This window comes from Nicotiana sylvestris, chromosome 1, assembly GCF_000393655.2.
Source record: "Nicotiana sylvestris chromosome 1, ASM39365v2, whole genome shotgun sequence".
NCBI lineage: Eukaryota > Viridiplantae > Streptophyta > Magnoliopsida > Solanales > Solanaceae > Nicotiana > Nicotiana sylvestris.
Genome location: NC_091057.1, coordinates 140,191,374 through 140,263,155, shown reverse-complemented (window position 1 = coordinate 140,263,155; position 71,782 = coordinate 140,191,374). Strand labels below are relative to the sequence as shown.

At 39.4% G+C, this 71,782-nt stretch overlaps 4 protein-coding genes across 4 annotated transcripts; 2 read left to right on the top strand and 2 right to left on the bottom strand.

Annotated features, from left to right (window-relative positions):
- Nucleotides 1-15,009: 15,009 nt before the first annotated feature.
- LOC104221419 (kinesin-like protein KIN-14S) lies at nt 15,010-20,043 on the top strand. The gene is made up of 12 exons (XM_009772491.2): nt 15,010-15,168; nt 15,270-15,359; nt 16,006-16,136; nt 16,227-16,326; nt 16,412-16,705; nt 16,814-17,093; nt 17,791-17,952; nt 18,121-18,336; nt 18,421-18,458; nt 18,718-18,881; nt 18,966-19,079; nt 19,213-20,043. The coding sequence occupies exons 1-12, from the start codon at nt 15,162-15,164 to the stop codon at nt 19,915-19,917; spliced, it is 2,301 nt and encodes a 766-aa protein (XP_009770793.1). The 5' UTR covers nt 15,010-15,161; the 3' UTR covers nt 19,918-20,043.
- An 858-nt stretch (nt 20,044-20,901) lies between these two features.
- On the top strand, nt 20,902-29,033 carry LOC104221420 (mitogen-activated protein kinase kinase kinase NPK1-like). Its single transcript, XM_009772492.2, has 17 exons — nt 20,902-21,393; nt 21,528-21,569; nt 22,113-22,178; nt 22,253-22,363; nt 22,454-22,534; nt 22,608-22,685; nt 22,770-22,852; nt 23,977-24,058; nt 24,174-24,274; nt 24,615-24,654; nt 24,743-24,802; nt 24,880-24,929; nt 25,860-26,058; nt 26,147-26,371; nt 26,471-26,784; nt 26,866-26,933; nt 28,455-29,033. The coding sequence occupies exons 1-17, from the start codon at nt 21,094-21,096 to the stop codon at nt 28,556-28,558; spliced, it is 2,004 nt and encodes a 667-aa protein (XP_009770794.1). The 5' UTR covers nt 20,902-21,093; the 3' UTR covers nt 28,559-29,033.
- A 438-nt stretch (nt 29,034-29,471) lies between these two features.
- On the bottom strand, nt 29,472-32,554 carry LOC104221421 (putative UDP-glucuronate:xylan alpha-glucuronosyltransferase 4). The gene is made up of 2 exons (XM_009772493.2): nt 31,822-32,554; nt 29,472-30,533 (listed from the first exon to the last, which is right to left on the bottom strand). The coding sequence occupies exons 1-2, from the start codon at nt 32,552-32,554 to the stop codon at nt 29,617-29,619; spliced, it is 1,650 nt and encodes a 549-aa protein (XP_009770795.1). The 3' UTR covers nt 29,472-29,616.
- A 2,648-nt stretch (nt 32,555-35,202) lies between these two features.
- LOC104221422 (putative UDP-glucuronate:xylan alpha-glucuronosyltransferase 4) lies at nt 35,203-37,787 on the bottom strand. Its single transcript, XM_009772494.2, has 2 exons — nt 37,030-37,787; nt 35,203-36,206 (listed from the first exon to the last, which is right to left on the bottom strand). The coding sequence occupies exons 1-2, from the start codon at nt 37,628-37,630 to the stop codon at nt 35,305-35,307; spliced, it is 1,503 nt and encodes a 500-aa protein (XP_009770796.1). The 5' UTR covers nt 37,631-37,787; the 3' UTR covers nt 35,203-35,304.
- Between the last annotated feature and the right edge of the window lie 33,995 nt (nt 37,788-71,782).

Below are 71,782 nucleotides of genomic sequence, written 5' to 3'. Positions count from 1 at the left end.
GATGCGGAATTGGCTGAGATAAAACCCAACCATTGCTCTTCCGTTGGTTTGCCCACATTACGTCAGCTTCTTCGGCGTAAAAACCAACACCAAAGAACTTTTCGGCGGCAGGTAAGGTGATAGGTTTGGTGATACCTTGCAATGATGTCCCGAGTCCCTTCTCCGGTTTATAACCATGCCTGATCATTTCCTTGGCAACCATAACTGACGCTTTTGAGAGAAAAGGTTGAGGGTAGGGGCTTCCTTCTTCGCATTGGTCTGCGACCACAACCTCGAAAACTTGATAGACTATGTGTTCACTACCCTCCTTAGCTTCGAGGCATGGAACCGACGGGTCTCGATAAATTGAATGCTCATCCTCTCCGTGGACTATAATCTCTTGATTTTCATATACAAATTTTACCATCTGGTGGAGAGTAGAAGGTATGGCTTCCGCCGCATGAATCCAAGGCCTTCCTAGAAGGAAATTGTAAGAAGTATCCATATCTAGGACCTGAAAGGTCACCTCAAAATCCACAGGTCCAATAGTCAAAATCAAATCGATCTCGCCTAGGGTGTCCCTTTTGATGCCGTCAAAGGCACGAACACATACGCTGTTGGGCCTGATTCTCCCTGTTTCGATCTCCATTCTTTGTAGAGTCGAAAGGGACAGATATCTACTCCGGACCCGCCATCCAGCATGATCCTCTTCACATAGTACTCTTCACATTTAACTGTTAGGTGGAGGGCCTTGTTGTGAGCGGCCCCTTCCGGGGGCAGATCATTTTTGCTGAAGGAAATCTGATTGATCATGAAGAATCTTTCTGCCATCCTCTCTAGTTGTTCCACGATAGTTTCAATTGGGACGTAAGCTTCGTTGAGGATCTTGATCAACACTTTCTGATGCTCAGTTGAATTCATTAATAGAGACATCAACGAGACCTGAGCGGGAGACTTTCGGAGTTGGTCAATTATCTCGTAGTCCGCAGTTTTCATTTTCCTGAAAAACTCTTCCGCTTCCTCGACACTAACTGGTTTCTTGAGTGGGAAACGCCTCTTTGTAGAATCATTCAACTCCTCCAGGTTGAGGTATTTCTCAGTTGGGTTAGTTTCATTTACTTCTCCCAGGATTTCTTTTCCTTTGTAGGTTACTACCGCCTTGTTATAATTCCACAGGACGGTAGTAGGATCTGTCATGGGCCTCTGCGGTGCGCGTCCAATAATCACGGGCTCATTCAGCCTGGTGAAATTATTGGCCCCCGTTCCACATAGGTCCCTTTGGGCACATACATTTTAGATCCTTTGTTCAGCTCAAACCTTCTTGGAGGGCTCAATGTCACTTGTCCTTTCTTCGAACCTCGGGGGACATAAAGGATGGCATCTTTCGAGGGTACTACCTCAGTTTTGGTTTCCACTGCTTTTTCTGTGTTTTGAGGGGGGGGGGGTTTACTCTTCTTGTCCCCATTTTCTTGCTTTGCATACGTCTTGGGCTTTTTCTCAATGTCGGCGATTGCAATGATGGCTTTCAAGACAGGATCAAACTCTTTATCTTCGCAGATCATCCCAATAATCGATCCATTATTGTGAGCCGGTAACGGGTTGTTGGTCACATTAGGAATGTCTTCGTCCTTTAACACTATCCGCTTTTGTTCTATGAGGTTTTCAACAACCCTTTTCAAAGTCCAACAGCTCTCAGTGTCATGCCCTTCCACTCCAGAATGATAGGCACATCGGGCACCAGGTTGGTAAGAGGGTGACTCTGGGTTTTGCCTATTTGGGGGTACGGGTTGTAACAAACCCATTTGGACCAATTTAGGGAAAAGGTTGGAATATGACTCACCAATAGGTGTGAAGTCCGTTTTCCTGGGCGGCTCTCGAGTGCGGGCGTTGTAGGGGAGATTATTTTGTAGAGGCCGGGGATTATAATGAGCTTGGTGAGGAGGTTGATTTTTTGGAAATTGAACTCGCTTTTGGTGAAATTGTTGTTGTGGCCTAATATATGGTTGTTCATTCATTACTGTGTAGGGCTGAAGGTTCATAGCATAGGCCGCATCTTGATGGGGGTAGTAGTGTTGCGGGGCTCTTTCAGAGAAATGAAATCTGGATGGATGGGGTTTTCTTACACTCGAAGTTGCCATTGTTGCTTCTTCCTTCTTCTTTTGGTTTGCTCCTCCTCCAGACCCGCCTTGGATTGCTTGGGAGGTGGCCCTTATAGCAGACTGACTCAAGATTCGCCCTGTTTTTAACCCATTCTCCACCATTTCACCGATTTTGATGGCTTCAGCAAACGGCTTTCCCAATGCAGACATCATGTTTTGATAATAATCAGCCTCTTGGGCTTGAAGGAAAACATTGACCATTTCTGTTTCATCCATCGGAGGTTTGACTCTGGCCGCTTGTTCGCGCCATTTGACAGCATATTCTCGAAAGCTCTCCGAAGGCTTCTTCTTTAGATTCGACAATGAATTCCTGTCGGGGGAAATGTCGATGTTATATTGAAACTGCCTGACAAAATCCCGAGCCAAGTTGTCCCAAATGTGCCAACGAGATACTTCCTGATCCGTATACCATTCAGAAGCAATGCCGATCAAAGTTTCTCCAAAGTAAGCCATAAGAAGCTCTTCTTTTTCGCCCGCTCCCCGCAACTGGTTGCAGTACCTTTTGAGGTGGGCTATGGGGTCCCCATGCCCGTCATATTTCTCAAACTTTGGGGTTTTGAAACCCAATGGTAGATGTACGTGCGGGAACATGCACAGGTCAGCGTAAGATACACTCTTTTGCCCGCTCAGACCTTGTATATTTTTGAGAGTTTGCTCCATGCTTCTCATTTTTCTGGTCATTTCCTCTTGTTCAGGTGTTTTCTCGGTTTTCTCCTGCCCTGCGATAAACTCGTACCGAGACGGCTGAGGGTAAGCATTGGTAGTAAACTGGCTAGGTTCCAATGGAAGAGGTGGTGCTTGAAATGTAAAGGATGATGAATCGAAGTTAGGCCTGGGTAAAACAGGTTGTGCTGTGGCTAAACAAAGTGGAGCAGTGAATATGTTTGAAGCCGCACCGGAAGCTAACACCTGGGGGCGAGACTCAGAAGGTGTTCCAGTAAAGTAGGCTGAGATGGTAGGAAATCCTAGTGGGGTATTTGGATAACTTATGGGGATGTTGGAGGTCCCACTTGCCCTAGGAAAAAGCTCAGGGAATCCAGGGATCGCACTTGGTGGCTCTTTTCCATTGGCCCAGGCATCCCACATTTCCATCATACGGAGACGTAGAATTCTATTTTCCTCGACCGTTGCTGACTCAGAAGTTGGGATGGCTGAGATTGAACTTTCTTCCGAAATAGGAATCGTTGGCAGAGGAACTTCTGAAGACATTTCGACACTTCCTTTCGACCTTGTGAAGTATGTATGAACACTTCCTTTTGATTTAGCGACGGGTGGCTGAACGTTTCCTTTTGATCTCGTGAAGTGCGAATGTGAGGCCAGATTACCACAAAACCAAACCACTTTTCTAGGAACCTGAACTTATCAGCAAACAAATGGTTAGTTTGAAACAAACAACAGACAGGTAATCCCACATTGGGGTGTGATGCACCTATACAGTTAGGTGGGTTTCTACATGCTTGCAACAAAGACATGCGTCATTCCGGCTTCTCTTTAGGCTTTTCTTTTATTTATCACCATTTTTCTTTCTTTGTTTTTTTTCTTTCTATTATTATTGTTTTCATTATTTGCAGTTAAAAATGTGACCGGATCCGATGAGGATTGCCTACGTATCACGATGCCGCGTGAATCAGATCTTGCGTAGTTCGGGATAGAGGAGTGTAAAAGAAGCACACATTTTATTACTGAAGCAATCCATTATAACCAACATTTGAAAAAGGGAAAATAAACAAACATTGAAAATAAGTACAGACTCAAACAGACTAATGCACCCTAGTGCGAAAAGACGGACAGAAGATGCTAAGATACAGACTCGACCTATGAATACATTAAGGTTTTGAGAATTGGCGCCCGCGGGGAATCGTTCGGCCTCGCCGCGGTCTTAGGTGTGAGATCCCTTTCAAGTTGTTCCAGCTCATGCATGGTCTGCTTGACATAAACCATTACTGCCGAGAGAACGGTAATGCTGGTCATGTTTTCACACCGTCGACACCTTCTGATGATGGCATGGGCAATGGTCCTAATCTTATCTCTGGTTCGCCTCTTTTCTATAAGCAAGCATTTTATATGATCACTGCATGTTTTTAACGCTTGAGAATCCTGCATATGTTGATTCTTCAGTTGCCGCACTTCTACCTCCATTTGGGCCAACACGTTGTAACAGTGTCCGCTTTCAATTTGGAAATCCTCGGCCTGCTTAACTGCTTTAACCTCAAGTGTAGCCATATTTCTCTTCATGTTGGCAACAGTTTTCTCGTGGTTGCGTTTCAATTGATTCAAGTATCAGCGATGTTTATCTGCTCTTGTACCCCACTGTACCTTGAGCTCTGCCATGACGTTTTCAGACTCTTCTAAACCATCTCGCCATTCCCTGACTTCATTTTTCAGCCCTTTTATCAACTGCTCGTCTGATCGACTCCTTGGTTGTTTATCAGGAGCCATTCTCAATTTCTAGATTTGGGCCCTAAGTTCTTCATTTTCTTGGGCCAATCTATTATTTTCGCCTCGATTCGCGGCGATTTGCATACTGTTATTGAATTTCAGACTTTCAACCTGTTGCTTCAAATCACCGATCTCCGCCCGATACCCCTTTTCCTTTGCTAACCAGTTCCATTGCTCTTGGGATGACTCAACGAAATCTTTGAGATGAGGTCTTTTAGCTGGTCTCTCGCAGGACATGTCACCTCTAAACCAAGCGTGATACCCCGGGGAAACTTCTTCTTTAGCCGTATCCAACACACAAGTGTTTGCCGTCAAATATTGACACTCACTCCAGATCTGGCGAACTTCTTCTTCGGGGAACCGACCGTCCGGACTGATTTCAACCACTTGGGTACTCAAGTCTTCATCTTTCGGCACTACTTGATACCTCCCAAGTTGCCTCAAAACCCGATACGGTGCATAGGGTTGGATGCTTTTAAGTCCCATCAACAGAAAGTGGGGCCTGGTTGCCGGCATGTATATGATTTCCTCAACAGGCAACCATCCGAGCGTCCACTGGATTTGGTTGGCAGTGAGAGTTCGGAAAAATGACGTCCATGCTGTGACTCCCTCGGGTAGACTAAACCCTTTGATTCTTGTGTAGAATTCTCCAATACAAGTCTTCTCGGGCGAACCGTAACTCAAGAGCAGGGAGCGGTGGCATAAATGATCGGTCATACACATTTGCAACAATAGGTTATATCCTTCGAAAAAGTCGCCCCCGGCTCGGCAAGCAGTGAGAGCCCGGAAGATGTCAGCCATAATCATAGGCTCCAGAGTACTTTTATCTTGGGTAAGCAAGGTACTGACGACCCCAACTACTTTTAGATCGATGTTTCCGTCTTTCCTTGGGAACACTATAAGACCCAAAAAAGCTATCATAAAAGCTACCAGCCTGTGTTCGTCCCACTTTTGTCGGTTACCTCTACTGCATAGTTTGAAGTCTGGCTTATTGAACCCGCCCACGTGGCCGTATCTAGCATATATGAGGCGGAGACTGCAGAAACCTTTTGCAAGATCTGGATGGTGAAATGTTCGGGGTATTTTTAGGAAATCCAGAAACCGGTGTACCGTGACGGCCCTAGGTGCAATCAAGTACTTGAACCTTAACGGAGCTTCATCACTTTCGATGTATCCCGCTATTTCTTCCATTGTCGGGGTGAGCTCAAAGTCCGAGAAATGAAATACATTGTGTGCTGAATCCCAACAAGTGACCAATGATATGATAATATCACCCCGAGGTTGGATGTCTAGTAAATCCGGGAGATCTTTCAGATACTTCTTTACTTTGTCTTGCCCTTCCTTGCCTAGGTCATTCCACCATAATCGCAACTCAAAAAGGATCTTCATTATTGAAAAGGGTTTGTTTTGTATTGTGCTCATCCTGCACATTTATTAAGGTGATTATGCCAACGAAAAACTTTTATTAGACTCAAAAATAAAACTATCTATGTTTTTTTTTCAAGATTTTGTTTTCAAAATGATGGACTCGGTTTTCAAATGCGGCTTTTTAGCACTTCGGGAACGAAGATTTTAAGGCTGCGAGGATCAACCGGTCAAAAATCAAAAACGATGACCAAAGATGACCGTTTATGCAATGTCAGCCTTCCGCCGTCCCTTTCGGGAACATACGGCTATTTTTGACAACAAAAACATCACTTGATTTATTTTTATTTTTTTAGAATGGTGACCCGATATTGAGAACATGGCCTCGCAGATCCTCGGGGACGAGGATCCTAAGGCCATTGGGCAACTTGGTCAAAATTTTAAAAAATGATCAAAAATGGTTGTTTATGCAAAGTCAGCCTTCCGGCGTCCCTTTTGGGAACATTTGGCTATTCTTGACAGAACGGCATCACCCGACTCATAAATTAAAATTCTGATATTTTGGTTATTTCTGAAAAAGGGGAGGTTGGACCCGATGAGGGTTGCCTACGTATCTCGCACCCTGTGAGAATCAAACCGGCGTAGTTCGGGCTTGATCAAGCATAGAGTAAATAAACTAAACCCCTTCTGAATACAATCTTTTAAAGAAAAGAAAATTAAATATTTTTCTGGATTTTTATATTTTTTTTTTTTTGAAAAGAGATAAAGACCAAAGAAAATCTTTTTAAGGAAGTATTTGGACTATTAGTTTGAATTTATAAAAGAGACACTACAAAAAAAAAAATATTTTTTTGAATTTTGAATTTTTCCCCCTTTTTTACTTTTAAATAAATATTTTTTTCTGATTTTTCACCAATATATATTTTTCTAATAATAAATCAAACTAAAAGACAAATTTTGTTTTCAATTTTTTTCTTTTTTTTTTAGAAAATTCCGGCGAGGTTTCGACACTACTTGGACATTGGTTTTATTTTTCCAAAAATAGGTAATTATCTCCCTACACTGCTATTTTTTTTCTTTCTATTTTTTGATTTTTTTTTTAAATCGGTCAACATGCAGATCTGAAGCAAATAAATGCGCCAAACAAACGAGATGCAGCAGGATGGTCTTTTCATTTCAGGTTGCCTGTCCTAGACGGACCCAACCCCTGTGTTGAGTCCCCTATGTCAAATGCAACATGATGCAAATAAGCATTCCTACTAGGGATCCGACATGAGGTTTCGTTATACTAGGTTTATAACCTGGGTATATGTTCTAGACTGTGTACCCGAGCGGACAACTCGAGTCGAGGAGGGGGCAACTTACCGGGAACCAAAAGGCCATCCGACTTCGTAACTTGTCCGAGCCTCTTTTTTTTTATTTCAGGGTATTGACACTAACAGAATAGGGAGTCTCAACCAGTAAGCACATCCCCGGAGGTGAAGAGAGAGGGGTTTCGGCACAGTTTATATACAGTTCAGATAATATTAAGGCGGTAAAAGACAACATTTAGCACGTTATGCCAACATGTAATAAAGATCAGATAATAAAGCCAAATAGAACAATTATTCTAAGCTCGAATTCTTGAACCTTGAACCAGTGGTTCTGGGTTAAATTGTCCCCAGCAGAGTCGTCAGAGCTGTCACACCAAGGAAAATTGTTTTATTTTGAATTGTTTGGGAGTAATTCTTTCATAGGGCAAGAATCACGTGCTTACACCTCTTTTAGTCAATTTGGTCAAGGGTGATGCAATAGATGAAAATACCTGAACGAACCGACGGTAATAACCCGCTAATCCAAGAAAGTTGTGAATCTTTGTGGCTGAGGACGGTTTGGGACAGCTCTAAACTGCCTCTATCTTCTTCGGATCAACCTGAATACCCTCATTGGACACCACGTGCCCCAAGAAAGTCACTGAGCTAAGCCAAAACTCACACTTGGGGAACTTTGCATAAAGCTTCTTCTCCATCAATCTCTATAACACAACTCTTAGATGTTTCAAGTGCTCCTCCTGACTACGCGAGTACACCAAAATATCATCAATGAATACAATAACGAACGAGTCGAGATAAGGTTGAAACATGATATTCATCAAATGCATGAACGCTGCTGGAGTGTTGGTCAGCCCAAAAGACATCACAAGGAACTCATAATGACCATATCGGGTCCTGAAATCTATCTTAAGAATATCCGAGTCCCTGATCTTCAACTGGTGATAACCTTAACGGAGATCAATCTTGGAGAACACTCTCGCTCCTTGAAGCTGGTCAAATAAATCATCAATACGAGGAAAATGATATTTGTTCTTGATTATAACTTTGTTCAACTACTTATAATCAATGCATATCCTCATCGTGCCATCCTTCTTCTTCACAAATAGGACAGGCACACCCCAAGGCGACATACTAGGCCGAATAAACCTCTTATTAAGGAGTTCCTGAAGCTGCTCCTTCAATTCTTTCAACTCCATCGCTGCCATATGATACAGTGGAATAGAAATGGGCTGAATGCCCGGCACTAAATCAATACTAAAGTCAATATCCCTATCCGATGGCATCTGCAGGAAACACATCGGGAAAGTCCCTCACTATAGGAACAAAATCAATACTAGGAGTTTCTGTACTGACATCCCTCACAAAGGCTAAGTATGAAAGACAACCTTTCCCAACCATCTAGTGGACCTTCAGAAATGAAATCACCCTACTAGGGACAAAATTAGTCAAACCTCGCCACTCAATCCGTGGCACACATGGCATAGCCAACGTCACTGTCTTAGCATGACAGTCCAATATAGCACGACAAGGACATAGCCAATCCATGCCTAATATCACATCAAAGTCCACCATACAAAGCAACAAAAGGCCCACTTGAGTCTCCAAACCCCTAATAGTCACCACATACAATTGGTATACACGGTACACAAATATAGTATCGCCCACCGGAGTAGATACACGAACAAATGAAATAAGAGACTCACGGGGCGTATCCAACTAACGAGCAAAATATGATGACACATATGAAAAAGTGGAACTAGGATCAAATAACACAGATGCATCTCTGTGGCAAACTGAGACAATACCTGTAATCACAGCATCTGAAGCAATAGCATCTGGTCTGGCTGGGAGTGCATAGAAACGGGCCTGACCACCACTTGATCGACCTCCCCCTCTAAGGTGACCCCCACCCCTCGCTGCCTGAGCGAGTGGTGAAGTAACTGGAGCTGAAGTTGAGGGCTGACCCCTCTGCTGAGATGGACCCTCAAGAAAAGGAGGACACTGCCTTCTTATATGCCCAAACTCTCCACACTCGTAACAACTCCCTCATGTGGGGAACATGGATTGAAGGGAACCCCTAGTACCAGAATGACCAGTAGAAGGACCTGGCATGGAAGAACCCTGAACCGATGGAGCACAGGACGAACTCTAGGCTGGTAGGGCATTGAGTGATGAATGGCCCTGATGTGAGCTATATGAACCATGGCCCGATGACGCCCCACGATGAACTGGGCGAGCTAACTGAGCATGTCTGAATGGACAACCTCTGTTGTGTTGAAACTGACCTCTCGAAGGAGCACCACCAAAACTATCAGATCCTCGAGGCCTCTTGGCCTCCCTCTCATCTCGCTCCTAGCGACAAACTGAAACATGCAATGTCAACAACCTCCTCAAAAGTAGCACCTACCACCCTATACCTGGTCATGAGAATCCGATGATGATATGTGAGGCCATCAACGAACCTATTGATCCTCTCTCTATCCGTAAGAACCAACCAAACAAAATGACAAGCTAACTCCGAGAACCTCATCTCATACTGCGTCACAGTCATATCTCCCTAACACAACTGCTCGAACTGCCTGCGCAGCTCCTCCCTGCGAGACTGTGGCACATACTTCTCTAAAAAGAGAACGGAGAACTGCTGCCAGGTAAGGGGCGCTGCATAAGTAGGCCTACACCTCTCATAAGCCTCCCACCAAGTAAAGGCAACTCTAGAGAACTGAAAAGTAGTAAATACGACCCTACTGGTCTCCAGAATACCCGTTGTACGAAGAATTCTCTGACACTTGTCTATGAAACCTTGGGCATCCTTGCCCTCTGTACCATTGAAAGTCGGAGGCTGAAGTCTACCAAACCTCTCCAATCGATGTTGCTCGTCGTCAGGCATAACTGGTACCACATAATCCTGAGCTGGTGCAACCAGCTGGGTTGGATGTGCCCCCAGTGTCTGAAGTTCCTGCACAACCTGCTTAGGTGTGCGAGAAACGGGAGTTTGAGTGCCTTCCTTGACCTGAGAAGTAGCTGCGGCCGTAGTAACTGAGATCACCTGAGCTAGGCTAGTGCATACTGATAGAATATGAGCTAGGGCCTCCAGAAGGCTTGGATAACAATCGACACAACCGGCGCCAGAGCTGGTCCTGCTGGAGCGTCCGCAACTGGGACCTGATCATGAACTGGGACGGCTGGTGGATCTGCAGGTGCTGCCCTAGCTGCTTTGCGGGCTACACTCCTGCCCCCTACCACGACCTCAACTACGACCTCGGCCTTTAGTGGCCCCAACTGATCGTACTGGTGGTCGTCTGTCCTGACCGTTAGAACATGTCCTCACCATTTGTGAGAGAATAGAATAACAGAAGTTTAGTTCCAGAATCAACAGATTCGCATGACATGAATTTCAAGAATGTGAAGTTTTTTCTAAATGTTCTACAACCTCCCGAGGATAAGTATAGATGTCTTCATACCGATCCGTGAGACTCTACTAAATCGGCTCATAACTCGTGAGACCTATATAACCTAGGCTCTGATACCAACTTGTCATGACCCCAAATACCTCGGTCGTGATAGTGCCTATCACAGTAATAGGCCAGCTAGAAACAACACGAACAATACGGCGATCATTTATAAATTTACTTTTCGAAACAGATTAAGTCTCAAAGCTTTCGTTTTTAAAATATTAAAGAAATATGCGGAATAAGTACAAAAATACATCAACCCAGGTCGAATCTGGTGTCACTAGTCATGAGCCACTACATACAACTCAACATTGTCTGCTCAATACAAAACAAGTCTGAAATATATAAAATACTAGGATAAGAAGGAGGAAGGCAGGGCTGCGAATGCCATGCAGCTACCTTGCGATCTCCGGATAAGACTCTAGGAATGCTGGAAGCTCTCACTCTGATACTCGGGCACCTGGATCTGCACACAAGGTGCATGGAGTAATGTGAGTACGCCAACTCAGTAAGTAACTAAAGTAAATAAAGTTTGAGTGCAGTGACGAGCATTTAAAATCATATGCATATTTATCAAGAAAATCTCAACAGAAATATCAAGACAAAATCTGCAGTTCAATAGCCAATTATCTCATAAAAATTCGATTTCAATTAAAAATCCTTTAAAGGCATTTACTCAACATTTCTCAATAGAGACTCAGTATAAAATAAGAATGAAAGCAGAACAATATCATAAACAAGCCCCTCAGGAAATGGTATCACTCATAAGTATAGCCTCTCGGGAAATCCTCTCAGTTACTCGTGACTCAGCTCTCGTCAATTAGTACTTACACTCAGCACTCCGGCTCAATAGATGTCTCATAATAATAATAGTAACCATTGTGGCGTGCAGCCCGATCCGTAATCTATAGTTGACTACGCTCACTGGGGGTGTACAGACTCCGGAAGGGCTCCTACAGCCCAAGCGTCATATCGATGTGGCACGCAGCCCGATCCAATACCGTTGTGGCGTGCAGCCCGATCCATATAAATATCGCTGCGACGTGCAACTTGATCCGTAATTTATATATAATATCGATGCGGCGTGTATCCTGATCCATAATATATATGTAATCCTCACCATTAGTTTCTCAACCTCTTTCAATCATTAACCTCACGGCCACTCAGGCATATCAGTGAAAATCAGGGAAACTCAGTCCAAACAGTTTTCATATATTAAGAAGTAGAGTGATGATACCGGACTAAACAATAAACATGTAAAACATGACTGAGGATATGCTTTCAATTCAAAACAGGATGAGGAAAGTAGTAAAATACCCCTAAGGGTTTAAACAGTTCGGCACAAGGCCCCAAACGTGGCATTCAGTCTAAGTTAACAATTTTATTTCTCAAATATATGGATATCATATACAGTATATCAAAATTTGTGATTATACAGTCGCCACGAGATGGACCAAGTCTCAATCCCTATGGGTGCACACTCACACGATCGTCATCTAACATATGCGTCACCTCATTTATCAAAACAGTACGAAATTCAGGGGTTTCATACCCTCAGGTCTAGATTTACAATCGTTACTTACCTCAAACCGGATGAAATACTACTTCACGACGCCCTTGCCTTTCGACTTGGCCTCAACTTGTGTCGAATCTATCCAAAATCAGAATTATAATATCAATATATGCTAAGGGAACAAAACCTATACGAAAATAATCAAATTACATCAAAATCCCGAAATTGGTCAAACCTGACCCCCTAGCCCACCTCTTGGAATCAAATAGAAATCACATTAATAGAATCTTTATCCTCCTACGAGTTCATACATACCAAGAACATCAAAATCGGACCTCAATTGGTCCCTCAAATCCCCAATTTTACCTCTCAATTTCAAGCCCTAATTTCCCCAATTTTTTTCACCCTTAATTTCATAAATTTCATACTTAAACAACTGAAAATCAACATAGAATCGAGTTTTAGATTCAAGAAACTCACCTTAATGGAAAACCCCTTGATTCCCTCTTCAAAACCCTCCAAAAAGCTTCAACTCCGGATAAAAATGGTAGAAAACAACCTAAAATTCGCGAATAGTTATATACTTTCTGATCCAGTGATTCCGCACCTGCGGTCCTTTTTATGCTTCTGCGGTCTAACCAACTGCATCTGCGGTTTTCACTTAATGTCCTGGAACCGCACCTGCGCGCATATATCCGCACCTGCGACTTCTGGCCTTCTCTCATATGGCCGCATCTGCGGCTGATCTACCATTTCTGCGATCTCGCACCTTTGGTCCCCAATCCGCAGGTGCAATTATGACAAGAACTCAGCAGCTTCAGCTGCAAACTCTAATTTCCAACTTCCCGATAACCATCCGAAATCACTCCGAGGCCCCCGGACCTTAACCAAAAGTACAAACAAGTCATATACCACTATTCAAACTTATATCAACTTTCAGAACACTTAAAATAACATCGAATCATCAAAACGCCCTCAGATTTAAGCCTAAAGTTTCCAAAACTTCCGTATCCCGCAAATGATCAAAAAGTCTATCAAACCTCATCTGAATGACCAAAAATTTTGTACCCACGTCACAAATGACACAACAGACCTACTCAAATTTCCAGAATTTCATTCCAACCCCGATATCAAGATTTTCACTACCAACCGGAAAAACGCCAAAAATTTCAATTTCGCCAATTCAAGCCTATACCTACCACGGACCCCCAAAATACATTCTGATAACGCTATTAAATCTCAAATCACCTAATGAAGTTACCCGAACTATCAGAATTCACATCTGAGACCTTTTTCACATAAGTCAACATCTGATTGACTTTTCCAACTTAAGCTTACTCAAAAAAGACTAAGTGTTTCATTCCTCTACAAAACCACTTCGAACCCGAACCAACCTACCCGATACCACATAATATAGCTGAACAAGACATAAAAAAGCAAAAATGGAGGAAACAGAGCGGTAACTCATGAAACAATTGGCCGGATTGTTACAGCAAACATGATTTTTGTCCATCAATCTTCCTACATATAAAAGGTATTGAAACAGTTTTACATGGATGAAGCACATCCATTAAGTACTCCAATGGTTGTTCGATCACTTGATGTGAATAAGGATCTATTCCGGCCTCAAGAAAAGAATGAAGAGCTACTTGGTCATGAAGTACCATATCTTAGTGCAATTGGTGCACTAATGTATCTTGCTAACACTACAAGGTCTGGCATAATTTTTTTCAGTTAATGTCTTAGCAAGATATAGCTCTGCTCCTACAAGGAGACATTGGAATGAAATCAAACACATATTGAGGTATCTAAAAGGGACTACCGATATAGGCTTATTTTATGACAATAATTGCAGTCCCAATCTTATTGGTTATGCCGATGCTGGGTATTTATCCGATCCACACAATGCTCGATCTCAAACAGGTTATGTGTTTACCTGTGGAGGTACTGCCATATCTTGGCGATCGACTAAGCAATCAATCGTAGCTACTTCATCTAATCATGCTGAGATAATTGTTATTCATGAAGCAAGTCGAGAATGTGTGTAGTTGAGGTCTATAATACATCTTATTCGAGACAAATGTGATTTGAAATATGACAAACTACCCACGATTTTGTATGAAGATAATGCAGCATGCATAGCCCAATTGAAGGGAGGATTCATAAAAGGAGATAAGACAAAATACATTTCACCAAAGTTATTTTTCACACATGATCTTCAAAAGAATGGTGATATCAGTGTGCAACAGATTCGTTCAAGTGATAATATGGCTGATTTGTTCACAAAATCTCTACCGACGTCAACCTTCAAGAAGCTAGTACACAAGACTGGGATGCGAAGGCTCAATGATGTGAATTGATGCTCTCATCAGGGGAAGCTTAAAACGTGTTGTACTCTTTTTTCCTTACAAGGTTTTGTCCCACTAAGTTTTTCTTGCAAGGTTTTTAACGAGGCAACCAAAAGGCGTATTATTAAATAGAGGGGTCTTACCCCATTATAAATTATTCCAAAATTCAATAAGAATTACTCTCTCTTTCTCTCCAATATTCTTCTTCTTCTATTGTTTTCATCACATATATCATTTTTTCCCCTACATATAGAGTAGTGTAATTTTAGTAGTAAATTCGAAATAACGGATAGATCCGGATTGAGTCCGGTTTGACCCGTCATCTGGACGCTCCTTGAGGAGATGAAGCCATTAAAGGAAGCTCCCCATAAATCCGACGGCCCAGATTGATCCAATAATTCAAAAAACTTGAGAATCCTACCATAAAAAATTCAAACCCTATTGTAGACCGTTGAAGAATCAAAATCCGAAATCTCTCTCTCCACATTCTCCCATTTCTCTCTCCCCAATTCATCACTCCATTTCTGCAAATCTTCTCCTCCTCATACTACTTCTTCATCTTTACTGATTTCACAGTTGCTGATATCCTCACAATGGACGGTGCTTTTTCTCTCTCTTTCTTTCTTTCGTACAAATTCCTTAGTGTGAGATCTATATGTTTATAAAATTTCAAAATTCTGTGTTTCTTTTTTTCTTTTCAGTTCGAACCCTAGAAAAGCTATGCGACAATTTTGATCAAGCAGTCACCATTTCTGGGGACAATTTGAAGGCTTCACCCATTCCAAATGGGGGTTCGTTTTCTCTTTTTACCTCCTTTTGATTCTTTTGTGGAATTTTTCTAATTTATTTTTTATGTAATAGTTTCTCTTGTGAATTTTATTCAAGAATGGGACGCTTTGTATATTATGTTTAAACCTATTTTTATGAATTTGCTAAACTTGTATTTTAAAAAAAATGTAGCTTCAGATTTATGTCCATGTTCTGCAATTGTTTTATACATGACTATGTCAATAGTTTGATTCTCTACTTTTCTCTGTGTGATCAGTGATGGGAATAACAAAAAATAAAAATAAAAATTAGCTGTTGTGTAGAGTGCAGCATTGTTCTTTGTTTTTGCTACTCAAGAAACAGTTAGGAACTGTGAAGAAATAGCTAATTAGTTGCCTCCTTGTTATTTAATGAATGTGGAAAAGTTAGGATGGCTGAATTCGGGCAGAATTTTGTTATGCCTGATTTACCGTCCTGGATTGTGAGTTACAAATGTAGTAGACTTTGCTTCTGAATTTAACTATCTTTTCACAATGACGATTTCAAGAGATGAGTCCCTGATTCCACTTAAAGCTATAAAGTGAGCTGCTGGTCTGTAGTGTAGACATTCTCAGTTGATAGGCTTTGCCTCTTACATTTGTTGAATTTTTGTCTCTTGAATTGGTTCAGTTAAAGTCGACAGAATTTCTGAGTCAGCAGATGAGAGTAATGGTTCACATTCTACTGCAGAAGTATGTTCATCTCAAGAGCATACTCTTCCAATTCTTACAAAGATTGAAGATCTTAGAAACAAAGTGCTCGTAAGATGTTAACTATTTCCTTCTAAAGTGTATGTTTTAATGGAGATATAACGAGTATTAATATTATTCATATCTATTACTTGTTTTTAGGACTTGAGGAAAGAACAGGCAGCATTACGTAATGAAGTCAAGGGCATGAGTGTGGACTCTTTTCCTGGTTCTGAAGCCTCTAACACTCTTCAGCACATGAGTATGAAGAACATCTCATAACTGGTCTTTTATGCAGTTGTGCTCTATCAATTCTGATCTATTTGTGGTCTCTTTGGCAATATCAGGTGTCCAACATGAACTTCTAAAAAAGAAGTATGATGACGAGTGTGAACTACTGAAGAAGAAGTATCTGGAGGAGTGTACTGAAAGAAAACGTCTATACAATGAAGTGATCGAGCTCAAAGGAAATATCAGGGTCTTCTGTAGATGTAGACCTTTAAATTCAGATGAAATTGCAAATGGATCAACATCGGTGGTCGAATTTGATCCATCTCATGAAAATGAACTGCAGATCTGTGCAGGTTCCTCTAAAAAGCAGTTTAAGTTTGATTATGTGTTCAAACCTGAGGACAACCAAGGTAAGTCGGTATCTGTGGTTTGATGTGCATATCCAAGATTCTTTTGTAAGGGATTTTTCTATAGCTTGTTGCAATTTGACTTCTAAACTCTGTAATTTTCTAATGCAGATGCCGTCTTTGCTCAAACTATGCCCATTGTGACCTCTGTTTTGGATGGATATAATGTCTGCATATTTGCCTATGGACAAACTGGGACGGGGAAGACGTTCACCATGGAGGGGACACCAGAAAATAGAGGAGTCAACTACCGGACTTTAGAGATGCTATTTAGCTTATCTAGTGAGAGAAGCAGTATCATGAAATATGAGTTGTCCGTCAGCATGTTAGAGGTTTATAATGAGAAGATAAGAGACCTCCTGGTAGAGAACTCAAATCATCCAGCTAAGAAGTAAGTTCTTAAGCTCTTTATTTTACTGGCTTGGTTTTGCTTTCAAGCTTTGACAGTTAAGACCATAATGCTGGTTATGGCTAGATAAGAACATCATTCTGGGTTGGCATATATTCTCTCACCACAATGTAAAAAGATACCAAAGTAAATGTATGTGCTAGATTTGGAGATCTCAATGGGGATATTTTGAACTGTAAAAACTGTTTCTGGAAAGTGTTCAAAATAATTGACTATTAGTAACAAGTTTCATTAATATAAGAACTTCAAAAATGATCTCATTAGTATATATTCTTTCACAGTAGCTAAAGTCAGGCGAATAGTATCTTTTAAAGAAAAGCCTTTCTCCTAAAAACACGATATAGACTCGGTTAGTTATGTTTTATGCACTTTTATATAATCAAAAACAGTCTTCATAATTCATTAAAGTTACTCTGTAAGATGGAATTAGGAATAGTGCTTCTTTTTTATATAATCAAAAACAGTCTTCATAATAAAGTTACTTTGCAAGATGGAATTAGGAACAGTGCTTTAGATAAATGATCATAAGGGCTCAGCTCGGAGAAAATACTAGTAAATTGGCTCGCAGTACCAGTGATTATAGTTTAGTGAGCCAGAATCGATTAAAGAAAGAGAATATCTACGTGTGTCTCTGTGTATGTATTTTGAAGAAATGACTTTATATTTAAACATTAAACAGGTTGGAGATTAAACAATCGGCAGAGGGAACTCAGGAAGTTCCAGGACTTGTGGAAGCTCGTGTATATGGTACAGATGAAGTATGGGAACTTCTCAAGTCTGGAAGCCGGGCTAGATCTGTTGGATCGACTAGTGCTAACGAGCTTAGCAGCCGTTCTCACTGGTATGATTAACAGCTTTTACTCTGGATTCACATTCTTCTTTCCTCTCTTCCTTTACATTTCTCCTGCCGATGCCTTAGTTTAGGCAAATTTCAAAGAATTTAGGTTTACTATCCGCTATTTGGTTTCACCAATGAAGAATCACACTTTCTTTGTCACTTTTAACTTAGCTTACTGCGGGTGACTGTTGTGGGGGACAACTTGATTAACGGCCAGAGGACTAGGAGCCACCTTTGGCTTGTTGACCTAGCTGGCAGTGAGCGCGTGGGACGGATAGCAGTTGAAGGTGAGAGGTTGAAAGAGTCACAGTTCATAAACAAGTCATTGTCTGCACTTGGGGATGTCATTTCTGCACTAGCCTCTAAGACAGCTCACATTCCATATAGGTATTTCTCCTTTCATTTGTGCATGTGACAACCACTTATTACTATTTTTCCTTTAAGATAACATTGGTCCCCTCTGCACAACAGGAATTCAAAGCTCACTCATATGCTGCAGAGTTCTCTGGGTAAGACTCTTTAAAGCATCTGTAACATCACTTATTAGATAATTCTGAATTTTGTGAACCTTAAAAATATTAAGCCATCAGTTTAAATTCCAAATCAACCTGATGAAACAGCAAATTAATCCCCTCAACATGATTGTTAATCATTTTCTTAAATTAACCAAAATATCTCATGCTATATCTTCCCAACGGGGGAAGATATATATTTTCTCCCACTTCTCTAAAACATACAACTTTTCCATTGCTGTAACCTGAAATGCAGGAGGAGATTGCAAGGCGGTCATGTTTGTCCAAATCAGCCCTAGTACGACAGATTTGGGAGAAACTCTATGCTCTTTGAATTTTGCAAGTCGAGTCCGAGGAGTTGAACATGGCCCTGCTCGCAAACAGACAGACCTTGTAGAGCTGATGAAGCATAAACTACTGGTAGTTATAAACAAACACCTCTTTCAATGAACATACGTTTCCACTAAAATGTTGTTCAGCTAATACTGTGATGCTCATCAACAGGCAGAAAAAGCCAAGCAAGATGAGAAGGAAACCAAAAAATTGCAGGACAATTTGCAGTTTCTGCAGCTGAAACTTGCTAACAGAGAACAGACATGTAGAAATCTTCAGGACAAGGTAGGAAAGAAATTAGCTTCTTTCTTCCAATGGAGTTTCTTAAATCTATCTGGGAGTGTCACATTTAAGAGTGTAAATGTCTAATCTTTTCCGAAAAACTCTAAAAGAGCTGAGCTTTTCAATTTCACAACAGGTTCGTGATCTTGAAAACCAATTGGCAGACGGGAGGAGAACACGTCTAAAGCAAGAAAGCAACGCTTTCCCTGGAGTTTCTTTAAGCCAATCACAGAAGATCATAACAGAGAAGAAACCACCACTGGCTCCTTCAAAAGCACTGAGATTGCCACTAAGAACAAGAACCAGCAATTTTTTGCCCCCGCCATCCCCTCTTCCTCGTCCAACAAAAGCTAGGAAGTCATTTGTGCCATCATGTGGCAAGGAAAATTTAGCAAGCTCATCAACGACAACTGCAATTTTGAAACCAAGGCGAGGATCTATTGCTGTAGTTAGACCATCGCCTCAAGGAACAAAGCAGGTTTTGCAGCCCAAAAGGCGGGCTTCTATTGCAACCCTTCGCCCCGAGTCTAACTTATCAACTTTCAATGGCTCTGCTGCTCGGCCAAGGAATAACCGTCTCGGTCGGAAATCATTTGTCTGGGATACACAAAGAATGTGGCAGACATCAAGAGTGCTTTCTCCAATAGCACAAGAAAAGGAAACATCGGTTTCTACACCCAGAGAGGCAACCCCGATTGTTTCCAAACAAAGCAGTAAATTCATGGGAAGTCCTCCTTCACAAGCAGGTTCATGGAGGCCCAAGCATCCAACAGTTGTTGCAATAAAGAAGCAAATTGTGTGGAGTCCTCTGAAGATGAAGGCCATGAGAAGTAGGCAATAGGAAGTCCCTCTCTTCTTAATGATGGTAGAAAGTTCATACAATCCCCTCCTTGATTTTATTTGCACCGTGTATGCGTCTTGCTTACTTTTAGAAGGGAAAACTTTAGCCATATGATTTGCTGATTGACCTGACCATTGTACTTTACTCGATTTGTAGCTCCTGTCTTAGCACTCCTATTCCTTGAAAAAATGCCTTCCTGCATTAATTAAGATCTAAGCACATACAAAAGGAGCTTTTAGTGCACTTTGGTAAAAGAGAATTATTTATATAATTTGGAAAATGCAAGTAAAGGAAAAGTGGGTACTATTTATTAAACACACTTACACAAGTGAGTATTTTTTATAGTTCGAATTTACCGAGCTTATTGTGGCCTTAAATACGCCTAGTACAAGATCAAAAGAAGGGGATCAGATTGTTGAATTTAAAGGTAAATTGTCGTCTTAAATGGATCGGGGGTAGCACAATTATTGGAATTAATTGCTGTTGGGTTTTCCTCAAGTACTAATGGTGCCTACATTTCGACAAGGGACAACATTTTACTTAGCAGGATACTGAAAAACACAAACATAAACTGCTTGGATTTTCAAATCCAGCGGTAAAATTCAATTGGTACCATAAAAAAAAACCCCTAGAGGCATTAATCAATTCAACAATGAAATAAAAATTTGACAATAAAACTAGTAGATTTATGTTGTCGCGTTTTTCATATTATTGTGCAACATCTTTTACTCACCTGCAAAATCGAGGCTAATATCTATTGCCTAGTGTCGGCTCCCTCCAGTACTTCATTAATGTAATATTAGATAATTTTTTCAAAGAATTTAACTATCGAAGGAAAATCAATGATTTTATTTATTGATAAAATAGAGGTAATAATAAAAATAGAGATCATAAAGAATTAGAGGGGCGTATTTGTAATTAACTCTTATTCCATTATTTTCAAAAGGAATTGCCAATAACCTTTTTCCCTCTTCTCTCTCTCTACAGTAACGATCGTATATGAAAAGAAGAAACCACAAATTCATTCTGTTTCCACTCCAAAATACTCTCTCTAACTCGTCTCCATCATTGCACTGTGAAAAAAAAAGCAGAGTAAATTCAAAGAGATGAACTGACTCTTCCTTTTCTCTTCCATAAAACCCTAGAACTTTCAAATTCCTTCACTCAAAAAATCAGATGCAAGATATTTTTGGATCAGTTCGGCGATCACTGGTGTTCCGAACACCGACTGCCGACGGTGGAGATGACGGTAATCTAGTTGAGAAGATCAATTCCTGCATCCGGAACTCCAGAGTTTTCTCTAAGCTGTCGCCTCCTCCGCCGGCGTTGCCCTCACCAAAAGCCGTTAAAGATGAAGGTGATGCGGCTCCCCGGCCTATCCGGTGGAGAAAAGGTGAGATGATTGGATGTGGCGCTTTTGGACAGGTTTATATGGGAATGAATCTCGATTCTGGTGAACTTCTCGCCGTCAAGCAGGTCTTTACCTGTGTACTACTTTTTTTTAGGTTTTGGAGTTCCAATTTTGTTTATCTTAGTGAATTATTAGGTATTTTGCCTTTTTTTAAGAGTGATTCTGAAAGTGTTTCCGATTTATGATATTTTCTCTTCAGGTTTTGATAGCTGCGAACGGTGCTTCAAAGGAGAAAGCTCAGGTTGGAAATGGCGATTGAGATACTTTTTGTTTTGTTCACGACTTACAATGATATAATCACTCATTCCATGAATATTTGGTTGCATTGACTGCCTGAATTGAAGTTTTCGAAGAAACAAAACTTTAATCAGTTAGATTGTTGCTATTGTTTGATTATACAAACTTTAATCTGCTTCTCTTATGATGTTAAAAGCCTGCTAGAATAGTCGCATTTTAATAGAATGAAGCTTCCCTCTTATCGTAGTTCCCTGCTGCTGTACTTATGTTTAGTTGGAGCATGTGCCCTTTAACTTTTCTTGTGTACGCCGTCCATTGATGAATGGGACTTCAGTTCTTTAGCTATTAATTTGTTTGCTTGTAACAACTGACATTGTGTAAAGGGAAATGTTTCTGCGACAGCTATGTTAAATGGAAGGTTGTTATATTGAATCTGAGGCGCTTAAAGACTTCTGAAGACTGCTGTATATCTAAATTTTTGAGATTATTAGTTTATAGTTAGCTACTGTTTGATCCATTCTTCTGGATTCTTGATTGTCCTGAATAGTCCCACGTTAAAGAGCTTGAGGAGGAAGTCAAGCTTCTCAAGAATCTCTCGCATCCACATATTGTTGTAAGTAAATCCTTGATCTTCTTTCTGGGGAATTGTTGTCCCTGAAATACTCAGTTGCTATATTGCGTTGTTAGAGATATCTTGGAACTGTGAGAGAAGAAGACACATTGAATATTCTGCTGGAATTCGTACCTGGTGGATCGATATCATCCCTTTTAGGCAAATTTGGATCTTTCCCTGAGCCAGTAAGTCATTTACGGTCTTATTTTCCATCCTCTTTTGATGTATGATCCTTCTTACTGGATGTCTCTATCTAAGACTATCTTCCCTAGTAGGTTATAAGAACGTACACTAAGCAATTGCTCCTAGGGCTGGATTATCTTCACAAGAATGGAATCATGCATAGAGATATTAAGGTATCATTTTTCCTTTCTTTTCTTGCTATCGAAGTATGACCAACAATAATCTCGTTTACTAATTTGGATTCAGGGGGCCAATATCCTTGTTGATAACAAAGGTTGCATAAAGCTGGCTGACTTTGGGGCATCAAAGAAGGTTGTCGAACTGGTATGTCTACCATCCATTATCGATCTGTATTTGATTTAGTTTGGATGTAATGAAGAGGATATTGATGAAGCATGTTCACAATAGGCTACTATATCAGGCGCCAAGTCCATGAAGGGCACACCATACTGGATGGCTCCTGAGGTCATTCGCCAAACCGGTCATAGCTTGTAAGAAAAATTACAGCATTGTATTGATAAATCTGTAGCTTATTTTCTTGTTTGATCTAGATTGCAGTATGTTACCTATCTGTTGTATCACTTTAATGGTTCTTATTTCTAGTTTGAGCCCACATTTTGTTTGTTTTGCTGATTACTTGGAAGTGCACTTTTGGTTTCACAATGAGTCTTAGTTCTTGATTTTAATTAGACACTATAAGCATAAGATCAACTCATTAATTCTGGTCATAATTGACCATGCTTAATTGCTGCAAATTTAATTGTGATTCGTGAAATTGAGTTAGTGCTCTCTTGTGCCCAGACAAATGTTCTCAGTTGTTTCTTTATGATGAGCCTAACAGTTTCTTCTCTCTGACAGAGAAACACTTACCTTATCTATGTTACTTTAACTTCCATTTTTCATTTTTTAAAAAATCTTTCCGCCTCTCTCTATTTTAGAAGAATCATCCAGATTTTTTTTCGAATTGTCACACCTTTTTGTAAACTTTATCTTGTTTTGCTTCTTCAATCATAATGGTCCTCACTGTGTCATAAGTTTTCTGGTGTTAAGCATTCATGTCTACCATCTTTTGTTTTCATTCCTTATCCGGTTCATATGCTGATTAGTTTTCTGAAACTTTGCCACCCTCCTGAGCTATGAACATGCTTTCAAGCTCCATGGCACCTTACTTCTTATCATACTCTGGATATTTCCAACTTTAATGTCTTTATTAATCACCAAAAAAGTCGTGCTCAAGGTTAAATTCCAGATGAGACAAAAAAACACTAGGTGAATTTTCCCATCAACTCAAGTCTTGGTAGTCAGAGTTATCCGATACCTATGCTGTTAGGAGGTAGCAAGTGCCAAGTGGAATAGTCTAGGTGCACACAAATTCGCTCGGACACTACCGTCATAAAAAAATTATGTTAATATTTCAGCCTCTCAATCAAGTCCTAGTCTCTTTATAGTAGAACAAAACTTTCTGATCGAAAGAGGAGTTTCTCGGTGAAAAAGCAATTATTGTTTTTGACTAGATGTATGGTTCTGGTTCTATTAGCCTTGCAGCATATTCCTTGAATTGATCACTTCAGCATAAGTTCTGAGTAATTATTATGTCCTTGTATTTGAATTTCAGCTCTGCTGATATATGGAGCGTAGGATGTACTGTAATAGAGATGACTACTGGCAAGCCACCCTGGAGCCAACAGTATCAAGAGGTATACATTTCATGCAGGTCTTGTTTAATTCTTTTTATATTTCTTTTGGCATTTATGAACTGGTTACTATCTGCGGGACCACTCATTCTTTGCACTGATGCTGTGTTTGTTTTAGGTTGCTGCGCTCTTCTATATTGGGACAACAAAAGCTCATCCTCCGATCCCTGAACATCTGTCTGTTGAAGCAAAAGACTTTCTGCTGAAATGCTTACAAAAGTATGTAGTCGTCGCTGTATCTGACCCCAATCAAAGTCCAATAATAGCACAATAAATATTGATGCCAAAACCATTTAGTTCACACTTCACAGCACCATGCGCTTTGATCTTCGTAGTAGACATAGACATGACAGCATATAGAGATGATATTCAATTGGAGAGAATATAGTTTTGTATGATTTCCTTCTTTGCCAAGTCTCTGATGTTTGATTGACTCTTTCTGGATTCATAGTGTAACCAGTAGATATAGTGCTGATCTCTTGTCATCCTTGGTTTGGTATTTTATCTGTTATAGTTATCCCTACTTACACCATTAATGACATTAAGATATGGCACGCAGGGAACCAGAGTTAAGACTATCAGCTAGTGAGTTGTTACAGGTGATTTGATTTGACCTATGACAATCTGTTATCGTTTTGTCTCTCTTGTACAATGTAATAATATGTTCATTCTTGGCTTCACATGTAGCATCCATTTGTCACTGGTGAAGCACAACTATCTCCTCCTGATGGTTCTAATTCCATGATGGTCAGTTTATCTACGTCAATTGGTAATATAGTTAATATTACTCAAGCACTTACTTTCTGAAATTCATTTACTGATAGGGCAAATCTCAAGCTCATTCTGATTCAAATGGGCATAATGGAAAAAGCGTGTAAGTGCTCTAAAGGCTTTATTCTAGCATCGACGGTAGCATTTGCATCAACAAATAATCCCAAAGTCCTAATAAGAATCAAAGCTACGATTTCACTACCTAAATGCTAATGTCAACAGACAGAGAAATTTTGAAATCCTTTGATTTGTAATATAACAACTACGCCTCAATCCAAGCAAGTTGGGGTTGGCTATATTAATCCTTACTGTCAATGTTACTCCATTTAAGCTCATCTCTGTCCAGTATTATATAAAATAAAATTAATATTAAAAATAAAAAGTACTCAACTGAAGATCTTTATATTTTCTACCGGCATATATCTCTTGCAGGACTAAAAGACTCCTAAAAATATTGGCCCTAAAGTAACTTAGTAGCATGGCTAAAACTTAATCCCAACTAATTGTTAATGCTTATACAGATCTTTTTCTTTCGTTCTGCTATATTCGTTTGGTATTTTTTTTTTGATTTGCACCGGGTGTCCGAGTCTCTTCGAGCCCCGACTATTCCCGGGGTGCACAGGCCCTCGGCAAGGAGTTTCCCGCAAGTGCACCGCGGTTAATTCAGGTTTTACCCAGTCCGATGGCCCTCAGAAATTGTTTGCACCCAGTGGGTTTCGAACTTGAGACCTTGAAAGGGAGCAAACCCCAAGGCTCAAGTCAATTGCCACCAGGCCAACCCCTGAGGGTTATATTCGTTTGGTATTTAGGATATGAAATGATAAATAAATTGATAACATATGCATTGCATTGAAGAGTGCGACAAAGAAAGCCTCTAGAGTTTGACCTTCAAATTAGAAACCTGTGTTTATCTACTTGTGAAATAGCTTTTGGCTGCATTTCCAAGGGACGATATGGATTATACATTTCTTTGTAGATTATATGGACTATTCAGTAACTCTGTCTAATACCTTGTTGATTGAATGACAATCAGTGCTGGTTCAATAGACATCTGCAACTTGGGTACCTTGAATATCTCAACAGAAAATGCATGTACCTTGTCGGAGACCGGACATAAGTGGAGAGGAAACAGTAGTGATGATGATATGTGTCAGATTGACGATACTGATAATTTTTTCTTGGGTGGAGGAACGAAGTTAAGCACTGCTAAGACGGTGGATGACTTCAATAAGGTATTAAGCGTCTCTGCTTGCTGCTTTTGTTGCTAAAGCATATATATTACACTGGAGTTGATTTCCTCTATATCGTCATGTCAAGTAGAGTTTCAATCCCATCTCTGAGCCCTCTGATGATTGGAACTGTGATTATGGCATGACTCAATCACAACAAGGGAATGCAAATATAGTTAGCAATCAGGAAGGTGGCATAGGTCATGGGATTTCAGTCTCGCCTAACAACAATTCTGCAGTTTTTTGTGGTCCTTCCATATCAGAAGATGAGGATGAGCTTACTGAGTCTAAAATCAGAGCCTTCCTGGATGAAAAGGTTCCCACTTCTCGTGTTGCTTGACATTGCTCTATGCAGAAGTTATTCTTACATATTTCTATCTTTGCATTTAAAGTGTATCCTTTTATTTCTGTATAGGCTCTTGAATTGAAGAAACTGCAGACACCTCTGTATGAAGAGTACTATAACAACAGTTTGAATCCTTCATACTCTCCACAGTTGGCTGAGACTGCAATCGATGAAACCACTCCAAAATACTTGAAATTACCCCCGAAAAGTAGGTCACCAAGTAGGGGTCCTATTGGAAGCCCGTCTACAGGAGTTGATATCATCAATAGTGCAAGCCCTGGGAGCAGCAACAGGCGAACATCATGCATTGGCAGTGGAAGCAACCAAGACTATGATGACAGTTCACCGCAATCTAATGAGCGGAGGCAATCAAATAGTCCAATGTAAGTTTGTAGATCAACTTTCTTTTGTCTTGATTTTCTTTTTGGTTTCTGTAATTTGAAGATATATTACTCTGTTTGTAGTGCAAGTTTTAGTGAGATTCAGAGGAAGTGGAAGGAAGAGCTTGACCAAGAGCTTGAAAGAAAGCGAGGTAGATCTTTGCTTCTCCATATGATTTTTTGATCAATGCTCTTCCCTCACTCTGCTCCTGTGCACGAACTCATGCATGGTTCTTCTGTATTGCCAATTCTGTATATATAGGTTTCCTCTTTTGCTGATGTAGATTAATAGTATAATGTTTTCTTGCTTTCAAGCAGGATAAAAACTTGATCCGCCATGTTCTCAAAACAAAACCAAGTTTCCTCTCCAATCAATTCCACCATTCGTCCTTTTCCATGTAAAGATATTTTAAATTATATTTTTCCATGATGATATGAGTTGATCATAATAAAAGAAGTGAGGGCCCATATTGCCCACCCCAAGTTGTTTGGGACTGAGGCATAGTTGTAGTTGTAGTCTAGTACTTCTGTAAATAGTTTTAAGGACAGTAAAGTAAATTAAACAAAAAATTGTTCAGCATTTTTTTGCCAAATACATTAACTGTAGTATTAGTTTTAACACTTCTATCCAAACTCGTAACTGCTCATTTATAAAATCTGCTTCAGCACTGCTTTTGAACACCTAATACTTCTCAGTCACTTTTAATCAGCGAACCAAACAGACTCTTTGTTGCTGTAAATTATTATTTATCTATTAGATAGTCTCATGAAACCCACAATTCTTGTAATTTTTTTCCCTGTAGAAAGATCGCTATATTTGGAAGTTCTAATCGCCCTTAGAAATTATTAAACAGATGTTCTATTTAAAAGTTAAAACATCGCTAGTTAAATTGTTTAAATATTTCTGGCAGTTGGATATTCATCACTTCATTCCCTTAGGGCTGTTATCCAGTTACACTGAGAACTTGGAAATCATGCTTTTAAACCCATCCTAGGAGTCATAAATATTCTTTCCTGCCTGACACTTTGTTCTGCAGTGCAAAGAAGCTGGTTTATTGCTGAATATAAGAATATCTTGTGAAGCCTGGTGCCTGAGGGACCTGTAATCCTGTATTTTTTAACATTTTCTCAAATTTTATGCTTGTAGAGAGTACAGATTTTCTTAGAGAAGTTGCAGACATTATCCAAAAGGTTATAAGAACTGATCCTAGCTTAAAGTGCTTAGAAATCATGAAACTGGAGCCCCCAACCCTCTTAGTTCTGCAGATTTTTCTGCAAGAAGCATGGGGACTTTTAATGAGACCAATTCTGGTAGGTTCTTGATACCAACCTTGTGTAAACACTGTCAATTCCTAGTTATTAATGGTCAAATGTGGGAGTGTCTTTGTCCCTACGAACAGTGCTGCTGCATCAGACTAGAACACTTGCAGATTATGTCATCTTTGAATGGCTGCTGTTATTTACTGTAAGGCGTTGGGTTTAATTCCAGAGCTAAATGCTAACTAGTTTATCCCCCAAAGTGAGCTTGCTTAATCTTTAGCTTCACTGTTCTTTTGTTAAAGTGGAATTACAGTTGAATCTAATACAACTTGTTGGAGAGAAATTTTTGGAGCCACTTTCCTGGTTCTGAATGGTAGAAGATCCTAACTACAAACTGGGTGCATTGGTTGCAGAAATGATGCGTCAAGCAGGTGTGGGGGGAAAAACATCTTCTCCCAAGGATCGAGCTTTGAATCGACAGAGAGAGCGTTCAAGGTTTGCATCTCCAGGAAAATGACTGTATATTTCTGTATCCGCATTCATAGATCAAGAGGTTTTCCCCCACTTCTATGAAACCTCTTTACTGTATATGTTACCCACACTTGGGGAAAAAGATGTCGAAAAAATCTAGTCACAGGATTGATCCATGTGCTGTGGTTTGCTTCTACCTCACAAGCCAGCAACAAAACGATATGTTACCACTCAGGGATTGATCCTACTTCCAAATTTTTCCTTATATTTTCTTTTTCTCCTTTTCAAGGAAAGAGGAGCAGAGTTTATTGTATGTTCTTGAGTTGTAAAATTCCTTCATGTAGGGCAATCAGGATAGGTATGCCAGATTGTAGCCACCAATATGTCCTGTTCCACTTTCCTGTTAGGATATGTTTCTGGTCATATTGAAGTGCATATGTAATTTGTTTGAAACTTATGGTTGTTCCGAGTGCATTTATCTGATCTTTTCTTTTGAAATGTAAAGTTTTATTGATCCAGCACTGAGGTCTTATATATGTCGAGAGCAAAAGACAAATTATCCCAAATCTAGCCTTGTATGGATTCTATTGATTCTGCATCATGCACTGGTTCTTTACACCGAAATGAAAACTAAAGTACACAATTCCTTGCGATCATTATGTTTGAATTATTTGATATTTAATATTTTAGGTGTGCTAGCGTGTCCATATTGATCCCTAGGTTAAAGTACACGTGCTTAATACCAAAAATTAGACTGTCCCGAACCTTAATTGATTAAATTGGACTCAATTGCTACTCGTGCTAGTCATAATTTTCCGTTTACCTCCTACTATCTGAAGTAAAAAATGGTTGAACCACTTTTTAAGAAAGAATGGCACACGATGTAATCTGTTTTTGTTTCATTATCCAAAACTAAAAGTACATTTTTTTAGCAATTACAAAAGTAAAATTTCCCAATCTCGACCAATTTCATCCTTGACATAGAAGTGGTAAGTTTGACATTTACTATTTAATGATAATAGATCGAGGGAAAAATAATACAACAAGAAGCAACAAAGAAATTCTTTTGAAGAGAAACAAAAAGGAAATAGGAGTGATATTTAATCAAATGTCGGAATCGGAAAGTCTTCTTGGGTCCTTAACTTGGATTTTCCAATGCCCATCAGAAAAATTAGCAGCCTTAGCCTCCTGTCTCTCCAATCTTATCCTTGTATCCATATCTGGAGTTAAATAACAAAACTTCTGAAGCTCCTTAGGCATCAAGTCATATACTTGCCACCATTTTGCATGAATTCGATCATTTGGAAAATCCCTATATTCCAAAACATCCCAATTGCAGTCATAATCTTTGTAACACATCCATGGCTTCAAACCTAAGTAATGCATTGCATATGCATCCTCAGGATATTCATATTTCCTACGTTCATCTGTCTGGAAATTTTTGAGATAATTCAGTTTAGCAGGCCACCTATGCCACCAAGAAAAAACCTCATTCAAAAACCCTTGATCACCTCCATTGTATGAAACTATAGTGAGGGTTTTTTCCATTAGGGTTTTGAAAGTACACTCTGATGGCTCGATTATCATGATCCCTGAGTTGAACACATGCCTACAGTTTCCAGCTGCTGATAACTGAGGAAACATGAAGAAAGGATCAAGATTCTTGAAGAAAAGAAAGTCGGCGTCTACGAATATGAGTTTATCATATTCTACTAGCTGCCATATTCGAAGCTTGCTGTAGTTCCATTCATTATACGTGCCTCTTTTTGCATGAGGATTTCTTATTCTTTCTATGACTTTGATCTTCCATCCTGCTAGTTTGAGAGCATTGAGGCTTTCGTGTGATATTGAGTTATCAACGAGGAGAATAAGGTCTTTTGTGGAGTTGGATAAGATGATGCTTTGTGCTAGAGCTATTGCTCCACAAACATATGATTCTGAGGAGTGAAGAACAGTCACGTAAGCCTCTCTTGGCTTTTTGTTACTATCGGACGAAGTATATTTTCTCCATTCTTCTTGACCTATTATTTCAACCAAGGTAAATGAATGAGGTGAAATCCTTAAAATGTAAGGAGAAAAAGTAAATGAAATACTTATCTTGTCCCAAGTAGTTAGGTACTAATAAAACTTTTTATTTCGATTGTTCAAAATGTGTTTGTTCTCCCAAGGAGAATAAAAAAAGAGAAAACTTATATATATATATATATAACCTTGAAAATGTAGAGGAGGCCTCATCTTCTTTTTTGCTAAAACTCAGATTTGAAGAAGGTGACACGTTAGTTCCATTTTTGACCCTTTCTTTTCTCGGCCTATATATGGGACTCTATTGGATTACACTCACGCAGGGGATGGGGGATGTACTAAATATTATTACTAGGAGAATAACTGAATTAAATTTAGTGATTTCATTTAATCCTTTTAGGAAGTTGTTTACCACCATTGATTCATTTCCATAATATCTTATTCTAGATTCGAAGCACCTGGGTTCAGATTGCTGTATAGACACTTGGATAAACGTACTTAATTTAGTTGAGAATTCATTCCTTGCCAAACTATAAAACAAATGCAAACGAAAAAAAAATGTGAACGTTAAATTATCTTGATCACTTACAGATGCAAATTAAACATGTGAAATTTATCGAATTATTTGGTGGAATGCTGAAAAAAGTCATAGCCCTTAAAGATTTAAGACTTTAGTTGGCTCCACCATCAATGGATATTGATACTCTCTAAAGTGATATGTATGTCAATGCCATTAAAATAATTATGTCTACCTAAGAATTTTAGCTACAAGATGTTGTCGAAGATCCAAACTAATCCTTTGCTGCCTTGTAAAGGCAACATGAAAAAAATTCCAAATTGCTCCTCCTAATATTGCCTTCTAAATGAAGGATTAATGAAAGAAACATTCATTTTCTATATCTAGCAACTTTTCTCTATCAAGATTGCTGGTGCATTTATATACTGCTTATTAAAGAAGCCAACATATTTCCAAACAACGCATGTGGTCAGTTGTTTCAGAATATACCGTACCATCTATATATACATACATTCAAAGTACAAAATGATATGCTTCAAACAAGGAAATGCACCATAATATAAAAGATATAATCAGTTTCCTGCATAGTATTTCCATTTTTCCGTAATCTTAAAGTTGTTACATTTGCTCCTAATTAATTTATCCAAAAATAGAAGTTATAACCGGCTGGATTCACTATTTACTTTTTCTATTCGATATACACTGGTTATACATGATTATACACATATTATACATGAAAATTTTCAAGATATTGAACTTTTTGGACGTACCTGATTCAGCAAATGGACTGGCAAGTTGGCAAGTTCCAACTGGTAAGAGAACTTTCTGCTTCAGTCTTCTCAAATCAGGCTTGTAAATCCATGCGTTTCCTTCATACCATATTTGATCATCACACCTGAAAATCTCAAGCATAGGACTACATGGTCCTACGAAAACAACGTACATTTCACGTGAAATATCGCGAAAACCCCATCCATTTTTTACTAAAAGATTAGCCACGACTAGGTTCACTTGTAACCTAAACACATTGGTTGCATTTGCACAAGGAACCCTAGCTAAAACCACATCCAAATCTGCATATTCGTCAAGCTCTGGCATGGGAATTTCAGGACATTGTGATGATTTCTGAGGTACATTTTCATCGATCCATTCTGGGAATAAGTCCTTCCACGTGACACTTTGATTTACACGACGAAAATGAACGTTCACTAGTTCTGCTTCGTCGTGTAGATCTTTGACTTCAACGTTGGTTCCATGCACGTTGACTAGTCCGATTTTGAACTTTGTATTCTTGGTTTCATTTTGAAGATATTTGTACCAACTAGGCCTTGTGACATGCCTAGGAAAGATTTCTGTTGGTTGTTTCTGATTGTGTAAGGTGTGGATTATGGTTTCATGGCGTTTAGGGCTGTGTGATATACTTAGGTAAACGAAGACTATGAAAAAAGAGATTATTGAAAGGGTGAAAAGCTTTGGTTTTGAATGGGAAGACTTGGAACCCATTTTTCAATTTTTGATTCATTTGAATATGTGAGGTGTATTTGTAATTGAATTTACCCCTAAATAAGGAAATTAATTTAAAGGAAAGAAAAGTTATTTGCATTCACGAAAATTAAAGTAAAATGCAGTGAACTTTCAATTGCTTGCCTTTAGATATATCCAAACCATACAAGACTGTGTTAGACCATATCAGCACTGCTTGTGATCAAAATGTTTTATGGTTGTTTTCCACACTAATTAATTCTCATTTTAATGTTATCACATGTGATGTGATATATGCTTCCACTTTAAATTTGTTTTCCATATTGATCTTATAGCGTCATACAATTGGAGGCGTGCTAATGAATATATCCCATTTCATGGGTCATAATTAGTTGGTAGATCTTTTTAACGTGAGATGAGTTGGGTGTTGAAGTAGCATAATTAAATTAAATATGCCCAAATCGATGCATAAGAAAAATTGTGAAAATATTTTTTAAGAAAATACTTTTTTTTGTTTGATATATTAGATATAGCCATAATAAGGAATTTTTTTTTAACTAATTGTTTAGCCCATCTTAACCCACCGATTTATTATCCATTTTGATAAGCCAACCTATCCATCTACTTGGAGGCCCCCAAATCCATTTCTCACTGCCAAATAATTTAGAAATTTTTACCTCCTATAGCAAAGGTTAACACCTTATTTATTTTAATAAATACCATTTAAAAAAATTATACTCTATAGATACCTTTTAAGGTTTATAGCAAAATATTTAATTTTGGTTACCTCCTAGCCCTAAGCCACTGAATACGCTAATCAGTTACACTTTTTTCTTTCTCTCTCTATTTTGATACATCCCATTCTCTTCCCCCATCCCATTAAAATTTAAGATCTCCTCCTCCTTCCACTGGCTCTTTATGAATTTTGGATCGGAGTAGTACATCGAGTGATTATTGCCGGCCGGTTGTACCAACAATAGGTTCATACTTTGGATAAAGCTTTTACGTCTCAGTGTGGTCTGTAAGAACTTCTTTTTTCGGTTGGCCTGTAAGAACTTGACAAAAGCATTTTATTTTGGCGTTCTTTATATGTTTAAATTGTGGTAGTGATCACCTCAAGGCATTCCAGGTTGATTTTGTGGAGGAATTGATTAAATAAGCTGGGGTGGTGGCTGTACCAGGCCGTGTATTCTTCCATACCAATTCGTCAAAATTAGAGGACTTTTCTTCGACTGCTATTACCTACCACATGAGGTATATCAGATCTGCGTTCTGCAAAAGTGAGGAGACATTAGCTGCTGCTTCACAAAAGTTAACCGAGCTCGTAGATGGTTCAGGGAGACTGGAGCTATTTTAGTAGTAATTAGACATTTATAGATACCATTTCAATGTATTTCATTGTATTCATTGTCTTTTTTTTCTCATTGTATTTCAGTGTATCCCGCTGTATTCTATGTATTTCATTGTATTCACTATCTCGTTATATGCCATGAATGTATTCATAATTTTTTTTAATTAATACAATTTATGTATTCAGATGTATTATATAATTTCTCTGAAGATTGCTATGTTTTTGGGGTATTTTTCGGCTGAGAATCTTTTTTATAACTGAAAATACAAATTTTGTGTGTTATAATTGAGTTTGTTGAGTTATATTAGGAGTCTATTATGTTAATTGATTCACTTTCCATTTTAAAAATAGTGTAATCCCCTATTTCACGCTGTGAATACAGTCGAATACAATAATCTGTCCAGCTGTAATCCCATGTTTTACTCCATGAATACAGTCGAATACACTCAGATACAACAACTGATTAGCTGGACTTCCCTGATTCACGCCTATTTTTTGCTACTGTATTCATGAATACAGTAGCTTAAATACATCAAATACATCTTATAACCACATAAAAGGTATCTATAATCCGTAATATAGCAAATGATATCTATAAATGGCTAATTACTACTAAAAAATGGTACTTTATGAAAATTTCTCAATAATTTACAAGGCGAGATGTCCCTAGACCTAATATAAGTTCATTGCACATTCAAGAGATAAAGAACTAACATAAACTGCTATCATTTGGACAATAGGGCCACAAATGGCGCCTTATTTCGTAATGATGCATATTAAGTATTTATAATATCTCAGCTTTTATAACCAAAAAAAACATAAACTTTTATTGTGAGTATTTCAATGTCAAAATAAAATGTCCAATACAGTAGATAAGTTGAGTCTTTTTCTGCTAACAAAAACGCTTCAAATTACGCGGAGTTAGAAACCTCTTAAAAACTTGGGGCTCTTTACGCAAATAGCATGTCGAATTTACTGTTTATATTTTAGCCAGTATATAGATTATACACTTTTATATATTGTTATACATATATTATATATCTATACATCCATCGGCTATTTTAGGGGGGCTATAAAGGTTAATTCTTCTTTTAAAATTTCGAAGATTAGTAAACATTTGGAGAAACACGTGCCATAAACATGAAAGTCATTCCCAGTGTACTTAGGACAAGAAAATAGGAACAGAGATAACGAAATACACACATCACTGAATCTAACGATAAATGAAGCACAGAATTTGCACTTGCAAAAATTAGAGATCTACCCCTAATAAATACATATATACATTAGGCTAATTGAAAGAGAGACTGTAATAGAAATATTGTAACCAAATGGAGATCCTATCATGCTAGAAATATAACATATTGCAAAATACTAAAAGGGAAATTGTTAGTATACATGATCTGAATCTCTTGTTAGACTAATTATCAAATAATAAATAAATAGGAAAGTCTTCATGCCTTCTTGGATCTTTCACTTCAATCCTCCAATGCCCATTTGAAAATTTAGCTTTCTTGGCTCTTCCCCTCCACTTAATTATCCTTGCATTCATTTCTGGGGTCAATGCACAATATTGCCTAAGCTCAACAGCCATTTTCTTGTACACTTTCCACCACCTCTCATGTGCTGAATCACTCGCAAAAATTTGAGATTCCACCTTATCCCAATTACAATCATAGTCTTCGTAACACATCCATGGCTTTAATCCCAAATAATGTACAGTATACGAATCATCGCGAAGGTCGCGATGACTCGAGTTCCCAAAAATCTTGAGAGCATTTAATTTACTAGGCCACCTATGCCACCACACAAACATTTCATTTAAAAAGCCTTGATCACCCCCATTATATGAACCTACTTCAAACCTTTTGTTCATTAAATTTTGGAACTTGCATTTTGATGGTTCTATGATCATAACACCCGAATTGAAAATGTAACCATCATTTCCAGCAGCTGATAGATCTGGATACGAAAAGAATTGATCGATGTTTCTAAAAACCACGAAATCTGAATCGATGAATATGACTTTATCGTATTCGCTGAGTTGCCATATTCTGAGCTTGCTGTAATTCCATTCATTATATGCATTTTTCTCAGCATGTGGACTTCTTATTCTTTTGATTTTCTTGATTTTCCAGCCTGCTGATCTAAGGCCAAGAAGGGATTTTGGAGAAATTGAGTCATCTGCTAAGAGCACAAGGTCTCTAGTAGAGTTAGTTTGAATGATGCTTTGTGCCAAAGCTATTGCTCCACAAACATAGGCTTCTGAGGAATGGAGAACTGTCACATAAGCTTCTCTTATTTCGTCCATTGCTAACTGCCCTGCATGTTAATTATTAAACAAGACTTTAACTTTTATACACAGATGGTGTAAATATTTACAAAAAATATCACTTTACATGTAACTATCAGGTAAAAGTGATTAAAAGTATAATCTCCCCCCCCCCCCTGGTTAGTACTCGGCTTGACAAAAATGTCTTCTAAGAAAAGACGTATTTGATATTCCAAATATATGTAACATGATTTTCTAATAAAATTTTCTTGATGTAACGTTTTGGCATATTTGATTGTCGGTATTTTTCTCAACGTACTTTCTATAGATGAATTACGAATCGAGAATTCATACTCAACAGCAATCTTAACCACCAAACGAGCAAATCGAGAAATGTAAAAGCAGATAAAACTAATAAATTGAGAACCCATACCGAACTTGCTTGTGCTCTGGTAATGAATTTTTGGATTATTGATGACTAGTTAGTTAAAATAAAATATGCAGTTTTTTCTCTCTGAGATAGAGTACAAAATTTGCTTTGCTGCTAATTCAGTAAAATTCTTTAAGAAGTCAAGCTAAAATTATTCAAAATTCAAATACAATCAAACTAAAAGAAAAAAACTCTGTCCCAATTGATGTGGCACAATTTTCTTTTTATTTTTGTCACAGAAAACATGATATCTTTTTATACATGACACAATTTAATTTTAAAAATTTTATTTTATCCTTGATGAGATTATTTATAAACTAAACAAATGTGTGTCTTGTTTTTCTATTACAAGTTTCAAAAGTATTGCATTCTCTCTTAAACTATAAACTATGTGTCCAGTCAAATAAGATCACATAAAATTAGAAGAAGAAAAAATAATTCACCTTGTTCTGGAAATGGACGAGCAAGCTGACAACTACCAACAGGTATAAGAATTTTTTGCTTCAGCCTTTTCAACTCAGGCTTATAAACCCACAAATTCTCTTCATGCAACAACATGTCTTCACATCGGAAAATCTCCCACATTGGCCCACAATCGCCGATAAACACCGCATACGGCGGCCGTTTATTATTATTATTCCAACTCCCACCACTTCTTACCAACAAGTTAGCCACCACCAAGTTAACTTGTAACCTAAAAACATCCCTAAAACCGAACCCTGCTTTTTTACATGGAACCTTTGCAATAACAACATCCAGTTCCTCGTACTTCTCGAAAACCGGCATTGGTATTTCTGGGCACGTAGGCTTGGCTGAAACCTCATCTTCATCAATCCATTCTGGAAACAAGTCTTTCCACTTAATTTTATCCGAAACTCTAGGAAATTTCACGTCGAATGTCTCCACATTTTCTGCCCCATGCAATCCAACGTAGTCGAAAAACGAGTCATCATTAAAGTTTACGAGGCCGATTTTTAGTGTTTTGTCCTTGATTTCGTCTTGCAAAAGTCGAAACCATTTAGGTTGTCTAGTGACATATTGCATAGGCAAATTATTTTGTATAAATAAAGTTGTTGGTTTTTCTAGGAGGGAGATTGGAAGTTCACGTTGTTTTTGTCTCAGTCTGCAAGTTAGAGTTAGGTAGAGGAGGAAGAGGGAGAGAAATATGAGAGAAAATGTAAAGGATATTGGCTTAGACGATGCCATTGTCTTTTGCAGGTTACCACGTCTTTGTGGTTTATTGCTTTGTTATATACACAAGTTTTGTACTAAATTTATTAGTTCCAGTGTTTTGTTTTTATAGAAAAAAATTTGGAGGAGAAAAATTCAAGACTATCGAAAGAGTTAACGTTTGGTGGGCAGTGCAGGGACGCACGTTCACATTAGTTACATTCTAGATTTTTAATTAATTAACGGATTAGTCAACATGATTCTTTTTTGTTTATCACCATTGGTTGGGACCCGTAAATGGACATTTATCCTTCTCAAGGCCGGACAAAGTATTATATGGAAATTGTTTCATGCATTTGGTGGATAAAGGTTTTTTTGTTTTTGATTTTTGTGGTTGGTATTTATTAGGTGGGAAGAAGTTTATTGGGGTTTCATAATTTTATAGGAAGTTACTCTGACAATGTGAATTCTTTCATCTAATACTGGATTTCTCAAATCTAATTGTTGTGATATTTGTTTTTCCTTCCATAATTTGGTTAATTTGTGACTCATTATACTCAGGATTAATTGTTTTAAAATTAAAATTCACAAATTGAGCAAAATAAGTTCAACCGCATTAAGATGCTTCATTGTGACATGCCTCACATAAACCTTTTCAAAACGTTGACCTGCATATTAACTGAAATCTGCATATTATTGTGTGTTGCTATACACCGAAATACATATACGCAGTAGTACTATATAGGAATTTTTGCATTCATATATGCTACATGAAGCTATATTACCATCCCTACTCAAGTTTTACTATAATTATATTTTGTACGTATACCCAATTACCATTTATGTATATTTTAAAGGAATTAATGATAATAGTTAGTGTCCTAAAATAACTCTAACATATCTTCCACCCCCACCCCACACGTTTCTCTCTCCACATCCTACCCCCCTCCCCCACGTATCTTGCACTCACTCACGATTCTACCATTGACAACGTAACCATTAAAAAGCTTTGAAGCGTTAAATTCGAATTTGGGTTTTCAAAAAACATTATTTGTTTGAATTGGATGTTGTTGCAAAGAATTGAGAATTCCCTCTATGTCTCTGTCTATCTCTTAATCCCTAATTTCAGTAATGTAAAGCAAAGGAAAAGAGAGCAGTCATTCCACTATTGACAGCCATTTCGAATTTGGGTTTTCAAAAATCATTATTTATTTGGATTAGGTATTGTTGCAAACAATTGAGAATATGGGTTTGAGTTTATATCTCAATTTTGAGGGTGTTTTGGTGAAGATTAGACTTGATTTTGGCTAAATTTCAGATTGAAACTCGAAGAAGTTGAATACTATTGTATAAAAAATATATTTAAGTTATATGATATTGTAGTTGTATTTACGACATGTACATTATATTTACCACATTGTAGTAAAATTGTAGAAAAATTGTATTATGTTGTTTTTATATATTTTTTTATTTAACTATTGTATGAAAGTTGAACAATACTATTGTATAAAAATATATTTAAGTTATATGATATTGTAGTTGTATATAACTGAGTAGAAATAATGTATGAAAATTGTAGATAAGTTATAAATAAGTTGTATAATATATAATTAGTTGTATGAAATTTGTTATTACTGTATATAAATCAGATACAAAATATACAAAAGACATATTGTATAAAATTTGTATTAAGTGGTATGATATTGTATTCATATTTAACTGGGTAGAAATAATATATGAAAGTTGTAGATAAGTTGTGTAATATATAATTAATTGTATGAAATTTGTTTTTACTATGTATAAATCAGATACAAAATATACAAAAAAATATATATAAAATTTATATTTAAGTGGTATGATATTGTAATTGTATATAATTGGATAGAAATAATGCTGATAAGTTGTATATAATTGGGTAGAAATAATATGCAGTTAGAATCTTGGAATCAAAGTTGGGTTAGGAGTTACAGTGGTAGTAGTAGAGAAGCAATTAAATACGATGTGGTGATAGTTGGAGGTGGACCTGCTGGGTTATCGGCTGGGGCTGCTATTAGGCTCAAACAGTTGTGCCAACGTGTTGTTGAGAAAGGAGCTGAAATGGGTACGTTAATTTATATACTCCTTTTATATTCTAACAATGAAATTAATTGTGGTTGTTAATTTGATTTTGATTGGATTGGACAGGTGTATTTGAGCCCCGGCCACGGGCTGGAAACAGGAAGAGGTAATTTCGTCACTAAAAATATATCCGTCATGCATTTAAGTACAAATTGTTATTTTTATCACATAAAATGAATATTTAGTGATGATTTTTCTATTGTTGCTAATAATTTCGTGGTTATGTTGTGGCAGAGAATGCACTTTGACAGGTTATATATTTTTCTCATATTCTTCTCCATTGTTGCAAATGGTCGGAGTCCGCAATAGCTATCTTCTCTTGTGGACACGTCAGAATTGTTGGACCCATTTTCTCATATTCTTCTCCTCCTTTCACCCTAAGGGACTAATATATGTTTGCAACCGAATTCTGTCACTATTCAATAATTTTTAAATGTCATAAGATTTTGCAATGAATTTAGATGGATCCTCGCTTCTAAGAAAAAAATTGAAATAATGGTGCAATATTGGACATGTGAACTGGATGCAGATATGTTAGTATTTCTGCTGTTAACTTGAGTTTGCAAGTACGGGATCTTCTATTCCCGTTGATCAATTTGAGTATCTATTATAGTTTCATGTAGAAGAAATAGTAGGGGTATTAAATGAGACTTGACAAAGACAGAGTAACGCGCATGTTTTTTCAGACCACGGGGAAGTGACGAGGGAAAACAAGATTAGAGAACCACGAGTCAAGGTACAACATTTATGCATGGCTTAATTAATATGAAGAAGAGAAATAATTTGTAATTCACTAAGAATGCTGATTGTATAATTAATTACAAGATTAAAAGTTTAAAACCCAAAATCTTTTTCATTTTCTATTTTATTCTTGTTCTATATACATATTAAGCTTCAAATGAGTGAGCATAGTATCATAGTTAATTTCGATTCCCTTAATGTCAACCTGAAAATTCTATTATTCCTTTTAGAGCTGTCAATATGGGCCGGGCCAGGTTAACCCAGTCCACATGAACTTTAGCAATTGACAAATCGGGCTGGGTTAGCCTACTATTTTGATGGGCCTTATAATGGTCAGCCCACCCCAGCCCTATGTGGACCGCAGGCCCTCACGTACTGGCCTATCATTTTTAAAATATAACTTTATATTTATTTTTTAAGTTCTAACCTAAAAAAAAGATAAATATTTAAAAGTAAAAAAATTATTATTCGAATAATTTCACAAAACTTAATAACTTTTTATATTGTTCCAATATATCACAATAAATACTAAAAAAAGTAAAAGACAAGACTATATTTCATTTATTAAAAGTCAAAACTCAAAACAAACTATTCAACAGAAAGTGCATGACGCTTATGGGATATTCAACACATCATCTTCGTCAAACACATTTGAATCCACTTGTGACAAGGTTGTCTTAACATCTTCACTTTCATCTATCCACGATTCATATGCAAAATTAATTAGTTGAATATTAAAAATAATTAAATTTTAAAAACTAATAATATTTAAATGCACATAAAAAATATTACCAGTTTGAGTTTGGGAAAAATCGTGCAGCCAATTTCGAGTAGTAACAAGTGTTTGGACATTTTAATGATGGATACAACTTCTGTACTTTGTGAGAACACGCCTATCAATGCTAAGTGCTGATTCCGATGCTATAGTGGTAATAGGAATATTTAAGTACATCACGCGCCATCACTGAAAGATCTGGATATTGTCTAGATTGGTCCTTCCAATACATGACAACATCCATCTCTTGAAACTTCTCATGATCAAGTTTTGATTCCTCTAAGTAAGGATCCCATTCTGACTCTCCATCACTTGTGGCGATCCGGCCAGTCGTCTCATGAGTTACTGCTCCGTTTCCCCCATTTCTGCTTCTTATTGCTTTGTCTAATGGTCCTATATGCAATTGGGTTGGTTGGCTCGGGTTTGGAAATGAATTGGTAAGGTTTGAGACACTTAGGCTCTTTTGAGGAAGCTTAAGTTGGAAAAGTCAACCGGATGTTGACTTATAAATTAGAGGGATCGGATGTGAGTTCTGATGGTTCGGTTAACTTCGGGAGGTGATTTGGGACTTAGGAGCGTGATCAGAATGAGTTTTGGAGGTTCGGAGTAGATTTAGGCTTGAATTGGCGAAGTTGATATTTTGGCGATTTTTGGTTGGTAGGTGAGATTTTGATATAGGGATCGGAATGGAATTTCAAGAGTTGCAGTAGTTCCGTTGTTTCATTTGGGATGTGTGTGCAATTTAGGTATTTTGGACGTGGTTTGGTTGAGTTTTTTTTATCAAAAGCGGAATTTAGAAGTTTTTGGAATTCTTAGGCTTGAATGCAATGTAATTTTGGTGTTTTGATGTTGTTTTGGGAGTTCCGAGGGTTGAAACAAGTTTGAATGAGGTTATTGGATATGTTGGCATGTTTGGTTGGGGTCCTGAGGGCCTCGGGTGAGTTTCGAAGGGTTGAACGAATCATTTTAAGTTAAAGAAAAGTTGCAAATTTTGGTTTTAACCGTTGCAGGTATTTTGTTCTTCGCTTTCGCGAGTGAACCCTCGCGTTCACGAAGGGTCAGGAAGGGAGGCATCAGGATTGGCCTTCGCGTTCGCGAGGGGGAGTCCCGCATTCGCGAAGGGCCGGAATGGGAAGCATCACGTTCGCGAGAGGCCTGACCGTGTCCGCGAAGGTTGGTGAAGCTGAGGCATCATGTTCACGATGGTGCGATCACGTTCGCGAAAGAGACTTTTGGTCAATGGAATTTTGTGCTTCGCGAACGCGAGGCTATGACCGCGTTCGCGAAGAAGGATTTCTGATCGCTGGGCAGAATGTTTAAAGGCCATTTTCGCGAGTTTTGGCTTAAGTCCACCATTTTTTACTCGGTTTTGAAGCTTTTTGAGAGAGATTGGAGAGGGAATCAAGGAGGACTTGTTGGAAGTAAGAATTTTGGACTTAAAACTCGATTCTAATGTGAAATCTACCTAATAAATCATGGAATCTAAGCCAAAAATTGAGGAATTAGGGCTTGGGATTAAGAGAATTTAAAATGAGAATTTGAGGGGTCATTTGGACTCCGATTTTAGTATTCTTAGTATGTATAGACTCGTGGGAGGATAAGGATTCCGTTGATGTGATTTTTATCAAGTTTCGAGACGTGGGCCCAGGGGTCGAGTTTGGCCTATTTCGAGATTTTTGGTATAATTTGATTATTTTCGCTTGGGCTTCGTTCCCTATGCATATTTTGACGCCGTGATTCTGATTTTGGATAGATTCAACACGAGTGTAGGCCTATTCGAAGGGCAAAGGCGTCGTAGAGTAGTATTTTCTCCAGTTTGAGGTAGGTAACAATTGTAAATCTGGAACTGAGGGTATAAAACCCCGATATTTGACTTATTTTGATAACTGCGGTGACGCACATGCTAGGTGACGAGCGTGTGGGCATGTACCAGTAGGGATTGTGACTTAGTCCATCTCGTAGCAACTATTAATCTGCGTATCTGATTTGGAACCTTATGATATTCCGTACTTTAGACATTTATACTATATTATGGGTTGTATGCCATATTTGGGGCCTTGTGCAGACCTGTTGAGACCCTTAGGGGCATTTTTACTATTTTTCCTCACTTTACTTGTTGAAAGCATATCCCCAGTCATGTTTTACCTATTTAAATGTTTAAAGCTGGTTTTATCACTCTACTTCTAAATGTGAGGACTGTTTGGACTGAGTTCCCTATTTTCTACTATTGTGCCTGAGAGGCTGTGAGGTTAATGACTGAGAGAAGTTGAGAACCTAATGGCGAGGACATTTATATATGTATGAGTTATGGATCGGGTTGCACGGTGCATTGATACTTATATGGATCGGGCTGCACGTCGCATCCAATATATTGGATCGGGCTGCGCGTCGCAGCGATATGACACTTAGGCGGTAGGAGCCCATCCGGAGTCTGTACACCCCCAATGAGCGTAGTAGACTATAAACTATGGATTGGGCTGCACGCCGCAGTGGTTACTATGATTTCTATTATTATGAGATATTAATGAGCCTGAGTGCTGAGAGTGAGTACTGAGTGATGAGAGTTGAGTCACGAGTGACTGAGAGGCTGCCCGAGAGGCCATATTCTGAGTGACACCTTGCCCGAGGGGCCCAATTATGATATTGTCACTGATTTCACTCTTCTTTTAAAATAAGTTTCTGTTGCAAAAATTGCTAAGTATATGGTTTCAAGTATTTAAATTGAAATTGATGACTTTACGACGACACTGCTTTTAAACTGTGAAGTTAATCTGTTATCCCTTTGTTCATTTATTTATATGATTTTTAACTACTCGTCACTGTTTTTTGACCATATTTACTTTAGTTACTTACTGAGTTAGCGTACTCACGTTACTCCCTGCACCGTGTGTGCAGATCTAGGTGCCCGAGCAGTAGAGTGAGGGTCCTCAGCATTAGCAGAGTTTGCCGGAGACTGCAAGGTAGCTACATGGCATCCGCAGCCCTGCTTTCTTCCTCTATCCTTGTTTTTCCGCATTTTAGACTTGTTTTGTATCAAACAGTCAAATTTGTATATGCTAGAGGCTCTAGACTTGTGACACCAGATGGTTGGGCTATGTTGGTTTAACATTGTATTGATTTTCGCACATTTTGGCTGTTTTATGTACTTCTTATGAAAAATTGCGTTTTTAAACTTGTGTTAGAAAAATGGTTTTAAAAAGGAATTTGTTGTAGTTAATGGTTTGGGTTGGCTTGCCTAGTAATGTGATAGGCTCCATCATGACCGGACATTTGAGGTCGTGACAAGTTGGTATCAGAGCCTAGGTTACATAGGTCTCGTGAGTCATGAGCCGGTTTAGTAGAATCTCGCGGATCGGTATTGAGTCATCTGTACTTATCCTCGGGAGGCTGTAGAACCTTTAAGAAAAACTTCATACTCTTGAAATTCTTGTCGTGTGAATCTGTTGATTCGAGTACTAAACTTCTGTTATTCCATTCTCTCACAGATGGTGAGGACACGTGCTACCGGGAAGGATGGATGACCACCAGTACCACCAGCTGGGGCTACTAGAGGCCGACGACGCGGTCGAGGTCGTGGTAGGGGCAGAGCAGCTAAGATAGCACCTACAGATCCACCAACTGCCCTAGTTCAAGATCAGGTCCCAGATGTGGACGCTACAACAACACTAGCTCAGGCACCCGCCGTGCCTATTGCGGTTCTAGGCCTCTAGGAGGCTTTAGCTCAGATCTTGTCAGTGTGTACCGATTTGGCTCAGGCGATCTTAGTTACTACGGCCGCAGCTAGTTCTCAGGCCAGGGGAGGCACCCAGATTCCCATTGCTCGCACACCAGAGTAGGTTGTGTAGGGACTCCAAACACCGGGGGCACTCCAGCCCAGCCGGTTGCACCAGCTCAGGAGTATGTAGTACCAGTTATGCCAGACGACGAGCATCGTCGACTAGAGAGGTTTGGCAGACTTCAACCTCCAACTTTCAACGGGGCAGAGGGCGAGGATGCTTGGATAATTGCTAGAGGATGCTTCGTACAACAGGTATTCTAGAGACTAGTGGTGTAGCTTTTACCACCTTTCAGTTTTCTGGGGCTGCCTTCACTAGGTGGGAGGTGTATGAGAGGAGTAGACCTGTTGGTGCAGCGCCCCTTACATGGCAACAGTTCTCTGTTATCTTTCTAGAGAAGTATGTGCCACAGTCTTGCGAGAGGAGCTGCGCAGGCAGTTCTAGCAGTTGCGTTAGGGAGATATGACTGTGATGTAGTATGAGATGCGGTTCTCTAAGTTATCTTGTCATGTGGTCTGGTTGGTTCCGACAGATAGAGAAAGGATTATGAGGTTTGTTGATGTTCTCACATATCAGCTTCAAATTCTCATGATTAGGGAGAGGGTGACAGGTGCTACTTTTGAGGAGGTTGTTGACATCGCCTGTGAGATTGAGTCGGTTCAGGAGCGAGAGGAGAGGGAGGCTAAGAGGCCTCGGGGATCTAGTAGCTTTAGTAGTGCCCCTTTGAGGGGTCAGTTCCAGCAGGGCAGAGGCCGTCCATTCAGGCAGGCTCATTCAGCTTGCCCAGATTATCGTGGGGCATCGTCGACTCATGGTTCTCACAGTTCTCATCAGGGCCACTCATCACTCAATGCCCTTCCAGCCCATAGTTCGTCCCGTGCTCCATTAGTTCAGGGTTCTTCCATGCCAGGTCCTTCTACTGGTCATTCCAGTGTCAGGGGTTCCTTTCAGTCCCCATCTCCAATACCGATGAGTTGTTATGAGTGTGGAGAGTTTAGGCATATGAGGAGGCAGTGTCCTCATCTTCATGATGGTCCCTCTCAGCAGAGCGGTCAACCCTCAACTTCAGCTCTAGTTACTTCACCACCCGCCCAGCCAGCTAGGGGTAGAGGTCAGGCAGCTAGGGGTCGCCCTAGAGGGGGAGGTCGATCAGGTGGTGGTCAGACTTGTTTCTATGCCCTCCCATGTAGACCAGATGCTATTGCTTCAGATGCCGTGATTTCAGGTATTGTTTCAGTCTGCCACAGAGATGCCTTTGTATTATTTGATCCCGGTTCCACCTTTTCTTATGTGTCATCATACTTTGACCATTATTTGGATATGCCCCGTGAGTCTCTCATTTCACATGTTCATGTATCTACTCTAGTAGGCAATATTGTTGTCGTAGACCGTGTGTACCGGTCATCTGTGGTGACTATTGGGGGTCTGGAGACCTGAGTGGATCTTTTATTATTATGTATGGTGGATTTCGATATCATTTTGGGCATGGATTGTCTATCTCCATATCGTGTTATTCTGGACTGTCATGCCAAGACAGTCACATTGGCTATACCGGGTGTGCCACAGATTGAGTGGCGAGGTTTGACTGATTATGTTCCTAGTAGAGTGATCTCATTTTTGAAGGCCCAACGTATGGTTGTGAAAGTATGTCTTTCATATCTAGCCTTTGTGAGGGATGTCGGTGTAGAGACTCCTAGTATTGATTCTGTCCCAGTTGTGAGGGATTTTCTCGATGTGTTTCCTGCAGACCTGCCGGGCATGCCACCAAACAGGGATATTGATTTTGGTATTGACTTGGTGCCGGGCACTCAGCCCATTTCTATTCTGCCATATCGTATGGCACTAACAGAGTTGAAAAAGTTAAAAGAGCAGCTTCAAGAACTCCTTGATAAGGGGTTCATTCGGCCTAGTATGTCATTGTAGGGTGCTCCGGTTCTATTTGTGAAGAAGAAGAAGAAGAATGACACTATGAGGATGTGCATTGATTATAGGCAATTGAACAAAGTAACAATTAAGAACAAGTATCATTTGCCTCGCATTGATGATTTATTCGACCAGCTTCAGGGAGCGAAAGTGTTCTCCAAGATTGATGTCTTTTTGGGTTTATCACCAGTTGAAGATCAGGGACTCGAATATTCTTAAGAAAACTTTTAGGACCCGATATGGTCATTATGAGTTCTTGATGATGTCTTTTGGGCTGACCAATGCCCCAGTAACGTTCATGCATTTGATGAACAGCGCGTTCCGGCCTTATCTCGATTCGTTTGTCATAGTCTTCATTGATGATATTCTGGTGTATTCACGTAGTGAGGAGGAGCACGCGGAACATTTGAGAGTTGTGTTGCAGAGATTGAGGAAGGAGGAGCTTTATGCAAAATTCTCCAAGTGTGAGTTTTGGCTCAGTTCAGTGGCTTTCTTAGGGCACGTGGTGTCCAACAAGGATATTCAGGTTGATCCGAAAAAGATAGAGGCGGTTCAGAGTTGGCCCAGACTGTCCTCAGCCACAGAGATTCGCAGCTTTCTTGGTTTGGCAGGCTATTATTGCTGGTTTGTTCAGGGATTCTCATCTGTCGCATTGCCCTTGACCAAGTTAACTCAGAAGGGTGCTTTATTTGTATGGTTGGACTAGTGTGAGGAGAGCTTTCAGAAGCTCAAGACAACTTTGACCACAAATCCAGTATTAGTTTGTCATGAGCTTTAGGTCTATATACCGTGTATTATTATGCTTTGAGAGTTGGTATTGGTTGTGTATTGATGCAGGAGGGTAAAGTTATTGCTTATGTTTCTCGTCAATTGAAGCCCCATGAGAAGAACTACCCCGTTCACGATTTGGAGTTGGCTGTCATAGTTCACGCGTTGAAGATTTGGAGGCATTACTTGTATGATGTGTTTTGCGAGGTGTTTACTGATCATCGTAGCCTCCAACACTTATTCAAATAGAAAGATCTCAATTTGAGGCAACGGAGGTGGTTGGAGTTGCTTAAGGATTATGATATCGCTATATGGTACCATCCGGGGAAGACCAATGTGGTGGCCGATGCTTTGAGCCGAAAGACGGTGAGTATGGGGAGTTTGGCATATATTCCAGTTGGGGAGAGACCTCTTGCAGTTGATGCTCAGGCCTTGGCCAATCGGTTCATGAGGTTAGATGTTTCGGAGCCCAGTCGGGTATTGGCTTGCATGGTTTCTCGGTCTTCATTATATGATCGCATCATAGAGCGCCAGTATGATGATCCGCATTTTCTTGTCCTTAAGGATAGAGTTCAGCATGATGATGTAAGAGATGCGACTATAGGTGATAATGGGGTGTTGAGGATGCAGGGCCAGATATACGTGCCCAATTTGGATGGGCTTCGGGAGTTAATTCTGGAGGAGGTCCATAGCTCGCGGTATTCCATTCATCCGGGTGTCACGAAAATGTATCAGGATTTGAGGCAACATTATTGGTGGAAAAAAATGAAGAAAGACATTATGGGATTTGTAGCTCGGTGTCTCAATTGTCAGTAGGTGAAATATGAGCATTAGAGACCGGGTGGCTTGCTTCAGCAGATGGATATTCTAGAGTGGAAGTGGGAGAGGATCACTATAGACTTTGTAGTTAGACTTCCACGGACTTTAAGGAAGTTCGATGCTATTTGGGTGATCGTGGATCGGCTGACCAAGTTCGCACACTTTATTCCTCTGTGTACTACCTATAATTCATAACGGTTGGCAAAGATCTATATCCTGGAGATTGTTCGTTTGCATGGTGTCCCAGTTTCCATCATTTCGGATAGGGGAACTCAGTTTACCTCGTAGTTTTGGAGGTCTGTGCAGCGAGAGTTGGGTACTCAGGTCGAGTTGAGTACAACTTTTCACCCTCAGACGGACGGGCAGTCCGAGCGCATTATTCAGATATTGGAGGATATGTTGCGTGCTTGTGTCATTGATTTTAGAGGGTCATGCGATTAGTTTCTACCGTTTGCAGAGTTTTCTTATAACAACAGCTACCAGTCGAGTATTCAGATGGCTCCGTATGAGGCTTTGTATGGGAGGCAGTGTAGATCTCCAATTGGTTGGTTCGATCCCGGAGACTAGGCTATTGGGGAAAGACCTGGTGCAGGATGCTTTAGAAAAGGTGAAGGTAATTCAGGAGAGGCTTCGTATCGCACAGTCAAGGCAAAAGAGTTATGCTGACAGGAAGGTTCGAGATGTGTCTTACATGGTTGGCGAAAAGGTTCTGTTGAAGGTTTCGCCCATGAAGGGTGTTATGAGATTTGGAAAGAAAGGTAAATTGAGTCCTCGGTTCATTGGGCCTTTTGAGGTGCTTCAGATGATTGGGGAGGTGGATTATGAGCTTGCTTTGCCACCCAGCTTGTCGAGTATGCATCCGGTATTTTATGTTTCTATGCTCCGGAAGTATATTGGGGATCCGTCTCATGTTTTGGATTTTAGCACGGTTCAGTTAGATGATGATTTGACCTATGATGTGGAGCCAATAGCTATTTTGGGTCATCAGGTTCGAAAGTTGAGGTCAAAGGATATAGCTTCAGTGAAAGTGCAGTGGAGAGGTCAGCCCGTAGAAGAGGCTACCTGGGAGACCGAGCGGGAGATGTGGAGCAAATATCCTCACCTGTTTGAGGCTTCAAGTATGTTTCTTGACTCGTTCGAGGATGAACGTTTGTTTAAGTTGGGGAGGATGTGACGACTCAGCCAGTCGTCTCATGAGTTACCGCTTCATTTCCCCCATTTCTGCTTCTTATTGCTTTGTCTAATGGTCCTATATGCGATCGGGTTGGTTAGCTCAGGTTCGGAAAAGAATTGGTAAGGTTCAAGACACTTAGTCTCTTTTGAGGAAGCTTAAGTTGGAAAAGTCAGCCGGATATTGACTTATGAGTTAGAGGGCTCAGATGGGAGTTCTGATGGTTCGGTTAGCTTCGGAAGGTGATTTGGGACTCAGGAGCGTGATCGAAATGAGTTTTGGAGGTTCAGAGTAGATTTAGGCTTGAATTGACGAAGTTGATATTTTGGCGATTTCCGGTTGGTAGGTGAGATTTTGATATAGGGGTCGAAATGGAATTTCGAGAGTTGTAGTAGTTCAATTGTGTCATTTGGGATGTGTGTGCAAAATTTCAGGTCATTCAGACGTGGTTTGGTTGGGTTTTTATCAAAAGCGGAATTTAGAAGTATTTGGAATTCTTAGGCTTGAATCCAATGTAATTTTGGTGTTTTGATGTTGTTTTGGGAGTTCCGAGGGTTGGAACAAGTTTAAATAAGGTGATGGGATATGTTGGCATGTTTGGTTGGGGTCCCGAGGGCCTCGGGTGAGTTTCAGAGGGTTGAACAGATCATTTTAAGTTAAAGAAAGGTTGCAGATTTTGGTTTCAGTTGTTGCAGGTATTTTGTTCTTCGCGTTCGCGAAGGGTCAGGAAGGGAGGCATTAGGATTGTCCTTCACGTTCGCGAGGGGGAGTCCCGCATTCGCGAAGGGCTGGAATGGGAAGCATCGCATTCGCGAGAGGCCTGACCGCACTCGTGAAGGTTGGTAAAGCTGAGGCATTGCGTTCGCGATGGTGCGATCACGTTCACGAAGGAGAGTTTTGGTCAATGAAATTTTTGTGCTTCGCGAACGCGAGGCTTTAACCGCGTTCGCGAAGAAGGATTTCTGATCACTGGGCAAAATGTTTAAAAGGTCATTTTCGCGAGTTTTGCCCTAAGTCCACCATTTTTTTACTCGGTTTTAAAGCTTTTTGAGAGAGATTGGAGAGGGAATCAAGGAGGACTTGTTGGAGGTATGAATTTTGGACTTAAAACTTGATTCTAATGTGAAATCTACCTAATAAATCATGGAATCTAAGCCAAAAATTGAGGAATTAGGGCTTGAGATTAAGAGACTTTAAAATGAGAATTTGAGGGGCCATTTGGACTACGATTTCAGTGTTCTTGGTATGTATGGACTCGTGGGAGGATAAAGATTCCGTTGATGTAATTTTTATCGAGTTTCAAGACGTGGGCCCGGGGGTCGGGTTTGGCCAATTTCGAGATTTTTGGTATCATTTGATTATTTTCGCTTGGGCTTCGTTCCTTTAGCATATTTTGACGCCGTGATTATGATTTGGATAGATTCGATGCGATTGGAGGCCGATTCGAGGGGCAAAGGCATCGCGGAATAGTATTTCACCGGTTTGAGGTAAGTAACCATTGTAAATCTAGAACTGAGGGTACAAAACTCCGGTATTTGACTTATTTTGATAATTGCGGTGACACACATGCTAGGTGATGAGCGTGTGGGTGTGCACCAGTAGGGATTGTGACTTGGTCCACCCCTTAACGACTATTAAGCAGCGTATTTGATTTGAAACCTTATGATATTCTTTACTTTAGTCATTTATACTGTATTATGGGTTATATGCCATGTTTGGGGCCTTGTGCCGACCTGTTGAGACCCTTAGGGGTATTTTTACTATTTTTCCTCACTCTACTTGTTGAAAGCATATCCTCAATCATGTTTTACCTGTTTAAATGTTTAAAATTGGTTTTATCACTCTACTTCTAAATGTGAGGACTGTTTGGACTGAGTTCCCTAATTTCTATTGTTGTGCCCGAGAGGCTGTAAGGTTAATGACGGAGAGAAGTTAAGAACCTAATGGTGAGGACATTTATATATGTATGAGTTATGGATCGGGCTGCACGCCGCAACGATACATTTATGAATCGGGCTGCATGCCATAGCGATATTTATATGAATCAGGCTGCACGCCGCAGTGATATATATATATATATATATATATGTCGGATCGGGCTGCGCGGCGCAGCGATATGACGCTTGGGCTGTAGGAGCCCCTCCGGAGTCTATACACTCCTAGTGAGCGTAGTCAACTATAAACTATGGATCGGGTTGCATGCCGCAGCGGTTACTATGATTTCTATTATTATGAGATATTAATGAGCCTAAGTGCTGAGAGTGAGTACTGAGTGATGAGAGTTGAGTCACGAGTAACTGAGAGGCTTTCCGAGAGGCCATATTCTAAGTGACACCTTGCCCGAGGGGCCCAGTTATGATATTGTCACTGATTTCACTCTTCTTTTGAAATAAGCCTCCGTTGGAAAATTGCTAAGTATATGGTTTCAAGTATTTAAACTGAAATTGATGACTTTACGACGAAACTGGTTTTAAACTGTGAAGTTGATCTGTTATCCTGTTGTTCATTCATTTATATAATTGAGGACATAACAATGAAGACAGTACCACTTTAGTTTGGTATTATTCCTGTCACACCTTCTTTTTCCTACACTCTCGGAAGGAGTGTATAAGAGAGTTTTTCCCAACTTAAAGTGACAATCGAAACGAGATTATTTATTTATTAAATTCAGAGTCGCCACTTGGGATAATTTATGATGTCCCAAGTCACCGGTTTAAATCCTGAATCGAGGAAAAGATTGACTCTATATTACAGTCTGCGAACCAGAAATCCGGGTAAGGAATTTTTTTAACTGGGGAGAAGGTGTTAGGCATTCCCGAGTTCCGTGGTTCTAGCACGGTCGCTCAACTATTAGAATTGGCCTATTTACTTTATTTTAGTACATATTTTAACCTATGGTACAATTTTAATTTTATAACCGCTTTTACTTAACTATTTTTAGGAGAAAGATTCAACGTCATCTAAAACATGTCTTGAACTACGTCACATAAATGCACCCGCGGTCCATGACACATTTTATTTAACGTTGTTTGAGATTTGGATTTGGGTCACATAAATGCACACCCGAATTGAGATTCACGTATCGTAACCATGCCACGGAAACTGTATCCATGGCCACGATAATTTATTAAGAACTTGCCTAAGGCATGCTAACAATTTTGGAATCAGTAATTATTTTATTATGAACTACATGAACAAAATGGGCTAGCTACGTATATTTACAATGATTAGATTAACTACAACTATTGTTAAGTTAGGCTAAAGGATCAATTAACTCATTACTGATCTTATATAAATCGCTATATCCATCTTAGCTCTAATCCTTAAGGTTTCTTATTTTCACCTTCATAACCAAGCTTAAACAAAATTTCCAAACCACAAATTAATAAAGATAAGAACAGAAAAACTAATTCCATCAGCAACTCCATTTTAAGCTATTGTCAAGCAAACATTTTAAACATGCTTTAACTACATTTTAAACAAATTATTTTAAGCTACTGTCAAGCAAACATAACATTCATCCAAAAATCAAGATAGGCAAATAAAAAAAAACCATGGCCACAAATAGATCACTTAACAGAGGATAAGAATTTGGCCTCGATAATATTAACACAAAATCAGTTATAGCAAATTTTGATGAACTAAATCTAACCCGGAAATGCAACAGTAACAGGAGCTCGGATCGCAAACCCCATAGGCAACCTCAAACTCGAACTCGCACTCTACGATTTGAACACTGAAATTCTGAAATTCAAATTATTCGGAAGTGAAGGCAGTAGAAAAGAATTCTTCATTGTCATGGACTATTGGTTGGATTATGAAGTCCATTCCTTGGGTACATATAGGCGACAATTATATATGACCCCGTTTGAGTTGCTTGCTTCAAGACAGTAGGGACACATGAATTGAATGCTGACTAGGGATTTTTTAAAGGAAGGAGCATAACTTGTATCATATCTACTTTGATTAAGATTTCACAATTGAGCACTTTCAGTAAAAATTGTAGAAATTTCCCTTTATCCCACAACCAAATGAAACTGTTTCCTCAAATTGTCGTTCTCCTCTACCGTCTCCGTGCTCTTGTGAGTGGAGTGACTTTTTTTAATTCTTGAAAGGAAAGGACGATGAAGATCTGAAGTGGGAGGGGGTTCTTTTGTGTGTTGCGGCCGATATTTTTTTGTGTCCTCTAGGTCTAGAGTCTAGGGTGTATTTATATACATAGGAAGGGATTTTAGGTTAAGGAGGTATGGACTTGGTATTATTGGGCCTTAAAACTAGGCCAAAGAAAGAAATAAAATGGACTACTATATTAAAATAGGACAAATTAACCCAAGGCTAACTCTTCCTTCTAAATATAATTTATAATATAAAAATTTAAAACTAGTCTTAATCAATTGAACCAAACTATATTAAAACATGAAACTATTTTTTGTGTTTTCAAAATTATATATAAAAATAAAGATAAAGTACTATTTTTTGTATATTTTTATATTTAATTTTATGAAGGATACGCAAATTAAAATATTTTTATAATTTTTATTTTTTTTGGTTGAGGAAATAAAGTAAAAAAAGTCAAAATTAGCTGAAATAGCGATATTAAGCCTAAACTAAATATTTACATGCTAAAATGAGTGAAATTTCGGGGAGGGTCAAAAATCACATGTCTACAGCTGTCCCTTTTTGACTGGAAACGCGAAGCGTTTTCGGACAAAGAACGACTAGATAGGTTTTTTGACCCGACCTTTATTTAGGGAGATCAAAATTAAGAAAAAAGGGAATGTGACCGAGCCCTGGTATCTGAGCTGCCTACATATCCTTGGCTATAAAGGAAATAGGCCATGTGTAGTTCAGAGGTGAGTGAGATGATGGAATATATTGAGGTGGAGTGCCGGTCGAGGTGCCGTTCCGCCGAGGTTCCAATCCGTGATCATGTTATTACATTAAAAATCAAAAATGAAAAGACTAACTAAGCCTGTCAACTATGAGTTACAAGATTCCTATCTATAAGTCTTCTGAAGCTTGATTTTGAATCTTGAGTGGTTCTTCATGCAGACTTTGGATTTGAACCTTGACGCTAGTTGCAGGTGCTAGTTCATCCTTCTTCAGCTTTTAGGATCAGGACCAAGCATGCATTGCATGTGACCTCGGCCATATTTGAGCAGCCCACATCTTTCATCAACTTCTACATTTGGATTAACCTCTTGTCTTTCTTTTTTGTTTTTTTTTCCTTTATTAGGACTAACTTCTGTTGATCACTTCAGACTGTTGACTCGCATTCTTGCCGTGAGCTTCTTTTGTTGCTAACTTGAATTGCATTCTGAATTGAATTCCTTTTTTTTTCCAGGTGGGCGCCTGATTGTTGAACTTGAACCGTCTTCTCTTGTTACTTGACACTGTTTTCCCTTGAAACTTGAACTGTCTTCCTTCGAAACTGTTTTTCCTTGAAACTTGAATTGTCTTCCCTTGTTTTCCAGGTGGGCGCCTGATTGCTGAACTTGACCTGTCTTCCTTCGAAACTTGAATCGTTTTCATTTGTTCTCCAAGTGAGCGCCTGATTGCTGAAACTTTCTGTGTTCCCTTGTTTTCCATGTGGGTGCCTACAACCAAAACCAACAAAACAAACGAAATTTTCTGCCCCAGTTTGTACTAGAAAGATTTGTGAGTTGTTAGCAGTATTGTAAACCACTTATATTATTGATGTAATGATGAGTAAACTAAAGACTAGACTAGGATGTACGTTTCCTAAATGTGATTGAGCTTGTGAAAAACAATAAACTACGCTTGACTAAAGTAAAGACTGACTGTATTCTCCAAGCGGGGCCCTTGATTTCAAGAAAACTAAACATTGATAACTTTAAGAAAACTAAAAATTGACCCTCTTTTTTTTCAAATCCAGACTTCTTCTTTTTTCAAAATATTCTAGGAGAAAATTCGTCAGACTAGGTTTTCTATCTTAGGAGAAAGATTTATCTGACTAAGACGTTAATCCTAGGAGAAAATTCGTCAGACTAGGTCCTTTTTTTTTTGTATCTTAGGAGAAAGATTCATCCGACTAAGACGTTTATCCTAGGAGAAAATTCATCAAACTAGGTTTTCTATCTTAGGAGAAAAATTCATCAGACTAAGATTTTGATCCTAGGAGAAAATTCATCAGACTAGGTTTTCTATCTTAGGGAAAAAATTCATCAGACTAAGATTTTATCCTAGGAGAAAGTTCATCAGACTAGGTTTTCTATCTTAGGAGAAAAATTCATCAGACTAAGATGTTTATCCTAGGAGAAAGTTCATCAGACTAGGTCTTCTATCTTAGAAGAAAGATTCATCAGACTAAGATTTCGATTCTAGGAGAAAATTCATCAGACTAGGTCTTCTTTTTTGTTATCTTAGAAGAAAGATTCATTAGACTAAGATTTATATTGGGAGGAAAATCCATCAGACTAGGAATTTTTATCCTAGGTGGAAAATGTAAAGATCAATGGAAAGATTTTATGCATATAGCAAGACAAATAAAGGCAAAGATTTGAGAAACTTCCTTTTGTAGTCTCTTCTCGTCTTTTCTTTGTTTTTTTCCCCTTTTTTCATCATTTTTTTTCTTTTTGAATCACTTTCCTTGCACCGTTTTGTTCCTGTTTCATACAAAGAAAAATTTGTCAGTTTTGAAAATGGTGGTCAGTTTGTAGCCTTGAGTCTTGGGCAGCTTGGCTTCTGCTCAATCAGCTTGAGTCGGCTTCAAGAGACTTTTGCTCTGCATCAACCCTAATTGTTTCACACCTATTATCATTTGTATTTGCAGCTCAAACAGCCTTTTCCCAACCGGAGATCTTTGCTTAGGTGACCTTTTCCGATATCTTTAATGACTTCTTGCTTTTTGAGCAATTTGTCTGTCAGAGAGAATCACCAGTTATCTTTGTTTGCGCCAAGTGGGCTGACAAGAGTCTTTTGGGGGGAGATTTTGCATGAATCATCAAGGCATGTTGAAAGTAACAACTGAGCGTGCTGGCCAAATTTACTTTATGCAACTGAAAAGCTGGTAGCAAATTTGAAATCTTTTCTTGCTTGTTTTAAGAAGAACTGACTCAAAGTGAAGGATACAATGATGCAAAGAAACAAGTATCAACAAGAAATGCCGCTGTCGGAAGGACAAAAGGAAGAGCTTTTTTTCATTTTTTTTTCATTTGTTTTTCAATAACTAGCCTTAATGATCATGACATGCATTTTGGACTTAACGGCCTGATCTATCGAACTAATCCAATCTTCCCTTTTACCATTCTTATGACCTTTGAAGCCGGGCTTGTTCGTGCCAATCCTTTGCATCAACTTCATGACTCACTTTCGACTAGTGGTGCCCCGAGGGGTTTTCACCAACAAATCTTTCTCATTTATTCATCTCTACTTACCGTCGCCTTACAATGCATGTTAGGGTTTTCACTAGTAAGACTCTCTCATTTTTCTTTTTTTTTTGCCTTCTTGTGCGAGCAACTTGACAGTGTTCTATGTCGTGTGCTCATTGCATGCTTCTCTTGGCATTCTTGAAGGCATATCGGGAGGTCTTTATTTGGAAGATTTTTGGATAGGGTTGGACGAAAGGCCGACATGAGGTTCAAAATAGACTAAAGATGACGGGGTTGTATACTTACAACTTTTGGAATCGACTAAAAATGAAATAAAATCTTTGCCGCAGTTTCAGCTATTGGGGATTTTGTTTTTGAATTTTTTTTGTCTTATTTGGTTGAACCGAACCGTGAGGCTGCCTACGTATCCTTTTTAAGGAATCAGGTCGAACGTAGTTCAAATATCTGACATAAACTATTTTTCATCTTTCTTTCTGTTTCTTTTTTTTTCTTTTTTCTTTTTCTTTTTGTTTGTTTTCCACAACTTCTATTTTTGAGGGCATGAACCTTCGACAGTTCTTTTCTTCTTCTTTTTTTCACTTGAACTTTCAAAGAGCTGCCCCAGTTTGTACTCTTAGAGCATGGACTTTTCTTCTCTTTTTCTTTTTTTCTTTTTTTTTGACTCTTGACTCTAAACTTGATTCCAAAAGAGGGTGGTCAAAGAAAATAACACAGGTTCAAAAGGGGTAACAAAGGGTATAAAGTGTTTGGATAGCAGAAAAAGGGCCTCCCAGACTTGAGAACGCCAATTATATTATCTTTTTGCAATCACAGCATTGACGAACATGTCTGTATTCTTGGTGTGCCGTGGTCACAAGACATTTTTTCATCCCTTAGTGGCACACTTTCCAACAAACATCAATTGATTAAACATCCTCAAGCCCGATCTTCACAATGATTTGAAGGTGAATTTTACTCGACCTTAGTTCCAAAGTATTCCAACTCTTTATTCATCCTCAAAAGTATTTTTTAGTTATCAGATTCCAGATTAAATCAGTTCCTAAGATCTGGCCAAAATTTCCGCATGCATGTCATGTCATTAGAACTAGCGAGAAAATAACTAGGAACAGAATGACACAAAAAGACAAATTGTATTTTATTGAGTAAAGGATGAAAGGGTTTTACAACTAAACAAGCAACCTAAACTATGAGTTACAACCCTAAAATAACTCGAATAATGAAAATAGCAACAGAACAGACAGACAAGACTCACACAAATAGAATGGAGGGATAGAAGTGTTTGACTCAATAAAATCTGGATCACAACCCTGAAATAACCCAGATAATAGAAAAACATCAAAACAAGCTACCAAGATTCCTTCCTAGTGAGGAGGGAATGACTTTTCAATTGCTAGGCTTGACATTTAGCCACAAATTTGCACATCAGAATCAGCAGAGCCTTCTCCAATTTCAACATCATTAACTTCAGTTAGCAAGTTCCCGAGAGAATTCTCATACTCCATGTCACCAAGCATCATCCCCACAAAGTGTGCATCATGATGTGCAGGTAAAGGATTCTAAGCGACATTTTGGGTGTCATTGTCTTGGATCACAATCCAGTTTTTACTGGATCATCCTTTCTATTTCTCTTTTCAAATCCCGACAACTTTCAACATTGTGCCCCTGGGCATTGGAATGGTATTCACACCTTTTATAAGGGTCAAAGTTTCTTGCACGTGGGTCCACCTAATTTGGAGGAATAGGTGTGAGCACGTGATTTTTGTTTACGCGACAATCGCTCCAAAAGAAATCGAAAAATAAAAACAAATGATCTTGTTGTACAATTTTTGGAATTTGCGGGATCTTTATGGTAGTTATTTGTAGTTTTGTCTGTGATTGTTTAGTTTTATCAAATAAAAATACAAAAAATATATGTCGCATGTTTGAGTTTAGGATGTCATTCTACTATTAGGAATTAATCAAACCATAATTTGGTTTTAAAAGGAAAAATCACAAAAATATGCATCTTTTATTCTATTTGTTGTCATTGATTGATTTTATTTTAATTAAATGTTTAATGTGAGTGATAATTATTGTTTAAGTATTAATTAATACTTGTATGGTTTTATTTTGATTTTACAATTTAGTTAGGAATTTTATTTAAATTATAAGAAGGAAAATATTGGATTTGGGCCAAAAATTCAAATGAAATCAGGCCCAAACCAATACAAATGACCCAGTCCAACCAGGTTTTCTTATAGACGCCCCAAACGACGCCGTATAGGCATCACCCTTTTGAGCCGTTGATTTATTCAGAGGAACGGCCCAGATCAGGCCAATCACTTACTCAAACGACGCCGTATAGGGCCGTCTAATCTCAACCGTTAAACCCAATCCCATCCAACGGCCTCAGGCCATTCCCATATGCCCGACCCATTCAAACCTGGACCAGACCAACCTCCTTTAGTTGGAACGACACCGTTCCTCATTTAATGAAATATCCTGGCCTTCGATCTCACTTCATCCAACGGCCAGGATCTAACCAAACACTATGTATATAAACCCCAAACCTTACCCCGCGCCCCATCCGAACACCCCCCTTCATCGTCCCAAACCCAAACCCAAACCCAAACCTCCCAAACCCTAGCCGCCCCTGTGCACTCTCACCGTAAATCCGGCGGCAACAACGCTGGTGACCACCAGAGTAACACCCCTGATGCACCTCACCACCCTGAACATGGATCTGTTATCCCCTTGCCTCGAATCATTCCCCATCGCCTCGAATCTTCGTTTGAAGGTTCGAGCAAAACCCCGATCTACACCAACCCACCTCAGATTCACACCAGCTATTACCCTAGCCTCACTCGTGACCAAACCAAGCTTGGTTTGGTCCGAATCTACCCACAAATCCCAAAACCCCAAATCTGACTATTTGAACCCTAGAACACAAGAATTTTTGGAATCCGGTTAGATTAAACGGAAGGTTGGGGTCTAATAGACCTTAATCGAAGTGTTCTCGGTCGAGAACACCTCGATTAAGATCTGTTCGACCTCAAATGGGAAAATCCAGCTCGGACCTAGGTCGTCTGTGTTTTAGCTTTTCAGAGTAAGTTCACTTTTCCTTTTTTGTTGTTTGTTTTATTTTAGTTTAGTTTATCGGCATGGTTAATTAGTTTGTTTGCTTATTTCTGGGATTTTGCTGTCAGTTGTTCTCCATCTCCATAAAACCTTTTATTTGGTCGATTGTTATTCTGTTTATGGTTGAATACGTATAGTAATATACATATTTCAATTTGATTAAAATCGTCGAATCGATAATGCCTGTGGTTTCCCTGTGTCGTGCAAAATTGTCAAAGACAGTTGATACCCTATTTTGTTTTGTTTGTTTGATCGACTGTTTGTTCTATGTTATAATTAGTATAGTCGATTCAATATATGTCGTCAATTAGTTCCAGTTTGGAATGATAGTAATTTGACTCGTGTTGTTTGATTTCTGCTGAAGCTTTGTTTGAATCCTATTAAGAATTGAGTATAGTTGCTTGTAGTTTGTTCAGTTTGAATCAAGAACCACTTAAGGATTGGTTTATAGCTGCAACTTTAATGAAAATTTCAGAGCTTAAGTTAAGTGGACTGCCAGTTTTAGTATGGGTTGAACCATTAGAATAATCCTAGTGCAAATACACCTCGGCTGACATCTTTACAGATGAGAGGTCAGATGTAAGATGAGTTTAATAATAAAATGGTGAGGATGCACATGGAAATGGTGGTGGAACCTGTTGTATAGTAGGATATGCACTACATTTTGAACTTTAAGAGATTAAAAATATAGAAAACCCCATGCCTAGACAATCCTAAGTGGAAAATGACAGCCATGGGGGTTTATTTTTAGCCCAGGCAGCCTGCCTTTGAGAGGGGGCTTCTCCTTTCTAATGAGCATATAAAAAGGAGATAGAACAATGAGAGAGGATCAAGAGGAAACCTCTGGAAAAAAGAACAAGAAATTACAGCCATCAAAACTTCCTCTAAACAGCTCTTTCTTTCTGATTTCCAGATTGAAGTTTGATATTCAAAATCCAAAACAAAAACATTAGAAAAAAAAAAAGAACAGAGTTGGATTCTGTTTGAGTTGATTTTCTGTTTAAGTTTACTTTGGTGAATTTTCCAGAGCATTTAAGTTCAGTTTTGAAGGCACTTGGGTGATTTTCGAGTTATTGTGCTGTTACCCGAGTTATTTGGTTCATTTGCTATTGCTGTTGGTTCTTTGTCGAAATCTTGGAGTTTTGGTTGGGTTTGAATCATTCTTGTATTGGCTGGTTGTTGCTGTGGTGTTTGCTGTCGCTGTTTCGAATTACTGCTCGCTCTACTGACCTTTCTTCTTCTTCAATTGTAAGCATTTTCAGGTACACATTTCTGAAACTATGTTTGTTGAAAGTTTGAAGCTAAAGTAAAAAATGAAGAAATGAATGTAGTTTGCTTCACAGTACTCGTGTTCAAAATATAGCAAATAGTTTGAATGATAGTTAACCCGTATTTGTTTAAGCTCATTCCAACTACATTTATTCCGTATGAATTGGACTCTAATTGATATGGACTGTTAAATAGTATGTTGTTAAATCAGATGTATCTCCATATATATAACAATTTAGTCTGATTTGGTGATGATAGTATAACTGAATCATGGCAAGCGTCTGTGTGTACTTCTTTTGGGATCTTTGAACTATCAAACTTGTTATATCCGGTCTAATTTGATTTTCCAGAAAATGTATTCCAAACAAATTTTCATATTGTGTTATGTTAGTACCAACAATTTAGCCATGTATGCCAACCCTCTCGTTGGACTCCTCGTTTCAACATAGTTTTAATGAGGCAGATTAATAATTAATATTGACATCGTCCCATCATTTAAACAAAGTGGGTATTAATAAGGTCGGCAGGTTTTACATATTTCGAAGCACGAAAACAACGCAACAATTTTAAGAATACTAATTTAATAGGCATGAGTTTTAATAAGATGGTGCGACGCTTGGATCTAATAAACTCCCGAATAAGCATTAACAATTAAGGTTAATTTCAGCACTAATAGTCGTGAACAATTATTCGTTTGTTTATACAATTAGGAAGAGTGTAATTTAGCTATAAGATAGTTAATCACGTTCGAATATATTATTTTATCGTTCTCAATTTTGTTTATAATTTCTAGTAATGTTCCTTTCAGTAAATGTGTGTCTCAATCTAGCGTTTAATATGGTATGCCTCTTTTAAGCTTGTAACGAGTTAGGATTTTCTCTCATTCATTTTAGAGACGAACATAATAGAAAATGTATTCGCTGTAGGTTTACCCTTTTAAAAATAAATGAGACGAGCCTCGCCAAATAAAAATGCAAATTGCGGGGCCCTCAATAATTGGTCATAATAAATACTTAGAATTTGGGATGGACTGTTTAGTGAATTCCACTGCCTTCCCCAAAGATAATAACGCGTTAGACTTTTTAGGCGCGACTTAATTAAATTACATTCTTAAATTCGGGTGCGCATTTATGTGACCCAAATTCAAATCTCAACGGAGTCGAAATGTGTTAACAACTACGGGTGCATTGATTGTGACGTGGTTCGAGATGCATTTTCACGACGTTGCAATTCTATAAAAAATAAATGATAATAATAAAAGCGGTTTAAACTTAATAAAAGCACATAAGTCATAACATGTATTTAAATCAGATATTTAGCCATTATAACAATTTAAGCGACCGTGCTAGAACCACGGGATTCGAGGGTGCCTAACACCTTCCCTCGGGTCAACAGAATTCCTTACTTAGAATTTCTGGTTCGCAGACTTCATTTGGAAAGTCGAATATTTTCCTCGATTTGGGATTCAAGATAAACCGGTGACTTGGGACACCAAAAGCCAAACCTTTCCCAAGTGGCGACTCTGAATTAAATAAATAATCCCATTTCGAATATTGTCACTTAAATTGGAAAAACTCCCTCGCGCATTTTACCCTCCGAGGCGGGCGCGCAAAAAGGAGGTGTGACAGCTCTGGCGACTCCGCTGGGGAAAAGAACGCAGAACTGGTTCAGGGTTCAAGAATTCGAGCTTAGAATAATTGTTATATTTGGCTTTATTATCTGATCTTTATTACATGTTTTTGCATAACGTGCTAAATGTTGTCTTTTACCGCTTTGATATTATCTGAACTGTATATAAACTGTGCCGAAACCCTTCTCTTCTTACCTCCGGGGAGAAGCTCGCTGGTCGAGACTCCCTATTCTGTTAGTGTCAATACCTGAAATAAGAAAGAGGCCGGACAAGTTACAAAGCCGGACGATCTCGCGGGTCCCCAGTACGTAGCCCCCTCCTCGACTCGAGTTGTCCGCTTGGGTACACAGTCTAGAACATACACCCAGGTTATAAACCTAGTATAACAAAACCTCATGCCGGATCCCTAGTAGGAACGCTTATTTGCATCACGTTGCATTTGACATAGGGGACTCAACACAGGGGTTGGGTCCGTCTAGGACAGGCAACCTGAAACGAAAAGACCATCCTGCTGCATCCCGTTTGTTTGGCGTATTTACTCGCTTCAGATCTGCATGCTGTCCGGTTTCTAAAGAAAAAAAAACTTTTTTAAAAAAAGAAAAGAAAAGAAAAATATCAGCATAGGGAGATAATTACTTATTTTTGGTAAAATGAAACCAATGTCCAAGTAGTATCAAAACCTCGCCGGAATTTTCTTATAAAAAAAAATGAAAACAAAATTCGTCTTTTAGTTTGATTTATTAAAAAAAATTATAACAAAAAATTCCTTTTAATCACTTCCAAAATCCAAAAATATATATTTATTTAAAAGTAAAAAAAAAGAAGGGGAAAATTCAAAATTAAAAAAAAATGTTGTTTCTTTTGTAGTATCTCTTTTATAAATTCAGACTAATAGTCCAAATACTTCCTTAAAAAGATTTTTCTTTAGTCTTCATCTCTTTTCAAAAAAAAAATATATATATAAAAATCCAGAAAAATAATTTTTCTGTTTCTTTAAAAGATTGTATTTAGAAGGGGTTTAGTTTATTTACTCTATTTTTGATCATGCCCGAACTACGCCGGTTTGATTCTCACAGAGTGCGAGATACGTAGCCAACCTTCATCGGGTCCAACCTCCCCTTTTCAAAATAGCCAAAATGTTAGAATTTTAATTTCGTCATGAATGAGTCGGGTAATGCCGTTTTGTCAAGGATAGCCGAATGTTCCCGAAAGGGACGCCGGAAGGCTGACTTTGCACAAACTGCCATTATTGGTCATTTTTATTTTTCTGACCAAATTGCCTTAGGATCCTCGTCCCCGAGGCTCTGTGAGGCCGTGTTCCCCACGTTGGTTCATTACTAAAAAAAAGAGTGTCATAAATAAATCAAGTGATTGTTTTTGTCAAAAATAGCCAAATGTTCCCGAAAGGGACGACGGAAGGATGATTTTGTGTAAACAACCACTTTCTGTCATCTTTTAGAGTTTTTGATCGGTTGACCCTCACAGTCTTAAAATCTTCATCCCTGAGGTGCTGAAGGGCCGTGTTCAAAAATCGGATCTTCTTTTTAAAAAAAAATATAGTCCAAATATTTTTGAGTCAAATCATTTTTGCTTAAAGTCACCTTAATAAATGTGCAGGATGAGCACAATGCAAAATGAACACTTTTCGATAATGACTAAAATTCCTGTCAAGTTACGGCTATGGTGGAATGATCTAGGTGCTGAAGGGAAAGATGAGGTCAAGAAATATCTGAAAGGTCTCACGGGTTTATTGAAAATCCAACCTCGGGGAGATATCATAAGAGCTTTGGTCACCTATTGGGACCCAGCGTACAATGTTTTCCACTTCTCCGATTTTGAACTCACCCCGACTCTGGAGGAAATGGCTGGGTACATCGGAAATGCTGAACTTCCATTAAGGCAAAAATACCTGGTTGCCCCAAGAGCTGTCACGGTACATCGATTTCTAGACTCACTAAAAATACCCAGAACGGTCCATAACCCAGATTTGGTCGCTGGTTTTTGTAATCCATGCTTCATATACGACAGGTATGGTCATGTAGGAGGATTCAATAATCCGACTAACAAGCTATGCAACAAAGGTAGTCGTCAGAAGTGGGATGAGCACAGACGGGTGGCTTTCATGATAACATTTTTGGTCCTTCTGGTATTTCCGAGGAAAGACGAAAATATTGATCTGAAAATTTCCAGGGTCGTCAGTACTTTGCTTACTCAGAATGATAGTACTCTCGCGCCTATGGTGGTATCTGATATCTTTTGAGCTCTCACAGCCTGCAAAGCCGGGGGGAATTTCTTCGAAGGGTGTAACTTGCTGCTACAAATATGGATGAATGAACATCTCTGCCATCGTTCCGAGCTTTTGAGCCATGGTTCCTCGAAGAAAACTTGCATAGAAGAGTTTTACATGAGAACCAAAAAGATCAGTCTGCCCAAAGAAGTTATGGCGTGGACTTCATTCTTTCAGACTCTCACTGCCAGCCAAATACAATGGACGCTGGGATGGTTGCCTATTGATGAGGTCATGTATATGCCAGCAACTAGAACTCACTTTCTGCTTATGGGACTTAAGAGCATTCAACCTTACGCGCCCTGCCAAGTCTTGAGATAACTCGGAAGATGCCAGATAGTGCCACACGAGGAAGATCTTAGTGCTCAAACAATTGAGATTAGCCCTGACGGACAATTTCCTAAAGCAAAAATCCGCCAGATCTAGAATGAATGTCAATATTTGAAAGCGGATACTTGTGTGCAGGATCGGGCCAAAAGTGAAATGGCACCAGTTTACCTTGCATGGTACAGAAGAGAACTTGAACACAAAAGGCCGGCTAAACGACCCCACATCCTGAATTTCGCCGAGTCGTCGCAAAAGCAGTGGGATTGGTTAGCAAAAGAAAGAGGCTATCGTGACGAAATCGGCAAACTGAAGCAACGAGTTGAAGGTCTGAAATATGAGCACAACGTGCAAGTTGCTACCGATCTGGGAGAAAAGAACAGGTTGACCCAAGAAAACGAGATGCTCAGGGCCCAGATCAAACAGATGAGGATAGATGTTGATAACCAGCAAAGGAGCCGTTCGGATGAACGATTGATAAAAGGTTTAAGGATGGAAATTAGGGAGTGCCGAAGTGAGTCAGAAAATACCATAGCGGGGCTCGAAGCACACTGGGCAAGAAGGACAGAAAAGCATAACCGGCACCTGCGCCAGTTGGAAAGGGATCACGAGCGAACCATTGCCAATCTGAAGGAAAAGGTGGACAGAGCGTTTGAGCAAACCCGAACCCTTGGAGCTGAAAATAGACATTGCCACAAGCTCTTAGCCCAGATGGAAGTAGAAATTCAGTAGTGGCAAAATCAATGCCTCCAGGATTCTCTATTTATGACAGCCCGTAATGATCAAATAGAGCACCTACTCAAAGAAAAGAGGCAAACCAGGGATAAAATTAGGACCATTGCCCATGCCATCATCAGAAGGTGTCTACGGTGTGAAAACATGACCAGCATTACCGTTCTCTCGGCAGTGATGGTTTATGTCAAGAAAACCATGCATGAGCTGGAACAACTTGAAAGGGATCTCACACCTAGGACCGCGGCGAGGCCTAACGATGCCCCGCGGGCACCAATTCTCGAAACCTTAATGTATTCATAGGTCGAATTTGTATCTTAGCATCTTCTGTCCATCTTTTCGCATCAGGGTGTATTAGTCCGTTTGAGTTTGTACTTATTTTAAGGCTTGTTATTTTCCCTTTTTCAAAAATATTAGTTGTAATAGATTGTTTCAGTAATAAAATGTGTGCTTCTTTTACACTCATCTGTTTTGAACTACGTAATGATCTGATTCACGCGGCATCGTGATACGTAGGTAATTCTCATCGGATCCGGTCATATTTTTAACTGCAAATAATGAAAACAATAATAATAGGAAATAATAAATAAATAAATAAATAATAAAAAAAACAACAAAAAAATGATGATAAATAAAAGGAAAGCCTAAAGAGAAGCCAGAATGACGCATGTCCTTGTTGCAAACATGTAGAAATTCACTTAACTGTATAGGTGCATCACGCCTCAACGTGCGATTACCTATCTGTTATTTGTTTCACGCTAACCGGTTGCTTGCTGCTGAGTCCTCCAGGTTTTTAGAAAAGGTGGTTTGGTTCGGTGGAGGTCTGGCCTCACATTCATACTTCACGAGGTCAAAAGGGAGTGTTCAGTTGCCCGTCGTTAAGTCAAGAGGGAGTATTCACACTTACTTCACAAGATCAAAGTGAAGCATAGAGATGTCTTCAGAAATTCCTTTGCCAACAATTCCTGTCTCCGAGGAGAGTTCAATCTCGACTGTCCTGACGCTCGAGTCAGCAACTGCTGAGGAAAACAAAATCCTACGGCTCCGCATGTTGGAAATGTTGGATGATTGGAATAATGGAAAAGAGCCACCGAGTGTAATCCCTGGGTTCCCTGAGTTGTTCTCCAGGACAAGTGGGACTTCCAGCGTCCCCATAAGCTATCCAACCACCCCATTCGGGTACCCAGCCATTTCAGCCCACTCTGCTGGATCACCCTCTGATTCTTATCCCCAAATGTCAACAACAGATGTAGCTACGAACATATTCACTGCACCTCCCTGTCCAATCGTGGCACAACCCGCTACACACAAGCCGAATTTTGACTCGTCCTCATACACATTTCAAGCACCATCCTTCTTACTAGAACCAACTCGGTTCACCACCAGCACTTATCCTCAACAACCTCAATACGAGTTTTCACCTTGGCATGAACAAAACCATAAAGCTGCTGAACAAGATGAGATGGAAAAAAGAATGAGGAGCCTTGAGCAGAGTTTGAAAAACATGCAAGGTTTAAACGGGCAAACGAGTGTTTCCTATACCGATCTATGCATGTTCCCTCACGTGCACCTACCCGTGGGTTTCAAAACACCAAAGTTTGAAAAGTATGACGGACACGGCGACCCCATTGCTCATCTCAAAAAGTATTGCAACCAATTGAGGGGAGCAGGCGGCAAAGAAGAATTGTTAATGGCATACTTCGGGGAAAGTCTAATAGGAATAGCCTCAGAGTGGTATGTGGACCAAGACATACCTCGATGGCATATATGGGATGATCTCGCCAGAGATTTTGTGAGGCAGTTTCAGTATAATATTGACATTGCACCAGACAGAAATTCTCTCTCAAACTTGAAGAAGAAACCTTCGGAAAGTTTCAGAGAATATGCTATTAAATGGCGCGAGCAGGCATCAAGGGTAAAACCTCCCATGGACGAGATAGAAATGGTCACTACTTTCCTCCAGGCTCAAGAATCAGACTATTTCCAGAATATGATGTCAGCCATGGGAAAACCTTTCGCGGAAGCATTCAAGATCGGGGAGATGGTAGAGAATGGTTTGAAAATGGGTAGAATCTTAAGTCAAGCAGCCATAAGGGCAAACTCCCAAGCCGTCCAAAGCGGGTCCGGAGGGATGGCAAGAGGAAAGAAAAAGGAAGAAACATCCATGGCGGCATCAGAAGCGAGGGAATATCGTAATCCTAGGCCCCGCTTTCCAGAAAGAACCCCACAACATTACTACCCCCACCAAAATGTGACTTATGCTCCTCAACCCTACATGGTCATGAATACCCAGCCCTATGTCCATCCACCACAGCAAGCCAATCGAGGCCAAACTCCACCTCCTAGAAATCAGCCTCCCTACCGGAACCACTATAATCCACAGCCCCCTCGAAATAACTTCCGCCCTCAGGAACCACCTAGAAGACGGACTTTCACACCCATCGGTGAACCATATTCTACCTTGTTCCCAAAGCTAGTCCAGATGGGTTTCCTGCAGCCAGTCCCTCAGACAAGGCACAATCCGCCATCACCTGCTTACAAAGCCGGTGTTAGGTGCGCTTATCATTCGGGAGTAGAAGGGCACAATACAAATGATTGTTGGACTTTGAGAAGGGTGGTTGAGAACTTAATAGAGCAGGGGAAGATAGTACTGAGGGACGAGGAGGTCCCAAATGTGACCAATAATCCGTTGCCCGCTCACACTAACGGGCCGTTGATTGGAATGATTTGTGAGGACAAAGAATTTGATCCTGCCTTAAAAGTTATAATCGCCATCGTCGATGCAGGGAAAAGGCCTAAAACCACCCCGAAGCTAGAGAAAGGGGAAAAGAAGGCTGGTGCTGTCAAGGTTGAGCCCAAAGAGAAGGTCGAGACAAAGACAGTAACGATTGTGCCTGTGAGGAATGAAGTTCTTTACGTTCCACGAGGTCAAGCAGAGAAGCCACAAAGATTCGAAGTCGAAAGGGCAAAACCAATGTACGTACCAAAAGGGACCTATGTGGCCCGGGGGACGATTCAACCACCTCAGCTGAATGAGCCAGTGGTTATCAGACGCGTACCACAAAAGCCAATGACAGACCCGTCCACAGTACCGTGGAACTATCAAAGAACGTTGGTTACGTACAAAGGCAGAGAAGTCACGGGAGAAATTCCGGAGAATACTTTCATTGGAAGGTATTCGAACACTCAAGAGTTAAACAACGCCACACGGAAACGCTTCCCACCCAAGGAGCCTGTAAGCGTTGAGGAAGCGGAAGCTTTCTTCCAAAAGATGAAAATGCTAGACTACAAAGTGGTGGATCAGCTACGCAAGTGCCCCGAGCAAGTGTCCATGCTATCTCTACTGATGAGGTCGGCCGAACACCAAAAGATCTTGCTCAAGACCTTGAACGAAGCTTACATACCAGTTGAAACTTCAGTCGAACAACTGGAACGAATGACGGAGAGGTTCTTCGCAGTTAACCAGGTTTCTTTCAGCAAGAACGACTTATCTCCAGAGGGAGCCGCTTACAACAAAGCCTTACATCTGACAGTTAAATGCGAAGACTACTACGCCAAGCGAGTAATGTTGGATGGAGGTTCAGGTGTTGACATTTGTCCGCTCTCCACGCTGCAGAGAATGGAAATTAGGACTGGAAGAATCCGCCCTAATAATGTCTGCGTGAGGGCTTTTGATGGCGTCAAGAGGGACACCCTCGGGGAAATAGACTTGGTGTTAACTATAGGGCCAGTGGAGTTTGAAATAACTTTCCAGGTGCTTGACATGGATACGTCTTACAATTTTCTCCTCAGCAGACCTTGGATTCATGCGGCAGGGGCTGTGCCTTCCACTCTTCACCAAATGTTGAAGTTTGAATACGAAGATCGGGAAATTGTGGTCCACGGAGAAGACGAACAGTCTATTTATCGGGACCTATCCATCCCATATCTTGAAGCGAGGGAAGGGAGCGAGCACACGGTTTATCAGGCTTTCGAAGTTGTGCTAGCAGAGCAGTATGAAGAAGGAAGACCTTGCCCCCAACCTTTCTTGTCCAACGCCTCAATCATGGTGGCTAAAGAAATGATCCGACATGGATTCAGGCCAGGGAAAGGGCTTGGACGAACGTTGCAAGGAATAACGGAACCCATCACCTTGCTTTCCACCAAGACACTTTTTAGGATAGGTTTTCAACCCAGTCCAAAAGATGAAGAGTGGGCAAGGAAGAGGAAAAATGAGGGTTGGAAACTGTCGCGGCCATTGCCAGATTTATACGAGACTTTTGTCGGACCGAAATACATCGAAGAAGAAGACGATGAGGTTTTCACGGCCGAAGAGATCGAGGAGATATGTGGGGAAATGAGATGAATGCTCTACGAAGCTCACATGGTTCAACCAGGAGAAGGCACAAGCACCGCTGAGATGCTATATGTGGGGCCAAACGCCAAGCTTCGAAACTGGGAGGCCACACCATTCCCAACTAGACAGGAGTCCAGGTAGACCTGTCATGCCACCTTTCCTGCATCACGAGTTATTCCCAGGATGTAACTCGGATGTTTTTCCTTCAGTTTCTTGTTTTTGAATTCCTGAAGTATAAACCTTGTTATCTTCCAAATTCCAAGAAATAAAAATCAGTGTTGTCTCATTTTTCCTTTATTCTGATTTTTTGTTATTTTTCCTTTATCTTTTCTTTCAGTTATAATAATGCGGCTTTAAATAATATGACATGCTTGCGGACTTCATGCCCAGATCACAGCGAGCTGTTTAATTGCGAAATAATGAACCAAGAATCGGAATATGACGAAGAAGAGGCTTTTAGGGAAATAAATCGAGAACTGGAACACTTTGAGAATAAACCTAAGCCGAATCTGAATGACACTGAACCGGTTAATTTGAGAACTCCTAAGGAAATACGAGAGACCAAAATAAGCATTCACACGGACGAGAAAATGCAAGACGCAATAATTCAACTCCTTTTTGAATTTAGATCCAACAAAGATAAAGTCTATTAGAGATCTACCTCCCCCAAGAACGAAGAAAGACGTGATGAGTCTATTGGGCAGGTTAAACTATATAAGTCGATTCATTGCCCAGTTGACTAGCACATGTGAGCCCATATTCAAGCAATTGAGGAAGGATGCGGCGATCAAATGGACGGCTAAGTGTCAAGAAGCTTTTGACAATATTAAAGAATATCTTTCAAATCCCCCAGTTTTGGTCTCGCCAGAGCTAGAGAGACCACTGTTC

Excerpts from the sequence above, each read along its gene's own strand:
- LOC104221419 (XM_009772491.2), top strand. Across the intron at positions 17,094-17,790 it reads TCAAATCATCCAGCTAAGAA|GTTGGAGATTAAACAATCGG; the intron begins GTAAGTTCTTAA and ends AACATTAAACAG. Across the intron at positions 19,080-19,212 it reads GTAGAAATCTTCAGGACAAG|GTTCGTGATCTTGAAAACCA; the intron begins GTAGGAAAGAAA and ends ATTTCACAACAG.
- LOC104221420 (XM_009772492.2), top strand. The coding sequence starts at position 21,094 with ATGCAAGATATTTTTGGATCAGTTCGGCGATCACTGGTGTTCCGAACA. Across the intron at positions 21,570-22,112 it reads CTTCAAAGGAGAAAGCTCAG|TCCCACGTTAAAGAGCTTGA; the intron begins GTTGGAAATGGC and ends TGTCCTGAATAG. Across the intron at positions 22,364-22,453 it reads TTGGATCTTTCCCTGAGCCA|GTTATAAGAACGTACACTAA; the intron begins GTAAGTCATTTA and ends CTTCCCTAGTAG.
- LOC104221421 (XM_009772493.2), bottom strand. The coding sequence starts at position 32,554 with ATGGGTTCCAAGTCTTCCCATTCAAAACCAAAGCTTTTCACCCTTTCA. Across the intron at positions 30,534-31,821 it reads CAGTCCATTTGCTGAATCAG|GTCAAGAAGAATGGAGAAAA; the intron begins GTACGTCCAAAA and ends TTGAAATAATAG.
- LOC104221422 (XM_009772494.2), bottom strand. The coding sequence starts at position 37,630 with ATGCAATATGTCACTAGACAACCTAAATGGTTTCGACTTTTGCAAGAC. Across the intron at positions 36,207-37,029 it reads TCGTCCATTTCCAGAACAAG|GGCAGTTAGCAATGGACGAA; the intron begins GTGAATTATTTT and ends ATTAACATGCAG.